This window comes from Rousettus aegyptiacus, unplaced genomic scaffold (assembly GCF_014176215.1).
Source record: "Rousettus aegyptiacus isolate mRouAeg1 unplaced genomic scaffold, mRouAeg1.p scaffold_m13_p_12, whole genome shotgun sequence".
NCBI classification, from domain to species: domain Eukaryota; kingdom Metazoa; phylum Chordata; class Mammalia; order Chiroptera; family Pteropodidae; genus Rousettus; species Rousettus aegyptiacus.
Window position 1 is genome coordinate 2463002 of NW_023416287.1, and position 56567 is coordinate 2519568.

The 56567-nt window shown below is 51.4% G+C and overlaps 1 protein-coding gene and 1 pseudogene across 3 annotated transcripts; both read right to left on the reverse strand.

Moving 5' to 3' along the window:
* Positions 1-1790: 1790 nt before the first annotated feature.
* Positions 1791-1906, reverse strand: LOC118610518 (annotated as a pseudogene).
* Positions 1907-18687: 16781 nt separating this feature from the next.
* LOC107500067 (guanine nucleotide-binding protein G(s) subunit alpha) lies at positions 18688-35463 on the reverse strand. Of its 3 annotated transcripts, XM_036229226.1 has the most exons (14): positions 35029-35292; positions 31356-31428; positions 28422-28466; positions 27577-27579; positions 24592-24646; positions 24384-24503; positions 22767-22864; positions 20321-20375; positions 20145-20218; positions 19993-20051; positions 19773-19893; positions 19556-19686; positions 19330-19397; positions 18688-19173 (listed from the first exon to the last, which is right to left on the reverse strand). In XM_036229226.1, the coding sequence occupies exons 1-14, from the start codon at positions 35165-35167 to the stop codon at positions 19027-19029; spliced, it is 1188 nt and encodes a 395-aa protein (XP_036085119.1). In that variant the 5' UTR covers positions 35168-35292; the 3' UTR covers positions 18688-19026. The 3 variants fall into 3 exon arrangements, with proteins under 3 accessions (XP_036085119.1, XP_015980379.2, XP_015980380.2); XM_016124893.2 differs by lacking the exon at positions 27577-27579 and having other exon boundaries at positions 35029-35463; XM_016124894.2 differs by lacking the exons at positions 27577-27579; positions 28422-28466 and having other exon boundaries at positions 35029-35463.
* Positions 35464-56567: the final 21104 nt, after the last annotated feature.

The window sequence follows — 56567 nt, forward strand, 5'->3', positions numbered from 1 at the left end:
GGAGTTTTATAGTTGTGTATTTGACGTTGAGGTCCATTTTGAGTTAACTTCTGTGAAGGGTGCACGATCTGCGTCTAGATTCACGTTTCTGCACATGGATGTTTCAGCACCGTTGGTTGAATAGGCTGTATTTTCTCCACCGTCTTGTCTTTGCTCCTTGGGCAGAAATTAGTTGACTATATTTGTGTGGGTCTGTTTCTGAGCTGGCTATGTCATTCTGTGGGTCTATTAGTCTCTCTTTTGCCAAGAACCACCTGCTGTGATTACTGTAGGTATGTAGTAAGTCTTGAAGTCGGGTGACATCCGTCCTCCAACTTTGTTCTTCTCCCTCAATATTGCATTGGGTGTTCTGGGTCTTTTGCTTCTCCAAATGAATCTTAGAATTGTTTTGCTGACATGTACTAAACTGCTGAGGCTTTAACTGGGATCGCGGTGAATCCATAGATCTGTTTGGGGAACTGACAACCAGACAACGTTGAGTCTTCCTGTTCACAAACATGAAATTTCTCTCCATTTAGTTCTTTGACTTCGATCAGTTTTGCTATTTTCTCAAATCAATCTTCTATGTATTTTGTCAGATTTATACCTGAGTATTTCATTTTTGGGGTGCTAATGTAAATGATATTGTGTGTTTTTACATCAGATTCCACTTTTCTATTGCTTGTATGCAGAAAAGCAATTTACTTTTGTATTTTAAATATATATCCTGCAAACTTGGTATAATCACTTGTTAGCTCTAGAAGTCTTTTCATCAATTCCTTGGCTATTCTACACAGATAATCACGTCATCTGCAAACAAAGACAATTTTATTTCTTTCCTTTACTTATTTCTTTTTCTTGTCTTATTGCATTAACTAGAAATTCCGTTATAGCACTGAGAAGCGCTGGTGAGAGGGGGCGCCCCCCCAATCTTGATGGGAAAGCTTTGAGGTTCTCATCTGTAAGTATAATGTCCACTGTGGGGGTTTTTGTAGGTATTCTTTATAAAGCTGAGGAAGTCTCTTTTAGTCCTAGTTTATTAAGTTGTGTCATTAATGAGCATTGGGTTTTGACAAATGCTTTTTCTGCATCTGTTAATATGAATGATGGTGTGATTTTTTTCATTTTTAGCCTGTCGATGTAATGGATCACATTCATTCATTTTCAAATGATGAACCGGCCTTTCATCTGGGGGAGCCCCACTGGGGCATGGTATATAATTCTTTTTATGCACCATTGGATTCGATGTGCTCACATCTTGTCAAAGATGTTTACGTCTATGTTCGTGAGAGATATTGGTCTGAAGTTTTCTTGTAATATATTGTCTGGTTTTGTATTACAGTGATGTTGGCATCACAGAATGAGTTTGGAAATATTTCCTCTGTTTCTATCCTCTGAAAGAGGCTATTGCTTTCTAACTTGGAAAGTTGTTAATTATGATTCAGTTTCTTTATTCAGATTGTTTCTGTTTGTGTGTTATGGTAGCTCGTATCTTTCAGGGAACGGAACCATTTCATCTAGGTTATCAAAATCTCTGGGCATAAAGTTCACATTATTCTTTTATTATCCTTTAAATGTCCATAAGATCTGTAGAGATGTCCCCTCTTTCAAAGTCATACTTTCATGTTCATGTATTTCAAAATATTTTTAAATGTCTCTTGAGAGTCCTTCTTAAATTCATGTGTTAGAAGTGTGTTGTTTAATCTCTATGTATTTTGAGATTTTCTAGTTATCTTTCAGTTTTCCATTTCTAGTTTAATTCCATTGGCTCTATTATAGTTTGTTGTTGTTGTTGTTGTTGTTGTTGTTAATGCCTGCAGCACCTGCTCTTCCTAGGGGGTCTCCCATCCAAGTACCCAGGCCCGACTCTGCTTAGTTTCTGAGATCGGATGAGCTCAGGCATGTTCAGGGTTGCGTGGCTGTAGGCCCATGGATTCTGAGAGAAGACGTCGCGTGATTTCTATTCTTTTGAATCTGAGAGGGCATGTTTCACGGCCCAGACCGTGCTCTCTGTTAGTTGATGTTCCATGGAGATTGGGAAGACTGCGTATTCATCTGCTGCTGGGCAATGCAGTTCGTAGATGTCAATAGTCTGTATTCGGTTGATTGATGGTGTTGATAGGTTCGGCCGTGTCCTCGCTGACTGTCTGCTGGCTGAATTTGTCCATTTCTGACAGAGGGGTGTTGAAGCCTCCAGCGGTGAGGGCAGATTCATGTCTTTCTGTTTGCCCCTCTGTTCGTTGGTGACACTCTGCTGTTAGGTGCACGTAGACGAGGACTGTCATGTCCTCTTGGAGATGTGGCCCCTTTATTGTTGCGTCCTGCCCTTCTTCGTCCCTGGTGACTTTCCTTACTTTGCAGCCTGCTCTGTCTGAAGTTAATATAGCTACCTACTCCTGCTTTCTTTCGATTAGTATCGAGCGTGGTGTATTTTCCTCCATCCATCCGCCTTTACTCTTTACGTGTCTTTATATTTAAAGTGAGTTTCTTGTAGACAACATATAGCTCGGTCATTTTTTTTTTTCTAATCTACTCTGACAACATCTGTTTTTTAATTGGTGCGTTTAGCCCATCGACATTCAAAGTGATGATTGACGTAGATTAATATGCACTACACTTCTTAGTACTTTCTACCTGTTACCCTTGTTCTTTGTTCCTGTTTCTGTTTTTCACTCTTTCTGCCTTTTGCCGATTTAATTGAGCATTTTATGTGATTCCATTTTCTCTTTTTTCTAAGCATGTCAGTTGTAGTTATTTTTCGACTGTTTTTAGTAGTTATCCTAGAGTTTGCCGTATACAGTTACAACTAATCAAACTCCGCTTTCGAATAACATTGTGTCACGTCGCGGGTGATGCAGTCGGAGGCTGCCCCGAGTTCCTTCCCCCCACCCCTGCGTCGCCACGTCATTCACTTTATTTATACAGAATCCGTGAGCATGCGTCATTAGCATAACATTAGCATAGACAATCGACTGCATTGTTGCTATTACTGTTTTGAACAGTGTTGTCTGTTAGATCGAGAATACGAAACATAAACGTCGTCGATCTTCGCCATCCCCCGTCAGGGCTCTTCGTTACTTTATGTGGATCTGAGTTTCTGCCCTGTGCTATTTTCCTTCTCTCTAAAAAAACTTCCTTTAACGTTTTTCGCGAGGCAGGTCCACTGGCAACAGATTTCCTCAGTTTGTGTGGGTCTGAGAAAGTCTTTCTTTCTCTTTCACTTTTAAAGAATAACTCCGCAGGGCGCAGGATGGCGGGTCGGTGGGTTTTCTCCCCCAACACTTCACGCACTTCGTTTCGCTCTCTTCTTGCTCGCATCGTTTCTGAGCACAGTCAGGTGACATTCTTCCCTTTCTTCCTCTACAGATGAGGCGTTTCTGTCCTCTGGCTTTTTTTCAGGATTTTTTATTCGTCTTTGATTTCCTGTAGCTTGAAAATTCTACACCTAGGTGCAGTTTTGGAATACTACTCAGTCACAAAAAAGATGTGATCTTGCCACTTGGGACAGCGTGGCTGGACCTTAAGGATATTGTGACACTTGAGTGAGGCAGGTCGGCGGCTTCTCCACTCTCGAGGGGACGGTGCGCCCTGTGCCGTCCTCTCTCTTAGGGGTCCAAGCCAGCCGCTCATTGTGCAGTCAGTCATTCTGCTCAGCCTTTCGCCTGTCATGGGGACCCAGCGGCGACAGCCACGCCCCCTACGCACGCACCTGCGCCCCGCAGAGGTCCGCACGGCGCGCTGTTTCAGGTAAGTTCCTGAAGGAGAAACGCCGCGCGCCGCCTCCCCTGCAGCAAGGGTGCCCCTCCTTCCCAGGGTGGCTTTCCTGGTGCGTCGTCCCCTTGCTCGCGCCCTAATCCGTGGCCCTGTTCTCCTGTTTACACACGCGCCCCCCCACCCCGTCCCTTGTGCACCTGACCACGGGTCACGCCGGCGCCCACGCAGCTAAATCCCGCGGAGGGGACAGCCACGCAGGGCAGCCTACTTTCCAAGGAATTCCCGACGCCCGGCCCTGCTCCCTCCTTCTGGGCCACGCGTTCCCACCCTCTCTGCAAAGGCGCTTCTCTCCCCAAGGCGCTGACTGAGCCGCTCGCTCGGCACCCCAGTCGCCCGCTGCAGCGGAGAGGCGCGGAGGCTGTGACGCGGGGGCCCCTCGCCCTCCTCCACCACGGGTACACCCCTGCCGGCATCTGCCCCCACCACAGTGCCCCCTCCGCACACACTGTGGCGGAGAAGTGTCCCCTCCCCGCAGACGGTGACTTCCTACCCGGGCGCGGGGTCCTCTCAGCTCTGCCTCGGTGGGCCTGTCTGTCCTCTGCGCGTTCACCGCCTCATTCTCAGACGGGGTTTTTCCCCCTCGCCTTTTAAACATACTCAGATTGCTTCCATCTGAAGAAGCAAAATGAAGCAAAGACCTGCTTTCCTCAACCTACCTGCCCTCGGTCACCACCCCAATTTTTTTCTTCTCTCCTTCGCAGACAAACTCCCTGTGAGAATTATCTACTGTGCTAGTTATTATGGCTGCGTAGCAACTGACCCCCAAACTTAGTGGCATTGTTATACTAATGGTTTCTTTGGGTCAGGAACCCAGACAGAGCACAGTGGGGTTGGTTAGCTGTGCCCCACACCGTGGGAGCTTCGGCCGGTTGTCCCACAAGCTGGGGCTGGTGTCACCCCTAGCTTCTTTACTCAGATGAGTGGGCGTGGGTGACCCCTGGCTGCTGGGGGCCCTGATGACTGTCCAGGTGGTCTTTGGCTTCTTTGCAGCGTGGCCTTGAGAATCCAAGGGTGAACGTACTAAAAAAAAAAAAAAAAAAAAGAACCAGCAGTAGTCGGATCTGCAGACAGGTGCCAGGTGCTGGGGAGACGGGCCACTCCGGGCAGGATTAGTGTCTCATGGGTACGGAGTTCATTTTGCAAGTCGGAAAGAGCTGGGAGACAGGTTGCGCAACGACGTGGCTGTACCTAACGCTACTGATTTTACATTTAAAACCGGTTAAAACGGTAAATTGTATGTTACATGTGTTTTAGCACAAGAGGAAGAGGGAGGGAGAGAGCCAGGAGAGCCTCGGCCTCCCGGGTCCTTTGAATGGCCCAGCCTCCCAAGCCACGCAGCGTCAAGTCCTGCTCTCGGCTCATCGGGGGCGTCACGAGGGTGCTGAGGTCCGACGGTTTGGGGTGGGATGAGGAGGGACGAGGTTCCGGAAGAGGGCACAAGCCGGGGTCACGGCCAATGCTGGGGAATGCCGTCTCACCCTCGGCGCCCTCGGCGCCCTCGGCCCCGTCTCCCTCCAGTCTGGCTTTTGCCGTTTTCACGGCCCCTGCAGAAGTCGCCCATGATTTCCATGTTTATAAAGCAAATAGGTGTGTTTTTGTTGTTGTTTTATTGTGTAATATTATGAAAACATCTAAACGTATTCAACAGCAGAGAGCATTGTATCATGAACCACCATTACCCAACGCGGACGACGAGCAGTATGTGCGAATCTTGTTTCACCACTGGGTGAAAATCTCATCTCCCTGGACCCCCCAGCAGCGCTGAACAGAGGGCCCCCCCATTTGCTTGCTCACGGGTCTCCCAAGCACTTAGAGCAGCATCTTCATGTACCAATAGCTATTTGCTGAACGAATGAACAAAGGAAAACCACTTTCCAATACATAGAGCCAACCCAGCCTCTCGAAAGGTCGGACCGATTTACACTGCAGCCGACCGCGCCCGAGCGTGCTGACGTTGCTGCTGCCGACTGGCAACCTTTCACATTTCGTATTATTCGTATTTTTCGTACATTTGCTGCGCTGCCGTTGTCCTTCGCTGAACTGTTCGTGTCACTTTCTCAGACACCTCTGGGGGTGTCCGTCTAGTGTTCATCTCCAGCAACTTGTTGGCACATAGCGGACACCAGTGCTTTGTCTGACAGGTTGTACACAAAAGTCCTCCCCTCCCCCGCAACTTGTGCTTAGTCTCTTACTCTAGATTCTGGTTGTTTGGTGTGTTTTTGTGCTATAGCATTAGTCTTTTTCTTTTCGGTGCCTGATTTGGTGTCATGGGTAGAAAGGTATTTGCTAAGCCCCTAATTCTTTCGGTCACCAATATTTTATTTGAGCTCTTTTGCGGTTCTCTCCCCTTAAGTCCGTGTCCATACGGAATATAGACTGAGGTAAGGAATAGGTGGGTGTCTGGCATTCTGGGTTCTGCCCGGCCCGCACGTCTTCTCTTATTCCCTGATAAGAACCCCTCTTTCCTGTAGGGCACCGTCTTATTGTGATCTGAGTCCATCCGCGGTCCATACATGACCCGCGTCTGGCCAATCACACTAGTCCATGCCTCTGGCCACAATGATTGGTTCAGAGAGGGGCACGTGATCTAAGGTGGCCCAATCAGAATCCTTCCCAGGATTTTCTTTTCTACCGCATGGTTAGGAAAGGATCTCTGTCCTCAGCTGGAGAGGTTCAGGTACCATGATGTGTGTGCTTGGCTATTGAAGGTCACCATGCCCACAATGGAGAGAGCTTACTGGGGAGAGGGTGAAAAAAAATGGAGGCCTGATGACATCGTCTGAGAACCTGGACCCCACTATCCTGCCCACCGGACTTGTGAGTTACTTCAACCACTACATTTCCTTAAAAAAAAAAAAATCGTTTCAATCGAGTTCCTGTTACTTGCAATCGAATAATCCTGATGGGTGCATGACCTTGTTTTTTGCATCAAATGCTAAGCCAGGGACCATTTCTTGTTTTGTCTGCCCAGAAAAACAGCATACGTCTCTGCCACTACCCCCTCCCCCCCGCCCCCCCCCCCCGCCCAATTATTCTGGGAAAGTTTTTTCTTCTGCTTAAGCCTTGTGGTTTATACAGAAGCTGTCCGTCTGCTGATCTCACCTTCTCAGCTACCTTTGATTGGCTCTAGAATGGCTTCTCAGTCAAGCTGGCCTATCTTTCTTTCTTGAGATTTTTCTCCTCAAGGAACTGAGAGATGAGATAACAATCCATTTAAATAATATATCACTTTCCGAGGAACAGAAAATATTCATATTGTTTAACGTCCAAAAGTTACTAAAGGGTATATACAGTAACGAGCTCTACGGGAGCTCTTGAAAATCAACAGGAAAATTATAGGAATCCTAATAGGAAAAAATAAGAAAAAGATATGAGCAGGCACTTTATAGGAGAGGAAATCGAAAAGGCCAATAAGCATATGAAGAGATACTTAAACTTATTAGAAATCAGAGAACTACAATTTGGAATAATAGCTATCATTTTACACCTACTTGACAGGCAGATTTTAAAAAGCTGGTTATTACCAAGCGTCGGCAAGATGGGGTGTGTGCACCTTGCTCCCTGCTGCGGCAGAGACCAGAGCAGCCATTCCCGAGAGGGGTCTGACACCCCTCCGTGGCATTAAATGCACGCTCTGCCGCCCAGAAATCCCGCTCGGGCTGTGCGGCCGATGCAGTGGCCTGTGGGGGACACACGCGGTGTGTCCGTCACACCCTTGTCTGGGGGGACGGGGAGTTGAGGCGCCCTGGGGGTCTGTGGTGGTCATTAGGGCTGTCCCCACGTATCCCGGCTCTTGCTCTTTCCACAGTCACACAATAGGACCGAATGTCCCTCCCACTTAAGGTTCGGTGGACCCGTGGGACATACTCGGGGCATCAAAACACGCGCAGGAGAGATGCGCGTCACTTCCAGGTGGAGCTCGGGAGTCGGCACGTGCTTTGCTACAGTCCTTTGTCCACGGTGGACGTGCAGCAGGCGTGAGCAGGGAGCCTTGGGCTTCAGACCGTCCTCGCCTGGGGACGCCGCAGCCGCCACAGGTAGACGCCGGACACGAGGAGCAGGCGGGCGCACGGCAGCGGGGCACATCTTCCAGACGGCGCTCGGTGGGGAGGGAAACGGAGCGCGAGCTAGAGCGCAACACCATCCACGCCAGTTACAAGTGACGTGCCCCGAAGGACTCACGCATTTTTCCGAGCGCACGTGTACGTGGAGAGTGCGCGTCACGCGCTGGAGCGGGGCCCGGGGCAGGCGTGGGAGTGCCGCTGAAGGGGAATGAGCGGCCGGGCGGAGCCAGAGGCACCTTGCGCAGACCGAGAGGGTCTGGGGGAAACCGGAGAACGGAATCAGCTCTGTTCCTCCAGATCCGAGGAGGGGACAAAGATCCCGCCTTCCTGCAGCTCCTTTCGGAGGCATCCCATACTACTCCTTCGCGATGTCACCTGTGGGGTTTAAGCACATTCAAACACATGTATAGATTCCCCCCCACCGCGCCCCCGTCACCACGACCAGGCACACACACGGCCCCTTTATACAAACGGGGGCACACGGAAGGGTTCGCTGTTCGCGTGGTGCGTGGCGCTCGGTCCATTTTTGAAGGTGAGGCTGGGAGGTCTGAGGCATGGGACATCTTCCCGTGATCTTCCCGCATTTTCTTAAGATATTTTACATTGAGTTTTGGTTACACATAACCAAATGATTCATGACCGATATATTCAAATGCCACTTCGATCAGGTATTACATTTCCATCCACTTGGGTGTGTTTCTGGACTTCCTGTTTTGTTTCAATGCTCTGTCTAGTCATAGTATGTTTATGACATTTAGAATATGCTGCAAACATTTTCTAAACATATCCCTTCTCAACGACCTTCATTTTCAGAATTTCATCTGCCGTTCCTTTATGTAGATTTATTCTTCCATAAAGGTGAGCTATAACATAATTTGCCCATATTAAAAAAAGAATCAGGGTGCTCTCAGGTCACATTAAATTTAGAGGTTAGTTTAGAGAGAATTGACATCTTCAAATATATAGAGTCCTCTTGGCCAAGATCGAGGAGTCATTTTTCACTTATTCAAATTTTTCTTTTATATATTTCAGTAAAATGATGGTTTTCAGCTAATAAAACTCTGCACTTATCTCGATACATTATTCTTAAGTATAATTTTTCTTGCCGCTGTGATTGGTGTCCTTTTCCAATTACGTTTGGAAGATGTCGTTAGCATATGTGCTGTAGACCGCGTGCGCATGTTTATTCAGCACTCAGCCTTTGAGCGATTTTCAGACTGGGTCTATTTAGTGCAAGAAATGGAGACTCTCTCAAAGTAGCTGGATCAAAGCGTACGTTGATCAGGGGTGGGGACATAGAGCAGTGGCCAGGGACCCAGGGACGGAGACGTGGCAGTCCTCAAAGACACTTGAAAGGGGAGACCAGCGGAAACCAAGAAGACTGCTCATGCTCCCTGGTTTGTGGGGTCTCCTGCCGCTCCTCATGGCCGACCTGCTCACCTGCTCGTCACTCCGTGCTCCCACCTCGCCTCCCGGCTTCCCCAGCGAGCTCCCGCTGTCTGCACCTGACAATTTCAGTTCACAGGTGCTCCCGCTCATCACCACCTGGCCGCTTCCCGGTGGGTCTCTCTGCTCACATTCCCAAGGGAAGAAATCTGATGGCACTGCTGCCCCTTTTGTGGCCGGCCAGCTGGTCCTCTGCATTTTGGCCATGTGTTCTTCCCTCTCTCAGTCAACTCCAGCTTGGAGAACAGAGTCATTTGGAATTTTTTAAATTGCGCGTGCGCACACATACACGCATACACACAATCATGTAGCCCTTGGTCCTCAGCAGAGCTGTTCCTGTTAATTTTCAAGGAAGACAGAGAGTGGGCGGCGCAGGGCAAGCTCCCCGCAGCTGGAGGAGGTCTCATTCCCAGAGAGGGCGCAGAGGGCAGTGTGAAGAGCAGGGATTCTAGGACCGGAGTCGGGGTGGGGTCCCAGCTTCGCAAGCTGACCCCCTGCCCGGCCTCGGGAGAGTGGCGGCTCCCTGTGCCTCGGTTTCAGCCTCTACAAATTGTGGGGTATAAAATATAGTATAATATAAATTGTATATAATTTAACGTGCGGTATTATATTCCATTCTATACATGTAACCATAACGTGATGTAAAATACATAAATGTAGTAATATAATAATATATCATCAATCTACCATAACATATAATGTAGTATAGCAGAATAAATTATGTATAATTTAGTATGTAACATAGCACTTTATACATGTATAATTATATGAAATATGTCATAAATATAAATATGTAATAATATAAACTATAACAATAATCTATAAAAATAAGTGTTTGTAGAATTTATATATATATGTTTTATATGCGTCTATTTATGTATATAAAATGCCCAACATGACAACATTCTTCTAAATATTATCAAGTTGTTGAACCAGCTTTGACAAACCCAAAGCTGCAGTGAAATGCAAAAGATTTGGCAGAATAGCTTATTTTGAGGGCGCGAAGAGAAACGGACTCTCGAAACTCACTCATTTGAATTCGAAGCCTGACAGTGAAAGTTTGTGTTTCAGAAGATGCTCTGAATTACCTGGAATGCCCTCGCCTTGGACACCTGCTTAAACTAGGTAATTCTATGTCCAATCGAAAACTCCTAATTGAACCAAAAAAAAAAGGTAAGTGACCTGTAAGTCAAATTTTTATTTGAGGTCTGTAGGCATGAAACAAATCCTTTCTTTTTTACAGAGAAAGAAATACAAGACTATGGTTTCCCTTTCAGCACATGCAGAGGGGGGTCACCGAGCTTTGTGCCTCACTCGGGGGAGTTAGTATTGTCACCCCAGGGACCCTCCGGTTTCCCTACTACTATTACTACTTAATAGAAGTAAAAGCCGTCAGGCAAATGATAAGCTACTAGTGCAGCTTCAATTATTGCCGAAACTATTGTAAGAATATTCGCACCTCTGTGTGAAGACAATGGGAATGTTTATAGTTGTGGATGGAAGCAATTATAAAATTCTATATGGGGTAATTTCCCAACCAGTTGTACAGTGAGCTATAATTTTAGGGTTAAAGGTGTAATGCTTTGTTATCATGTACTGTCATTTTGAATTTAACCTGTGTTACCTGCTGATTTCTCCATTTCCAGTTACTAATTAAGGAAAGGCCTTTTCTCTTTTGTGAAATATATTCTTTCCCCATTGGATTCTTGTGCCTGGAGACAAATAAGAATTATTCTAGCTATTCTGGTGACAATTTTTTTTTTTTTTTTTTTTGAGGAAGGCAAGAAAACTTGAGTTTTTCTTTAAAACTTTCTGTACCCGCAGCCTGGTTTCTTTCTAGTCTGTTACCATTTTTTCTTTAGGAGCCTTCGTTTCTTCGATCTACTATTTTTTATGGTCGATCTGTTTGTGAGCGAGTACTAAAAAAGTTTTTGGTTTGAAGTTAAGGACAAAATTGTAGCAACAAACTACGCGAGTGAAAGTGCATTGAAGGGGTCTTCAAATACTAGACGCCCCGGGCATTGTGATCTTGGGAGCCATCAGGAGAATATTGTCATTGTGGGTGCCGCCACCAAGGGCTACTTGATAACTGAGAAAGACGAAACCGAGGGAGAATGTTGAATAACTACAGATTTACCAAATGCAATGTGAGTTTTAATGGGCCTCCAGATGTTTGCCAAACCCTATTAAATCATAAAAACCCTAAAGAACAGCGTTTAGAGTCCCCTTGCTGGCCAGTTATTGTAACGTCCAAGGATCCTTGGTTTGTAATGGGCTAGAAAATTCCAAAGATGACCAGGGAGTAAATGGCGAGACAACACACAAGCGTCCTCCGCCTCTGCTCCGGGGCGTTTGGGGGGCCCGGGCCTGTGGGCCGCCCTCGAAGCCCTTGTTCTCTGACACCCAATTGAGTGGAGACTCCGTCTCCCTTGAGCTTTCCTGACCTTGGGGAACCGGGTCCCAGTATTTTTTTCCCTTTATTTCTCTCCTCTTGGTAAAACAGAAGAAACCGTTCTTGTCTCCGTTTCATGGATTCTCATTTCTAGCAGCTGACCTCAATTATTCCCAAACTTCAGCTTCATCTTTGAAGCAACAAAGTGTGTGTGTGTGTGTGTGTGTGCGTGCGTGCGTGTGTGCGCGCGCACGCGCACATGGTCCTGGCAGGTCGGGGTGGGGGTCACCTACCCATTATCAAAAAAGCCATGTCGATGAGTTTATTAATGTCAAGAGGAAGTTGACTGAATGCCCTCCTGCTTCTCCAGCTGGTTCATCCCACACCTCTTCAGGACTTCGGTCCGGGCACCTCCTGGGCACTCTATCCAGCGCCTTTTATTCCAGATTCTGACATGTGAGTCTTTTCATCATTTACACTCTTCCTGAGCCCCAATCAATGCACTTTGTCAACTCTTTTCCTGCATCGGTCGAGGTGGTCATATGATTGTTATCCTTCATTCGGTTAACGGAGTCCATCGCATTGGTTGATTTGCATATGATGAGCTGTCTTGACCCCAGGGTCATTGTGCGTGGTCCTTACAGTGTGCTGTGTAACTTTGGTTTGTTGCTATTTAATGAGTTTTGCATTTATGTCCATCAGGAACACTGGCCTGTAGTTTTTTATTGAGCCGTCTTTATCTGGCTATGGTATCTGGGTGATGCAGGCCTTATAGAATGAGTTTGGAGGTGTTCTCTCTTCTGCTATTATTTTGGAAGAATTTAAGAAAGACTGGTGTTAATTTATCTTTGGTCGTTGTGTAGAATTCACTCATGAACCCATCTGGGCCTGGGCTTTCCTCTGTTGGGAGGGTTCCGATTACCGATTCAATCTCCTTATTTATTATTGGTCTGTTCAGGCTTTCTATTTCTTCTTAATTCAGTTTTGTTTAGAAAAACATTTAATTTATTTATTTATTTATTCTAGGTTATCCAATTTGTTGGCATATAATTAATTGTTCATAATAATCTCTTATGATCCTTTTGTTCTGAGACATCTGTTGTAATGTCTCCTCTTTCTGATTTTTGAAATTTGAGTCTTCTTTTTTCTTAGTCTAGCTAAGGGTTTGTCGATACTGTTTACCTTTTGAAACACCAACTCTTAGTTTTTAGTTTTTTTTTTTATTCTCTATCTGATTTATTTCTACTCAAATCTATTATTTCTTTCCCTTTGCTAACATTAGGCTTGGTTTGTTCTTTTTCTAGGTCCTTGAGGTGTAAAGTTAGGTTTTTATTTGAGATCGTCCCTCTTTTTTAACATATGTGTTTACCACCCTCAGCTTCCCTGTTAGTATTGTCTTTGCTGTACCCCATAGTTTAGCATGCTGTATTTTCATGTTGGTTCCTCTCAAGATACTTTTAAAATTCCCTTTTAACTTCATCTTTGACCAAATAGTTATTCAAAAATATGTTATTTAGTGTATATATATTTCTGAATTTTCTCTTTTTCTTACTGTTATCGGTTGCTGGTATCATTCCACTTTGGATTGGAAAGCTACTTGGAATGATTTTGATCTTAAATTTGTTAAGACTTGTTTTGTGACCTAACAGGCGATTTATCTCGGAGAACGTGTCGTGTGCGCGCGAGAAGCCTGTGTATTCTTCTGCCGAGTAGAAAGTTCCGTGTATGTGTTATGTCCATTTGGCCTGTAGTGTTGTTGGAGTCGGATGTTTATTTTCTTTCTGGATGTTCTATCCATTATTGAAAGGCTATCGACTTTTGCATGTTGGTCTTATAAACCCATTATTTACTAAGTTCTTATATTTTTTTTAGTAATTATTTTTCTGTGAACATTTCGGGGGGAGTTGTGATATTTAATTATATCGTTTGTAAGAAAGGACGGTTCTACCTCTTCCTTTCCAGTCCTCAGGCCCCTAACTGCTGTCTTTGGCCCAATCGAATCGATACAACACGGTGATAAATAGGGTGTCGATGGGAAGCGTCCTCCTCTTTTTTGTTTCTTGTTTCTGACATTAGCGGAAAAGTTTTTAGAGGTTCCTCATTGAATAAAATGTTGCTTTGAAGAGAGAAATATATCTTACACACATATATTATATAGTATATGTACTGTACTACGTACACTATACATAGATGTGTGTTAGAGATAGTACAGTTGTGTGTTACATAGTCATTATATTAAACCTTTGTTAATTGCTATTGGATTTCTAAAAATATCAACAGGTATTAAATTTTGGCACCTATTACTATTCTGCTATGTTGACCCAACCTTGACTTCATAGAATAAACCTTATCTAGGCCTGATGTATTATTTTTTAAATCTACTATTGGATTCCGCTCGTTTCTATTTTAATGTTTTTATCTTGATATTCACAAGCGAGGGTGGCTCCGTAATTTTGTTGTGGGATGTGATCTTTGACATGTTTTAGAATCAATATTAAACTGTCTTCGTAAAAATAATTTTTAAGTTTTTCCTGGGTACACTCTGGAATAATTTAAGTAGTATTGAAATTATTTGACCTTTGAAGAGTTAGTAGAAGTTCCTGTAAAACTACCTGGGCCTGGTGCCTTTTTCCTTTTCCTCATTTAAAAAGAAATATTTTTTAAGTATAATATACACACTGAAAACTGCACAAACCATAGGTGTACACTTCAGTGAATTTTCTCAAATGGAATATATTTGTTTAATCAGTGTTTAGATTATGAAACAGGTACTAGCACCCCAAAGAGCTTCCCCCATAAGTCCTTCTTGAAACAGCCTAGAGCTGTTTTACCACGGTGGTCTCTAACCAAGCTCTGTATTTTTTCTATGGTCAAGATTTTTTTTGTGTGTCTCCACTAGGGTCAGTTTTGATAAGCAGTATTTTTCAGGACAATTATCCATTCCATCTACGCTTTCAAACTAATTTACGTAGAATCACACAAATTAGTCTTTTATAATTTGAAAGTTCTTTTTATTAATATTATTATTTTTTACCTGTTATCTTCCCTAATCCTGGATATATTTTTCTGGATGTTCCATCAAAAATCCCTCATGCAACTGGAAATATAAATCCCCGTGCGCGTGTGTGTGTGCGTGTGCGTGCGTGCGTGTGTGTGTGGTAGTGTTATTGAACAGACACTTTCCTGACCAGCTAGCTAGCTTTGTGTCTAACTCCCTAATTATTTATCTTGCTGTCCGGGTGTCTGTGTGTGTTCGAAGTGGTGGGGAAACAAGAGCCTCAGCAAAGCGTTCGTGTTCCTAATAAAAGAAAGAGTGCACCGGCGCTGTCCCTTCCTGTCCCCTTCCTGTCCTGCCTGCCTGCCTCGGGCTGAGACTCGATGCCGTTTTACAGCCAGGAGAGAGGAGCCGAGGGACTCGTGGGGGCGTCGGCCCCGCCGCTCTGCTGAAACACCACCAAGAATCCTGCCCCCCGCGAGCTCTCAGTAAGCGAGGCATAAGCTTCTGTTTCCGTCACTCCAAGTCAAGATCCCGTCACCTGCAGCTGGACACCTAGAGAGTAAGACAGGCACAACCAGACAACATTAGTCGCTCCTGGTACATGACTGTTTAAACACAGGAACATTATTGAGGGGAAACGATTTGCCCAACTCCAAAATGGGAACCCGGGCAGCAGTCACTCAAAGTAAGTGCTTGTTGCAATGGCTTTTAGCGTAACCATTTTTAAAAGAATAACTGGCATGGAGTAGTCATGTTTTAGATATAATTTACCTTTTTCACTTTTGTAGAATGGGCTACAGATTGGGCACATCCTGTACAGATGAAAAGGGTACATCCTTAGAGGGTTTCAAAATAATTGAATGAGATAACTCATATTGAGGGCCTAGCACAGTGCTTGGCACAGGGTAAAGTGCTCTGTAAATGTTAATTATGTTTTCATGACTAATATTAATCAAAAATAGTCCTAGCTACTTGCGCTTAGATGACTAGCTTCTTCCCATCTTGATACCCTCCAAGAGGCCCCCCTGGTTATTCTGTCGAAGGCGGAATCCTTCCCCAAATACCTCCTGTTCCCCATTGCTGCCATCTTGTTTATGAGCTCGGAGACCTTGTCATCGTCTGTAATTCTTTTGATTATTTGGTAAATGCATGTCTTTCCCCAGTGGAGTGTAAATGCCATGAACCAGAACTCCCAGTGGCTGGCAGAGATTCTGTGTTCTTTCTACATTTGTTTAATAAAAAGATGACCAAAAACGTCCAAGAAAACATGATGCCCAAAGAAGGCCGCTTGACATAGAAGGCTGGGGCAGAGGTGGTCCCAGGTTTTCATTAGTTGCTTTTGATATAATCTTGTCCATCTTTAAATAAAAGCAAATGTGGGCAGGAATTCTGCACAATTCTAGGCCTCATTAGGCTTTATGGGGAGTGTTTTAGTGGTTTATTATTATTATATTATTATTTAATCTCTAAAAGGTCAGTGCATAGGTATTTGTAATAATTGGCCTACACACTTTTATAAAGGGTGATACAAATGGTTACCTTTACAAAACTATGTCATTTAGCATTTGAATAGATATAAAATTCAGCTAAAAATGCTTAAACAAATGGCTTCTTGTGATCAAAGATTCAGATGAATTTCTTCATAATTCCTTGGCTTTCTGAAGATCCTAGAATTTAGATTGTAAAGTAGCCCCATAAAAGTTAGGTTTGGTGCCAGGGCAAAGGGCGAATGGAGATGAAAATGTTTTAGAGGGCAGGGACGGAGGCCGAGGAAACGAGGGGACTCGCAGACACGACTGAGCGACGGGCGGGGGCCCCACGGCAGAGCTCTGAGCTGGTGGGGGCAGGTGTGAGTCCAGCGCCCCTCTCCCACAGACCCGCCCGCTCCATCGTCACCACTGCGTCCCCATGGGGTCCCCTCGAGGTCGCAGGTCATGGACTCCAGATAGCTGGCCCCTGGAAAGAACATCGGGAGACCCTTTCTTTTTCTGTGTCTTCTAGAACAGTGTAGTGTCGTGATCGAGCAGTGGGCTTTGGCTCCCTGAGTTTGAAGGCCATTTTCCCAGCTTCCTAGCCATGTCTCTTGTGGCAAGTTACTTCAGCCCCTCTAGGACCCCACTTACTCACTGGTAAATGGTGGTCACAGCTGAATCTATCTTAGTGGGCGGTGATTAGCATGTAGCAGGTGCGGATAACTGTGGCTTTTATTATCTCCTAGAAGTTCTCCCTAAGTCTCTGCCCATTTTGACTAGCAAAGAGGTTGGGGGTGGAGATGGGGTGTCATCTTCTTAGTATGACTGCTGTGGCCTGGAAATTCGTTTTCCCATTCTGATGGATATGCGGCTACTGCTGTGGCACTTCTTATGTGGATTATTCAGAGAAGGTTCCAGAATTTCCATGTAGAAGGGCAGCATAGGTGGCCATCTTGAGAAGGGGACTATGGGACTGGGGTTGGATCTGTTCTCTGTTAGCACGGCCTTTCCTTGGATGGGTTTGTATGGTGGGCAGGTCTTGTGGTTACGCTCGATAACTGGTCCCAGGTTTTCGTTAGTTGCGTTTATTGGAGTACTTGGGGATTATGGGAATCTGTGCACTGTTCTGGCTATATTTGCATAGCAAGCAGTTATGTAGATTGTATGTTAATTTGGGAGAGGTTTTGAGGGTTGTTTTTTTAACTGATTCTGCAGTGTTTGTGGACTTAATTTTACATAGGAGGCTTGGGGAAGGTTCATGGAGAATGGCGCGCTTGGCACTTTTTCTGCTCACATTGGGGTTCATTTCGCTCATCTGACAAATTCTGCTCGTCGTTTAATTTGGCTGGGATTAATTTGATCTAGAAAACAGAAGTGAACTGGGCTTAACCATAGGATCAACCTGGTGGTTATCCCACGGGCCATGGTTGGTGCTGGGGACAGGTGGCGTCTTCCACCTATCTGGGGAGCACAGCCCAAGGGATGACACTGGGAATGAAGGCCCAGGGAGCCCAGTGGACCTCCAAGTGGACCTCCAAGTGGACCTCCGGCGCAACAGCCCCCCATGGCGCCAGGGGTGGTGTGCGCGTGACCCCAGCTGTGCCCCCCGCGCCCCCCACGTCCCCCAGCAGCGGCGCTTTGCCTTGCGTTTTATTGTGCGTGAGGCTCCACGTTACACCTGGTGTGAGTTACTGTATCTTTAAATTGCATGTTCATGTGCTTTGCCCATTTTTGTGATGGGTTCGCTTTATTCTTAGCACTTTAACTAGGGAAAACGAACCCTTCTTTGCAGACCTTTATGCAGCCCCCACCCCCCGTGGTGTTTTGTACGGACTTGTTTTCGCATGGTGCTCTCCCTCCTCCCCCTTCCAACGTCCTCCCTCCGCCCTCCCCCCTCGCGGCTCTGGCTCTGAGGTCCTGCTTAAAGCCACCCTCTAGGAACCAGGATTTTAATTGTAAAAAGGACCTTTTGTAATTAAACACGTGATTGTTCCATGTTTAACTTATCTGTGCACGGAACGAGGTGGGGACCCCACTTAAACATCCCCCCAGGTGGCCCGCCAGGTTTTGCACTCTCTTTCCTGTTTCTCTTGTCCCGCCTCCCCCGGCTTTGAGGAGGTGTAACCCACAAAACTGTCAGGAATTTAAAGTGTAAAGTGTGATTCGACATCCATTGTGCCCCGATAGCTTGAATAACCCCTTTTTCTGATTTTAAACCTTGCATTTCTAGATTTACCCCCCATAATTGAGTCCGTATCTCAACGATGGAGAAAAACCTACCACCTGTTTGGGGGAGACTCTGGGTAAACAGACACTCTGAGGAGGCCTGTCGGGCAACTCTTTGGACTGCGTGGTGAAGGTCAAAGGTACAGAACTCCCTGACGGGGTCCAGTGGTTTCCCGCGGGGCCAGGTCTGGGAGAAGGACTGAGTGGACTTTCTGTATCATCTGCAAATCGTTTTCCAAAGCCCCAGGGTGGGCTTCGCACCTGTGTGTGGACGCAGGTGACGCCCTGAGTGACAGGCGATCGCTCGGAACCGCAAGGAACTCATGAGGCCACGTCTTTTGCTCACATTTAATTTTTATTGATTTTTTTTAATGCTGCACAAGACAATATTCATTTCATTTTAATTCTGTTGGCTGCTGTTATTTATTTCATTTACTTAAAGAGAGAGGGAACTTTTGTGGCCTTTTTATTTTCTTTCTGTAGGCCGCCTTAAGCTTTCTAAATTTGGAATATTGAAGCAAGCTGCAGGGGAAAAGGGGGTTTCGCAAAATCACGGGGGAAGGAAAGGTTGCTTTTGTTAGCCACGCCCTATAGTGGGTGACTAACCGCGTGTACAGCTACATTTCACTTTTAATTAATTGTGCTTAAGGCTTTACTTAAATCGGGGTTCCCTTCTTACAGCAGCTCGTACTGGCGCAGGTGCATGCGCTGGATGATGTCGCGACAGTCGTTGAACACGCGGCGGATGTTCTCGGTGTCCACGGCGCAGGTGAAGTGGGGGTAGCAGTAGTGGCGCCCGTCCCCACTGGCGGTGCTGATTCTCTGTGGCAGGACGGGAGAGGGCGCGGTCAGCAGCAGCTCCAGAACCCTCCAGAGCACCCCCGTGCGGTGCACGGGGCCGCCTCCCGAGGCCCCCCGACCAGCGAAGGGGGAGGAGGGGCTGGATGGTTTAATCCCCGAGCGCGACCCCTGACTCACCAGGAACTCGTCGCGGATGAAGTACTTGGCCCGGGTCACACGCGGGTCCTCTCCGGGCTCGGGAGTAGCTGGAAGGAGAGATCGGGTCCCTTACAGTAACTGAGGGGACCGCGCGGCCTTCCGCACGCGGACCGGCCGCAGGGGGCTTCCCACGCCCCCGCCCGGCCTGCGGAGCCGGGGTCGGGGGGCCGGGGGCGCTGGGGTTTGGGGGGCGGGGGCCACGTACCATCCTCAGGAGTAGTGTAGCGCGCAAACTCGGGGAAGTAGTCCTCGATCTTGGACTTCCCCGCGAGCACCTTCTCGGCGAGCAGATCTTGCTTGTTGAGGAACAGGATCACAGAGATGGTGCGCAGCCATCTGCGGAGGGCGCGGGCGCGGTTACGCCGGGGGGAGGGGGTGCGCGTGTGGGGGCCGGGCCCGCGCCCCGCGGTCGCCCCACCCACCTGTTGTTCCAGATGCTCTTGAAGAGGTTCAGAGCCTCCTGCAGGCGGTTGGTCTGGTTGTCCTCCCGAATGACCATGTTGTAGCTGCTGCTGGCCACCACGAAGATGATGGCGGTCACATCTGCGGGGCGGGAAGGGCGAAGGCCGCGCGTGAGCGGCGACGGCGACCCCCCCACAGCGGAAAAGCGAGGCGCGCGCGGGGAGCGGCCGGTCCCCCTACCGTTGAAGCATTGGATCCACTTGCGGCGCTCATCGCGCTGGCCACCCACGTCGAACATGCTGCGGGGGCGGGAGAGAGGGCGCGGTCACCCGCCGCTGTCCCCACCCGCGCCCCGCGCCCCCCGACTCGGGAAGAGGGGCCCAGCCACTTACTGGAAGTTGACTTTGTCCACCTGGAACTTGGTCTCAAAGATCCCAGAGGTCAGGACGCGGCAGCGAAGCAGGTCCTAGAACAGAAGCCCAGTCAGCGGCCCGAGCCCCAGTGGCCGAGAGGTCACAGGTCGCCGCGAGCCCCCGACTCGCTCGGGGGGGAGGGAGCCTGTGCTTACCTGGTCGCTGGGCACGTAGTCGGCCTGCTTGATGACATCGATCTTGTCCAGGAAGCTGGGAGGGTTAGAGACACACGGGGTGGTCAGAGTCCCGCAAACCGGCCGCGCCCCCCCGCCCCAACATGCGGGCCGCGGGGACCCCGCGCTCGCAGCGTCTCGGGGGCTCCTAGGGCAGAGGGAGGGGCTCCGGTCCTGCCTTAACTGTGAAAGGCTGGTGCAGTGCCAATCAACCGGCAGCGTGTCCCAAGCCACGCCTGTCAGATTTTGTGCCATTTGATGACTAAAATATTTAGTTTCACCCTGGCTTTGACAAACTGGCAGGTAGTTTGAAAATCTACATACTTCCACATCAGTTTCTAAAACAACACGAAATGGCACACTTAAAGAAACAGGGCTGTCCCCCAAGCGACGAGCGACACCGAGATGGCTCGGGTGACTCGGCACGGGCGTCCCTCCCTTCCACCTTGTAAGCATCTCACTTATTAAAGAGAACAAAAGAGCCTGACCCAAAGGGGCCCTCCGCGCCCCGACCGCACCGAACAGGAAGCCAGCGCTGAGGCTCCTTCCGCTCCATGTGCTCCACGGAGCACGGCTCCCAGCTACGGAACACGAGCGCTCAGCGGAGCCTCGGGGCCGCCCGCGGCCTGGGACCCCCGCTGGGGTGCAAGCGTCCCCCCGAAGGGCAGCTTCCCCCTCCCCCGCCAGGGCCGCTCCCAAAGCGAAAGCTATTTCCCTCGCGTGGCTCGGCTGGACACACCATTAGGAAAAGTTAACTTTTGCAAGATCGGACTGATTTAATTAATATGTAAAAATTAAAGCTAAAATTAGCCTTTTTTGGGGGGGGGTGAGGAGGGGGTGTTGGTAGAAGAATTGTTTAAAGCGGGCTAATCAGAAAAGAAAATCCCGCGGGGAGAAAAGTCTCTGCAACGAAATTCTGTGAGTTTCCCCTGCTTCCTCTCCACCAGCTCGGCGAGCCTGGCAGCAGGGCCCGCCGCCGTGCCCAGTCCTCTTACATTACAGCACCAGGCCAGAAATAGCTCCCCAGCCGCCCTGGCCTCCAGCGCGTTGCCATGGCAACAGAACCACAGTTCTATAAATAGAACAGCAGCACCAAATCTTGTGAGAGACACATCTGGAGTGGGGCCAGCCAAACCCCAGCTCAACAAGTAAAAATAGGCGGCTTAAGAAATGGGCAAGGTACCAGTGTGTCAGCTTTAACGTAGAGGCGGTCCCGCTGCGGCCCGGCGGGTTGGTGCCCGGGCCGCTTCGATCCTCCGGCCCGGAAGACATTTTATAAAGTTCTTTCTAGGCTATGTGCTTTTCCTGCGAGTTTCCTTAAAACTTTCCATAAACTGGGCAAATGTTGCCATTTTCAGATAAAGTTGCCAGAGTAACTTACTGTTGCATTAAACATTAAAAGTTGCATTAGACAACTCTTACATGGTGGAAGCAAGCAAGCACGCTGCAAACCTGCCCCAACTGCTGCGAAGGCCCCGTCCGCCCCGCCCCTCCGGGAGCAGTCAGAACCTTCATCTTGAACCTGTGCTTCTGACTGCGATCCAAACCACAAACGCAAACAATTCCAGGATTTCCATTTGTTTTGTGTTACTATAATTAGCACTTCCAGCTTTTAGCTCAAACTTTTGAGAAAACCAGGGACTTTGTTGGAGGGGTGGGGGTGGGGGTCGTCGGGACTGGCCAAGACGGGACTGTTTTTCTGTCCCTGGTGAAAACTATACAAACTTCCTCGTCTATTAAACCCTATGAAGCACCTATACATGTGACAACTGAAAATAATCAAACGCACTTCCTACAGGAAGGCAGGGCCAGGGAAGACTAAATCGACAGGTTTCACAGACTCCAACACGAGCTTGTGCGCCGTGTGGGGAGCAGGGTCTGGGGGCCCCGGCTGTCTCTTCCTCCCTGATTTATGCCGCTGCTTGTCCCAATGCTCCCTGGGCTCCGGGTGACATCGGACCCTGGCAGCAGAGATAGCCATGCAATCCCCAGCTACCAAGGACGGGGGACGCTTATTTGTTACTTTTTTTAAAAAAAAATTATAGCAATAGAATATTTTTACATTATCTTAAGTGTGAGAGATGCCCTATCTCCCTAAATGCTCTGAGGTCAATTCAATTAATTACCTCAAGCTAATTAATTATGAACGTCACTTCATTGCACGTAATTATCATTTTGCTCTAACAGGCATTAATTGTTTATATAAAATAATGTCACTGCACTAAAAAGTGCAATTAAGGGCTTTGAAAAACAAATGAATCAGAGGAGAACTTTCTAACTGCAGGTGGGAATAACTGGCTGAATGCTATGAAAAGAACTCATTTGCAAGTGACTTTCAAAGTGGGAGTCGGGGCCGTGGCGCCTGTGTGTGCCCGTGTGTGCCCGTGTGCCCCCGTGTAACGCGTGTCCCGGGGTGCAGGCCGCTTACTACTGGGCGCAGTCGATCAGCTGGTACTCGTTGGAGCGCTCGTAGCAGGCGCGGACGCCCTCGTCCTCCCACAGAGCCTTGGCGTGCTCGTAGAATTCCTGAAGGACACGAGAGCGCGTTTCAGGGTGGGAGCCTGTGCGGGAACAGGGCCCGCCCCGGGGGCTTGGGGCCCTCGGCCGCCGGACCCGCAGCCCGCATGCTCCCCCAGTGGGCCGGCTCGAGGGACTAACGCATGGCGAGAACCTTCGTAAGATGTGCTGGGACTGAATTTTCCTTCAAGGAAAACTAGATTTTTACCAAAAGAACAGTGTGATTGGGGGCCGCTGGCCTGTCAGGGACTGGCCTTCCAGAAAGGGTTAGAACGGCTGCCTACAGTGTGGTAGATTACGGCTTGCGGTAGACATTATGATTGGGAAAGGGGGGGCGTCGGCTCTTCCAGGGAGGGAAGGGTGGCCCCCCAGCGTGAATTCAGCTGGAGAAGGGCCTGAAGTAGGCGGGAACTTAAGTGTAGGTATCAACAGGACTGGTGAAAGGTGCTGCCTTTTTAACAGGCCGCCATTCTTCTGCTCGAAACACAGAATCGTTTCACGAAGAAGTCTGCGTGTCACATTAACGTGCACTGTTTACATTTTCCCAAAACAAACGCTATTTAAACAATTCACCTAGCCACGCTTATCAATACTGCTTTTTCTGCTCTGTATGTCTATGGCCACACCCATTTAAAACACGCAAATTCCCATGAAAGCCTGAAAAAAAGGCAACAATAAGTCATTGTTTTCACGGTGGCCCAGTCTTTCCCTTCTGGGCCGCACAAACTCAAACGTCTCCCATCTTGTTTCCTGTTCCTCTTATAAACTATTCTTTTCCCACAAAGGGGTCAAAACGTATAGGCTTGTTTATGAGCACTTTTGTGCTCCTGACAGTTTTTTATGGAGCAGATGGATCCTTGTAAACAGTCACGCAGGCCGACCAGGCAGCACGGAAGAAACTCTGCGTTGTTATTTAGGTGAAAAGTCTTTTCTTGTTTTAAATATTGAGAAAAGATTTCTTTTCGCTTGCCCCGAGGTGAGGCCCAATTTTAGGAAAACCTCGGGAAAGGTGGCATGGGGAAACGTTTGAAATGAGAGGGGTCCCCATGCAGGACTCGGGGCAGGCAGCTCGCTCCCGCATCCGCGGCACCTGGGGACTGTCAAGCAGCCAGAGGGTCGCACGTGCGCGCCACATTTAACATGTAGCTTTGTCTACCACGAGGTGTGTATGAGGAACAGTTCAGGGGGCCACAACTCATGGCTTTTTTCTCTCATAAAAGTCACCATGTAAGTGACCAAGTGAGACCTGTACCGTTACAGTGTGACATGTGCTCGTGGGGGTGGGCGAGCCTGGGTTTACAGGGGCGCCGGACGTCACTCGTCTGTCCTGAGCAAAGGCCTCACGACTAGCTTTTTGTGTCAACGTTAAGGATTCTACGGAATCAGCTCTTTCCCTAGAACCAGTACCGCTGACACACGTTTCAGGGAGTGCGGCTTTGACACAGGTGTGTCACCGTGACCCATGTGGCATGGAGCCGTCCACTGTGCAGGGGAGGGGCTGAGGGGACCACCCGAGGGTGCAGCTTACGGGAGGGAAGTCAAAGTCCGGCACGTTCATCACGCTCAGGATGTAGTCCACTCTGAACTGGTTCTCAGGGTTGGCCAGCTCCACGGGGGGCACCAGGCTGCTCATGGCGGCCACGATGGTCTGCAAAGGGGTTAGCAAGCGGTCAGGGGGCGGCTCTGCCTCGGGGGGGGGGGGCGGCAGCAGGGCGAGAAAGAACCCAAGCACCTACTTCGATGGCCTCCTTCAGGTTGTTCTTGATGTCCTGCACCTTGGTGGCCTTCTCACTAGTGGGATTGAAAAGGGGGAAAGAAGTCACATCGCGCCACGTCGGCGGACACCGCCGCTTCAGTCCAGACATCCCAGCGCAAAGGGTCGTGTTCTGCTCTCGGGGTGGGGGTTCCTGAATGCGGGGTTCAGATTCTAAGCTCGCAGCACTGTCTGGAGGACACGCCCAATGGGGCCGCTTAGCAAGCTCGCTAGGTGACGGCCAAGCCACTGTACCAGAAGTTGGCACCAGCTGCCTTCCCGGGGGGGGGGGCGGGCTTGCTTGGAGCCCCCACCACGGTGTCGGCATCTGCGCTGCAGGGTGCTGTCACCATGGGGCTGGGGAGAAGCGTCCCCTGGTCCCACTGGGGCTCCCTCGGGACTGAATGCAGGTTGGGTGCTGGCAGTCGCCAGGGCTTTGAGTGTTTCCATGTTCGGTCACTGTCACTGCGGCCAGCAGGAGCGGCCGTTTCTAGTGAAATGGTATCGCTACACATGGATCCTCCCACATACATCAAGATTCTGCCCCCAGAAGTCTTCATGACATGGGACTTCTGTGTTGAAGGGTGTGCCCCCCTCTTTAAGTGGGGGTTAGTTTCTGTCGTGTTTTAACTCGGACGTGTTCCAGGAGGGTCCCCGTGAAGTGATCTGCAGTCACTATTAAAGGACACTCTAGCTTCAGGGGTCTCCTTTGACGGAGGGTTTGCACCCCACTGCAGCATGTGAAATGCTGTGTCCGTCACAAACTATGCGTCCTTAGAGGTCGGCCAGGGGGAGTTCCTGAGTTTGTTTACAGGGGACGAGGCTGGACCCCTAGCTGGGAGCGTAATCTTCGGGTACCAATCCTGTCATGTCCACGGCCCCCCACCTTGCTCCTTGGTTGAGTGGGGGGCCAAGTAAGCAATATGCACCTGCTGTGTACTGGGCCCTGGCATGTGGCTGTCATCCCGAAGAGGAAACTGAGGGAAAGTAAGTCACAGAGGCAGAAGAAGGGACAGAGTTCATCTCATTCTTGCTGTGATTTTTAAAAGACCCCCTTGAGATCCTCAACCTCTGAAGCATTCACCTGCTCGACTCACCAAGAGCCATGGAGCTCGGGGTCAAAACACGAGCCAGTGCAGAGGACAAGCAAGGGGTTAGTGGCAGCTGCAGCGTTAGGAGTGGGCGGGGGGCCCCGCTGGGGGAGGGAGTCACGTGCTGCCTGCTGAAAGCCCCTCTCCCAACCTGGTCTTTCCTGTTTGCAGCTGCAATAGCTGATGCTCCCTAAGCATTTTCTTCTTTCAAAGTGTCTGCTCATTTGTCCGGGGAGGGGGGTGGGTCCTCATCTTCTGAGCTCACTTAACCCTCCCTGTTAAGACTGGCCGGTGAGACATCGCCCCCTTTTTACCAGAATAAGGAGCTGTTTCAGGGGTGCCATTGTCACCGGTGGTATAGGGCTGCACGTTTCGGGGCAGGGGCGGCAGATGGCACCAGGACCCCCCTCGTGGCTGTTTAAATGAGCGCCGCCCGTGAAGAGCAGGTGTGATCGCAAGAGGTGTGGGGTAAGCCGGGGGTGGGGACGAGCCCGCACCCCTCAAGTCTGACTCCATCCCCCACCCCTCCACTTCACGTGAGAGACACGGAAGCTCCTTCTAGAAATCAAGAGGGCGCCCAGGCTTGGGGCCAGTCTAGTCAGTTTAACTTAGACGTTGAGGGTAGGTGTCTGACCTCCCCCCTCCAATGTTTATTTACTCAGGGGTACAAATTCCCGTGACCTCAGGACAAATGCGTTCCTATTCATTAAAAACAGGCTCTATTTCCATGGCAAGGAGCCATCACCCTCTGGGTTTAAATAAAGTCCCACAATAGTTAAGATGAGACGTGTCCAGGTATTAAATACCCAGCGGTACATACGGCCAGAGAAAACTGGAGAAACGAGCCTCTTTCATTCAGCTTGATTTTTGGGTCTAAGTAGTAGTATGATAATTGGAACCATTCCAGTCTTAAATGCGGATATTTTGAGAACGTGCTCAGTGTTCGTCTACGTATGTGAGCAGGTGTGGGAGTATATCAAGTATAAAACAGCTAAAAAAGAAATCTGAAATCTAATTCGGGTGTGTAATACTAAAACATAAAATTCTGCCATTGAAGCAATTACTGTGTAGATGGAGACGTTGTACTGGGGCTGGCAGGTTCGTCGTCATTTCTACTACCACTTAATGAACTGAACGCTGATTGTGAAAAATGCAGAGAGAGTGTCTCGGATGTCTCTAAAGCCAGAACACATTATCTACGGCTACAAGTCTCAGGGACTACCAACTAGTGGTGGCGGCTCCCCTCCGCCCCCCCCGCACGGAGCAGAGGACCTGGGTTCTCGCCTGCCTCCTCGGCTAAGGGGCGCTGGGTCTGTTCTATACCTTCTCTTTGAGTCTTTGTGGGGAAAGACAGACAAAAGAAGAAAGACAGAAGACAGACGCAAGATACAGGGACTGCGGAGACATGCAGAGAAGTTTTATTTATCATGTATGTTAATAGTCATGTTTACTGGCAGAGGAGTCACAGACAGACGTGCAGGCAAGGTATTAGTAGGGTCGAGGGTCTAGCACGGCATCTAGCACACAGTAGGCTGTTCGGTAAAGACGTGTCATTTCTCAAATGCCAACTTTTGGTACAGTAAACTGACAATTAGTCACTTTTTATGTAGATGCCTATTTTCAATTGATACACTACATTTTTTTGCCAATTAAGGATTTCATGCCTTTTTTTTTGGTGTGGATTTTTGAGTTTTTGTGATTTTTTTTTTTTAATTTTTAGAGGTTAGGTGGTCGGGCCCCGTTCCCCCTCCCCTCCCTCCCCTCCCCCCCACAGAATTGTTATTAGAATCCCCTAAGATAGGACAATCCAGCATGCAAAGTGTGACGGGACATGGCCGGGAAGAGGAGAAACTGTAGCCATCATATAGGGATATTACTTTCTAAAAAAAACAGATGAACAAACATGTGTCAGTGAGTCTGCCCAGACCCCGGTACCCTCTGCCCCGCCCCGTCCCTGGCCACAGCGCTGAGCCGCCCTGGGCTAGGTCAATGGCTCGCACAGGCTCATGAGACACAGCGGCCCAGCGAGCGCGCGGAACAAGCAGCGGCGCCTGGCGTGCATGCGCATGCGTGGTGCGCAGTGGGGATGCAGGGGGGGGGGATGGGGGGATGAGTGGAAAAAGATGGGCGCCACCGTGGATTTCCTATCCACTAGCTAACGCGAGGTGCCTCGGATGGCAACGCGGTAACTGTAAAAGCAGACCAGAGGCTTTTCGAGATGACTCTTAACGACCGCCTCCTGCACGGTGCGGGGCGCTCCCCTGCCTGCCCCCACCCCAAGTTAAGAAAGGTGGGGTACCATGTATTTCAATAGAGGAATTTTTTTTTTTTCTCAAAAAGGTCTGAAATTTTAAAATCAGACCAACCACACTGGGTGGATGAAACTGCGTGGCGTTTGAAAACAAGTAGCAGATTCGAGTGGAGAGCTGGGGGGGGGGGGCGGATGAGACAGAAATATGGATAAACATCGATTTGCAAAACCCTAAACTGACCGTCTGATAATGAAAGCGATCACGCCCCCCCCAGCTGGAGCTAATTACACTTTAAGATGGCCCCCCGAAATTGTTCTGCACTTCGTTTGCCGTGAAATGTCATGAAATCGCTCACTGGCAAACGCAGACCAAGGTGGACGGCGGCCCTGCACGACCGCGCCCCGCGCCCCGCGCCCCGGCAGGACCCGCGCGTTTGCGGAAGGGGCTTCTCTGCTTCCGGATGTGCCTACCCATCGCTGTTGCTCCTCGCAGCCTGCGGGTCCTCTTCGCCGCCCCTTTTAAAGAGAGATCGAAAGCTCACCTAGTCTGCAAGGCACCGCGGGTCTCACCCAATCCCCACCCCGGCCTCTGCATTCCTCGGGGATGGGCCGCCACCCCGTTCCTCCCGAGGTCGCCTCTCTGGCCACCCTGCAGCGTCCCCTGGGACTGCCGGCGTGGAGGGAGGCATTCCACACCTTGGCGGCGGCATTAGCAGGGCCCCCTGGAGACTCCGGTCTGGGACAGAAGGGACCGGTAATTATTTCCTTGTGCTTTCACTAAGCGCACATGCATGGGGAGCTGGCTGAAGCAGCGCTTTCTCTCGCAGCGCCTACGAGGGCTCCTTGTGCCCCCAGACCTTGACCCCCAGTGTTTACCTGGACGGGCACAGGCGCGGCGGCTCCTGCCCGTGACATCCTGGGCAGCCGGGACAACTGCCTCTAAAATGCTTTCATTTACGAGTAATAAATCCCCATACATTGTTAGCCATGAAGACCGTGTGAGGACTGTGAAAACCAAACTAACCACCACCAGCAAAAAACAAACCCCTCTCGAAACCCCATCTTCATAAATGCTTTGGGTCCCCCTTGAAGCTGGGGGGGGGGGGAAGGCAGCACGGCTGAGGCTTCTACGTTTTATTATCAATTAGCTGATTAGCTCAACCCGCGTTAATGGCACTTTTTCCCCTTCTGGCACTCATCGTAAGGAAGGGTTAGCTTTGAGTTAGGAAAACCCGAATTTGACCTCTGCTTCTCAAAGTCAGATTAGAACTACCAGCTTCTCTGCAAATGGCACCGCACGGCAGTCTGCAGGAGGTCAGGCAAGTCTAAGAGCTCAGCCCAGCACTGAACAAAGCGCACGTCGCGGGAGCAGAAGCCCCCGCAGCCCTGCTGGACGGCTGGCTGTCACCGTCTCACAGGGAACTCCTAGAGGAGGAGGAAGCCGTTTTGTTGCAATACCGCAGTGAGGAAAAAGAAAAAAGGAGGCTCTGTTGGACAAGATAAAAATAAGGTTTCTAGACTCACATGCAGAATTCCCCTGCATGTCACTTTCACAGGCTAAATTTAACACCCTTGGAGATTACCTATGGTTTTCCTCTACAAAGCAGGCAAACTGGGGACATCGCTTCCTCTTTTACAATAAAAAAAAAAAAAAAAAATAGAGAAGTTCTGGTTTAAATGCCTCGTCTGCATTAGACGGGTTCACTTAGGGAGGAGAATCCTGTCTCTAAAAATCAAAAGTAATTTAGAGCAATCTAAATAGAAGTGATATAACTTTAAATGATTTCAAGGATGTGCTAATCTTCCATCAGACTTGAGCTAAGGTAAACGGTGGGTGCGAAATCCTTTTAAAACTGGCCAGTTTCAATCAAAATTATTTCTCTAGAGGGTACATTAGAAGGTCAAATTAATTTTGCTCAACTAGCCTCATGAAGAAGCACCCCCGGCAAGCTGCAGGAGAACATTACGCAAGGTTTTTCTTTAACTGACAAATTCAAGTGGCCAGAAGCCCGTTTCTGGCCTTTTGTTTATTGACCGATGGCCATCTCTGGCGGCGGGACTTTACTGAAAGGTAAGGAATTAAGAATTTCAGAGTTGGTTGGTGACAAGTGAAGGTGACTTAATTAGTGGCACATGTGTGCATATTAATAACTCACTGAGTTAGTTGTGAGATGGGTAACACAGCCCATCCTTCTGAATTCACTGTGAAAGCATAAAAAAATCCTCATCTAAAATGTCCATGTCTACGAATGTCATGCCTTTCTTCCCCGCGCCTCCATTATTTGATCTGAGGAATTCTAGAATTTTCCATGAAGAGCTACCTTCAGCCCAGCTCTAGCTCTGGAAGGTGACACAATCCGTTCTTTGTTTGCTCGGTGCGCGGCAGGCGACAGCAAGGGGGTTCTCACCGGGGCTCTTCTGAGTCTGCCGGTGCGTGACCGATTTAAACTCTGCCGCCCTGACTCAGTCTCCCCTTCTGATGCATCTGATAGTTTTCAGTTGAATCCAGGTTAAGAAAGGAAACGGGACAGCTAACCAGCTAGTAAGTGCAAACTAGTGCCTTCGGGTGATCGTAATCAAGTGGGGGTCACTGCTGAGAACAAAGGCTGGCAAACTCTGCTGGGGTCTGGGGGCAAAGGCACATTCTCAGGTTATGGAGAGCGCTCCCTACTCTCGGTGCCTGGCCTGGCAGGTGGGACCCCACATTTACCTTTTGCACCCCTAATACACGCGTGCTCTCTTTTAATCTTTATTCTCATTGCGGTATTGTCACATTGTCCTATACCCAGATGCCTGGAAGGACATTTCAAAGGCAAAAATGCCCCTTGGTTCGGCCGGAAGTACCTAACTCCAAGCCTGCCCATCATTTAAATCTATTTTTTTTGTTTCTTTAAGCAACTCTTGATTTTTAAAATGGGAAACAATGATTTGCCCATATTAACTTCGAAAGGGTTTTTAACAAGGGCTGCCTCTTCCAATTTTATGTGAGAACATGAAACAATGTTTCCCCCGTTAGTTTAAAACATCCTGTCCTGGCGCAGTGCGCTGCAATCTGCTGGGGAGGGGGGACGCCCTCTCCGCAGGGATCAGTGTTGCCTAAGGGGGTGGCCACGTTGGAGACCCAGTGCAGCAGACCCTGTCACGGGCGCTATTTTCCCAGGGAAGGGAGACTTTCCCCCCAAGACTGGTGCTTTATTAATATTATTATCTCATTATTTGCTGCTGCACCAAAGACCCTGGGTGAGGTGGCGGGGGGGGGGGGTGAAGAGCCTTTTCCAGGACTTTCTAATATGTAGGCTGAAGAAATAACGGGAAAGAGAGACTGCCTGGCCCCCGAAGGCGACCTGAACTTGCTGGAGGGTGGCGTAAAGTGTGCCCCTGACGTAGCCTGGCTTTGACACTTACTCTCCATTAAACCCATTAACATGCAGGATCCTCATTTGCTTCACAATGGTGCTTTTACCAGATTCTCCAGCACCTAGAAAATGAAAGTGAGTCTCAGGTTATGAAGGAGGCATTTTACACACTTTGGGCAGCGAGGGGACTGTTGTTTTTTCCACAGAAGCAGCACACACAAGACAAACATAACAGACTTGCAATTTTCCTTGACATGTCGACGCATCTAAAATGAAATAAACGTCCGATTCTACCTGCAGCATTTCACCATCACGGTAACAAACAAGAAGGAAGGGTTTTGCCCGTTTTCGGGTTTTCTTTTAGTTGTTTTAAAATTTGTGGCGCAGGGAGGCAGAGGGGATGACGCAATTTTGCCATGGGGGGGCCTGAGTCCGGGCTGCGCAGCGGGACCCTTCTAGTCTGGGGGGTCACTGGCCAGCGCACAGAGAGACGTATGTCGCCGCCTAATACATTGTTTGTCGGATTGTTCACGGTTAAAATGCTCAGGGTTCACAAACAATGCCCAGATACTGCAGTCCCCCCCGGCGCGCACTGACGCAGCGGCACCCCCAGACAGCGCCACAATGCGGACTCCTCTGCGAAGCCTGCGCCTCCTGGAAAACCAGCCCCTCGGGCCGCAGGATGGCATTTCAGCCCACTGCCCACCCCCCTTTCCCCGCACACCATGTGAAGGCTCTGGATTTCCACACCCACGCTGTGTGTGTGTGTGTGTGTGTGTGTGTGTGGAAACGGAAGACCACCAATTTTCTGTCATCTTCTCGAAAAACACATTTTAATATCAAATAGAGTGCTTGAGGACAACTGTATTAACATGCAACAATTGTAAAAAAAAATTATTAAAAGGATAAGACTTTAATCATAAGGAAAGAACATTCCTGGAAACCACGGCATTTTCAAAGATTTCAAGCCCTTTCCCAAGGGACACACGCCTCCATTTTAAATCACCTTTCATTTGTAAAAATACATTTTAAAACAAGACATTTCCACCAAGCCAGAAGGAGGATTGCATTTTTTTTTTTTTTTTTGTACACGCACTCTCCATCAAATAATTGTTGTGTGAACCATGTTTTTTCCCTCCTCTCACACAAACCTGTTTGGTTTTTCACCGTCTTTTTCACTTTTATTTTTATTGTTTTGTTTTACTGCCCAGAGAGCAAAGCATTCCTCCTCCCGTCGCCTTTTCACAAGGCTGTAATCAATATCTGTAAAAGTTAAAATTAGTTTCCACAGAAACATTGATTTCAAAGCAAACACTCTATCTTAATGAGCCTAACTCTCATAATTTAAAATATTAAAGGTACTATTAAGATTCCATGAAGAGAAAATGTAGTATTCAATCAGAATCTGATATTCTTATTTCGGAAGCGTGAGGCTATGTTACACTTCTCTTTTAGAAGCACAAACAGACTTGTGCCTCAGTTTCCACATTTATGAAACTAGAGAACTGGGCTGAAAAATTACTGTGGGATCTTTTGTGATACTGTAATTCACTCCATTTTTATGTCACTAAATTAAAATGGATTAAAAAACAGGACTTGGGGCATCATTTGGTGAGAATCACCACTTAAAAATGCAAAGTGCGCTGCCCTGGCTTAGGCGGCAGACACCTGTGCCAGAGGCTAACAAATTGTGATTAAAACGTAGCCAAACAGACTACTATGCCTGGGGAAGATCAGCCCATAGTGATGCAAAGTACGTTCAGTCACAGTCTCAAATTAAGTGGAGACTTTGTAATCACTGCCCAAAGGTGTTAGAAATTTAGGTACTATTAGCATCACACTTGTTTTAAATTAGTATTCAGATAGCAAGATAGCGTTCCTAGGGGATTCTAGACTTTTCCAGGCTTATACTTTGAAATCAAATTATATGCATGTTATTCACATAGCATAATCCTACCTTTAGAAGTTTGAGGCAAGACCTCAATATATGTGTCTATGTGATTATTGAAATGCATAAATAACAGAGAGACTTATTTTCACTTAATTTTCTGCTTTATATAAATCTGGACCCAGGAGAACAAAGACATGACCCATCTAAAACAAAACAAAACAAAACAAAACAAAAAACCCCAAACACTACCAGAAAGAAAACCTCAGGCTTTCACATTATATTCTTCATCATCTAACTGTTTTGTTGAAATGTGACCATGAACTAGGTCTTAACCAAATTAACTTAGATAGCCACATTACTCAGTAAGTGGAAAACTTCCATACTAATTAATGCTTGTGTAATTCTTCTGGCCATTTCAACAATGTCCTTTATGCTTCCTTTATTTTTATTTTTATTTTTCAAAGCAGCACCTTTAAGAGAAAAGGAGGAAAGATCATCTCCTTACAGTTAACCCCCCCCACACACTTTTTTAATAACTCCCCCACTTTTTTTTTTTTCCAGCCAGAGGGAAAACCGCAATCAAGAGAAAACCCAGAACCAAACTAACAGCACTTGACACCTAATTAACGTCTTTCTGTCCCCTTCCACCTGGAAAAAAGTCTTTTCCTTAAAGCGCTCTCGATCCCCCCTCCCACTGAAAAGGACAAAAAACGCCATTTCCAGACCAAGAAGCCATTTACAGACAAATGTCATTTTCCAGTTCTAATTTGTGAATGTCTCCCCCCCCACAAAGCACTCTCAATGTGACCGAAAACGTGTGTGCGCTAATGGTTTATGGGGGGCCTCTGTTGCGGAGGGGGGGTGAGAGCAGCTGCTACAATTAATTCTCTTCTTTGCTTTTCAAAAAGCCTGCATGTCTGGAAGGGGAAAAAAAGGTCATACTGTAAAAATGACGTGTCATTTGGCTTCACTGGGCATTTAGCGTACTAACTCCATTTTTTTTTTCAGTCTCATTTTATTTGATTTCTCCCCTTCCTTCCACCGCCCGTCCCGGCACGGGACACGTCTGCTCCGCGCGCACACAGTATGTCCTGCCCGAAACGCACCGAGTCGCGCCCAGCGGCCGCCGCGCGCCCTCCGCCCCCCCACCCCCCACTCCGGCGCCACGACTCGCCCGCGCCCCCTCCCCCTCACTGCACCACCTTTACCACTCCGATCCCTTCCGAGGGGCTGATGTCACCCGCCCCCCCCCGGCCATTTCCCCCGCCAAAACCTCCCCTTGGCGAGGCCCCCTCCGCCACAGCAGCGCCCCCCCCCGCCTCACCCCCTCCTCTTCTGGCCCCGCTTTCTTTCTCCCCTTCCCTCTCCCAACAAATCACACACCCCAAGGAGGCGGGTCCCCCTCCCTCTGCCCGCCACCCCATTTCCTGTCCCCAAAACCCTCTTTTTGTCGCAGTCTCTCGAGCCGGTGGGGCTCCCCCTCCCCCTCCCCAACACGCACCCAAGCCCCCGGCGTCGTGTAGGCCTCGCGGAGAGAGAGAGCGAGAGAGAGAAGGCGAGGGGGAGGGCGGGAGAGCGAGCGAGCCGGCCAGGGGAGGGGGACCCGCGCCGCCACGGCCCGCCCGGCCCCGTTTTGAGCCCCAGCCAGGCCGAATCTGCGCCCCAGGGTCCCCCTTCCGGCCTCGCCCCCCAGAGACAGAGCCCGCGAGCGGGCGACGGGCTCGGGAGCGCGCGCCCGGGGCGGGGGGCGGGCTCGGCGCGCGCGGCCTGCGGGGCGCCCCGAGGGGCCCCCGGGCCGGGCCGGGGCCGGCGCCCCCCGCCCCGCCCTTACCCAGCAGCAGCAGGCGGTGCGTGGCCCGGTAGACCTGCTTGTCCTTCTGCAGCTGCTTCTCGATCTTTTTGTTGGCCTCGCGCTGCGCCTTCTCCTCGTTGCGCTGATCCTCGGTCTTACTGTTCCCGAGGCAGCCCATGGCGGCGGCGGCGGGACGCGGGGCGCGGCCGGGCTGCGGCGGCGGCGGCGGGCCGGGCGCGGGCGGCCTCACGCGGGCCGGGAGGGCCGGGGCAGCGCCGGGCGGGCGGGCCGGGCGCGGGCTCGGCTCCTCGGGGAGGAGCTCGCGGGGCGGACTGCGGGCCGCGGGCCGCGCGGGGAGGGTGGTGTCGGTCGGACCAAGGGGAGCGCGCGTCTCCCCGCCCCTCGAGCCGAAGCCGAGGGCTCTGATGGCCGCTCCGGGCCGAGGCGGAGCAGAGCAGGAGCTGCGGGAGCTGCTGCCGCCGCTGCCGCCGCCGCCGCTCTTATTGCCTCGGCCCGGGCCCGCCGCCCCGACCCAAAGCGCCGCGACGGGCGGGGGGAGGCGGGGGGAGGAGGAGGCGGCGGCGGCGGCGAGGGGGGTGGGAGGAGGAGGAGGGGTGAGGAGCGGCGGCCGCGGCGCTGGGAGGGCGGGAGCCGGCGGAGGGAGGCGCCCCCCGGGTGCCCGGGAAGGGGGGTCCCTCCGCCCGCGCCCGGCCCGGGACGGGACGGGGACAGGCCAGGGCGCCAGCCCCCTCGCCCCCCTGGCCCGGGCCCCTGCCGGGCCGGCCGCGGGGGGAGAGGGGGCGGCTCCGAGCCAGTGACGACCCCTCGCACGACGCCAACGCTCCACCCCCCGGGCCGCGTCGCCCTGCGGCCCCCGAGGCCGCCGCCCCCCCCTCTCCCGCGGGCGCCGCCGAGGGGCTGGGGTGGGCGGAAGGGGAGGGAGCGCCAGCCCGAGCCCGGACTTCGGAAAATTTTCGAAAAGGAGAGAGAGAGAGACACAGAGAGCCAGAGAGCAGGGAGTGTGGAAAAAGCGAGACGAGCACGAACCAAAGAACAGAGCAAGCGAAAAGGAAAACGTGTCCACGCACACACACACAAAGACTTAATAAAACTGCACACTGCACAGCGATGGTGGCGTCTGGTGGTGGGGGCGGGGGGCGGGAGGGCGCGCTAGATGAGCCTCTCGTCGCGCCCCCGGCGCCGGGCGCCAGGGCCCGCGCCGAAGGCCCCCGCGGCCCCGGGGCGCCCGCGGCCTCTGCGCTTGGCGCGGCCGCCCAAGTAGGAGAAGAAGGCGCAGCCCAGGAAGAGTCGGGAGCAGCAGGTCGCCCCGAACACGAAGCCGCAGCCGCGGCCGCGCTCCGCGCGCCTCTGCAGCAGGAAGTTGAGCACCCACGAGGGGCTGCGCACGGAGAACACCAGGAACACCACGAGGGGCAGGTGGGCGCTCAGCGCGCCGGCCTTCAGCGGCCCCGGCCGCCACACGACGCCCCCCACGCGGGGCGCCGCGTAGTACGCGTCGTCCTCGTCGCCCGAGTCCGTGTCCCACTCGGCCCAGGCCCTACTCGCGCCCCCGACGCCGGCGCCCTCGGCGCCCCCGCCGGCGCCCTCCGCGGCGCCCTCGGCGGCGGCGGCGGCGGCGGCCTCCGGGCCGCGGGCCTCGTCCCGGCCATCCGATCCCTTCTTCGTCGTCTTCTTCTTCTGCATCTTCTCCAACTTCTTCCTCTCCCTCTCCTTCTTCTTCTCCTCCTTTCGCCTCTGCTCCAGAAGCTTCTTCTCGAGCTTTCTCCGCTCCTTGTCGGTCAGGAACTTCTCGGGGGGCGCCTCGCGCGCCGGGCTCCTGGGGTTCCTCGAGGTCTCGTCGGCGTCCGCGCTCTTCCGCGGCGCGGGCGGCTCTCTCGGCTCGGCCAGCGCCGCCGCCGCCGCCGCGGCTTCTGCGGCCACCTCGGCCGCCGCCGCGGCCGCCTTCCTCTCGCTCTCCGCCGCCCGGGCTTTGATCTTCATGGCCATCTTCAGCATGGTGGCGCGGCCACCTCGGGGTGCCCGGCTCCCGCCTGGCCCGGGTGCCCTGCTTGCCCCCAGCCTCCGCCTGGCCGGCCCCCGTGCGCCCCGTGTCGGGGGACCCCGCTGCGCTGCCCGGGGCCGCGGAGCGCGGCTGCCCGGCTCGGAGCTGCTGGGGTGGCTGCCTAGGAGTTAGCGCCAAAAAGGATGAGCCAACGAAAAAGGGGCGAAAACGAACCAAAAAGCGCCCAACAACAGCGAGAAACCAAAAAGCACCGAGAAATGTCAAACAACTCGAACAAGAAAAGCGCAGAGGCGCGACGGCACGAGTTCGCTGTTACCCTCAGGCGCTCCTGGGCCGGGCTCTTTGGGGCACGCCAGTGGAGAGAGAAGAGAAAAGAGAGGATTGGGGGGTGCCCGGGACGCGCGGGGCACGGCGGCGGCGCCGCGGCGCCCCTGCCCCGTCCCGGTGGCTCTTGCCCGCGCCGGGCGACTCGCACTTCGCGGGAGGCCACGGGGCACCCGGACTTACATGTGAGTGAGGTGCACTCACACGCAAGGCAGTGCCTGCCGGCCGCCCGCCGCCGCCCCGCGCCGGGACAGGGGTTCGCTCCAGCCGCGGCGCCGCAGCCCGGAGCCAGAGAGCCGGCGAGCCAACGCGCGCCGCGCGGGGCCAGCCACCTGACGCAGCCCGCTCCGCGGTGCCGACGCGACTGAGTGTCCCCGCCGAAGACCAGCGCTCCTAACCAGCCCGATGACGCCCCAGCCTCTTCAGAGGACGGACCCACAGTGGCGGCCCATATAAACCGAAGGGGAAGCCGAAAAATCGGCACGCGGAAGACGCGCCCAAACGCGGCGCCACGCACCCTGGGGGTGCGCGCCGGTGTGGGGGTCACGCGGGAGTGGGTGCGGGGCGCGGGCGGCGCGGCGGCGGGGAGCGCGGGGGCGCCCAAGGTGGTGGGCACCGGACCCCGCCTCCCAGACCTGCCTCCCAATTTTCGGTGAGTGGTGTAGCCCTGGGCGGCGTGCAAAGTGTGCGACGGCGGCGCTTACCCCTGCTGCGCGCCTCCTTACCTCCAGCTTCCCGGTTAGCGCACGCGGGGACCGCCACCCACCCCGCCCTCGCGGCGGCGCGCGCCCGCGGAGGTGGCAGTCGGCGAGCCTAGCTAATCGCGACGCCTGCAGAGGGTTGAGAGCGGGCGAGCGGAGCTCTGTGCGCGCGAAACGAGGAGCAGGCGGCGGACAGCGTGCCGGAGGCATGACGGCCAAGCCGTGGTGGCCGCGGCTGCGGAGCCGCGCGCGCGGCGTCTTCCCAGGCAGGAGAAGGGGCGGCCCGGTTCTCCGCGGCCCGCCCTGGGTGCCGCGCCGGCGAGGAGTCTGGAATAGAGGGAGAAGTAGTTTAATGAACAAGAATTTTTTTATTTTCACTTATTTATTTTTTTTGCGGATTGTTTAAAAATCCTAAAGTGCCCCCACCCCACTCCTGTCCCCACACTAGGGCATGGCAGAGAGCACTGGGTTGAGCCCTGACACCAAGTTCTCAACTACTTTTCCTGGGACCTTGCTTGAGTCACTTGCTGCCACTCCGGTGGGTGTCTTCCGTACCATTCATTCTTTCATTCATTCATTCAATAATTGTTTGAACACCAGGCCCACCTTGTGCCCAGGTGAGCTGGAGTAGCCAGGTGATCAGGCTAAGACATGGCGGCTGCCTTTGGTGTGGGGCAGGCCTACCTGCAGACAAACTCAGGAGGACAGAGTAATCATGAACTCGCCCACCTTCATCCTTGACTTCTAAACAGTAAAACTTCAGATGTTGAGGGAAAAAAGAGAAGGAAGGGAGCCCACCTGTAACGGAAAACATACTTGACACATCTAGGGGCCTGGGGTGATGTTCGATACTTCCAGAGGCCTTGGAACAAGCTGCTGGGATTAGTTTTTAAGTTTTCTTTCAAAATAGAAAGACGCTATTAACCATTCGACAAGACTATTGGAATTCCCCCCTTATCCCGTTTGCTCAACTCAAAGTGACAGATGGAGATGTCGCATACTATTATTATTATTATTGTTATTATTATTATTATTATTTTGCTCCTTCAGTTACACCTCCACTGACATTCTACGAGGCCTCCTTTTTTTTTCTGGACCTGAGTGGACAACAAGAACACTTCAAAGTCACCCAAGAACACTTGGGATTCAGAACAGGAAGCAAAAGCCGCAGGCAGGCGAGGCAGCCAGCATCACCTGCAGCTGCGACTCGGCCTCGCTGGGAGGGCCGGGGCCTCCCGACGTGCCAGACGCGGCTGCAGAGGCGCCGCGCTCGCCCTCCCCCCGTGTCCAAATCAAACGAAGCGGGGACTTTGTCACACTTTGGATTTTGGCCTCTTTTTCCACACAAAAATACACCCCTTGAAAAAAAGCTCAAAGGCACAACCCGTAGGTTGATGCTTTTGACATAAACAAGCAGATAAGAATATTGAACCGATAGACCCGCACGTACTGGAAAGCCAAGCGACAAGGACGGCCTTACAGTCAGTGCCTACGTGGCTGTTTGACAGTACGACTCACAATCACTCACCAACTAGCTGAGAAGCTACTCGAAAACAGGGGCCCCGTTTTATATCTTTCCATATTAAATAAAAACGTCTCGGTTGCACTTCATTAATCAATTGTCTTTTTGAAAAGAACTGATGAAGATTAAGGAGGAACAGATCAGAGATTTTTGTCATGCTCCATTTGTCCGAAAGCATTTTCTTCCCTGCTTCTAATGTGTCAAAGCACAAACACATTGTCTTTAAGCGGAACGAGGTAGATAGGAACCAACTCGACCTTGATACTCAGGCCAGCAGCTGCGCATTACTAGAGGACCGTCATGCAGAGTCGCCTTTGGGGGTCCCTGAGTTGGGTTATCAGGCCTAAACTCCGAAAGGAATGAAACTGTCCCATGTCGTACTGACATATCACAGGCCTAGCACAATCGGGACTGTTGTCCTAGAAGTGCAGAAGGCAAGGTCAGGCTTCAGTCATTCTGCCTTCTAAACCGGCAGGCCATCCTTGAAAAAAAATTTTTTAAGTGTAGGTTTCACCTATATTTTATTATGACCAACCACTGATGGACAAATAAAGCATTTACTTTGTAAATAAATGACAGCAGGTGGACTCAAGGGTTTACGGGTAAGCAAACGACACGACGGGCTCAGGGACACAAGCCCATTTGTGGTCTGTTCCGCTTTCTGTTTTCACTCGACACAAAGGGAAAGATGAGATTTTACTTAATTGGCACGGTGAGCTGACACTGTCTTTGTTTTTCAGTCTTGCGTTTGACCTACCCAGGCCTTAACAATTATAATTAAAAAAAAAAAAAAAAGGCTTTCTGATTTGGAGGCCATCATGTGCGACCTTTTCATATGAATTAGTAATTTATTTTACTAGGTCATTACCATTTTAAGTACCCGGTTTATCCTTTAAGAGTAGAACAATGCATTAGCATAATTCTTGGAACAGCCCAGGCTAGAGACTTTTCCAAGGAAGGGGCCTCTCATCTGGCTCAGGGAGAGATTGAGTGGTGGAAACGTCAGGGTCCAGAGAGGGACACGTGGCCAGAATGTCCTGGGTATGAAGTGCCCAGGGAGGGCACAGGTCCCTGGCTCAGGTGATTTGTCTCAAGCCAAAGCCAGCGAGTTGGGATAATAACACATCCCAACGTAAAACACTAGGTCACCGAATGATACAGCCTGGCCAAACAGATGGTGTCACATGCTGTGTGGAGGGACAGCCTAGCCAATGTCCTTCCCAACACTGCGCGTTTTACAACAATGGGTGGATTCGCGTGTCAGGGTTTGAGGCTCGTGGTCTCGTAAGCGTCCTATTTATGGCCGGACGCGTCCTTGGTGCGTCTGCATCTTCCTGTCTGAGCGAGGACACGTTTGCTCCTATAAGCAACAGACTGGAATCTTGAAAATATCACTATGCTTAATGATGCAATTCGGTTTTTGGACAAGTGTTCTTTTTTCGCCTTTCAATAGTTGAGACTGCTGTATGAGCCCAGAGAAAATATAATTATAATATTACTTTAATAGCCTAGGAAACAAGAAACAGGTTTGCACTGAAGCAGAAACCGTAACTGGGAGGCTTTAATAAGTGTTTGGTGCTTGCACCGTGCTTTCTGTCTTTAAAGTACTCTCTGCACTTTCGCTCCCCTAGAACGACCGGAAGTGTGGTTGCACGTGGGGCCTGACACTTGCACTGACTGCAGAGGTGACGAAGGCAGGTCAGGTAGAAAGTTGCTCCCAGGCCCAGTTAGTCCCGGTAAGAAGGTCCTATTCCTTAGGATCATAAAGTTCTTAAAACTTGAATGCAGTGATTACCTAGGGCTTTTTTTTTTTTCTTGTCATATTCACTAGTTAGTTACTTCAACCACAAGTGATCTTAAACTCACACTCTAAACGAAACAGACTGTAAGTTAGCGGCCCTTCATGTCAGAAGACTTGAACTTGAGGAATTAACTAGTGGCCATATGAAATTTCCCTATTTAATTTCCATCGACTAATTTTAAGGCAATTTTCTTCAAAATTCTGAATATACTCTTCTGAACAGAATTGGGCGTGCTGCCCAGTGTGGACCCGATTTCTTGAGCCAGTGGCTTTAAGATGCTGCTGAAGCATCCACTTAAAATCATGGCCCAAACATGAGGGCCACAGGATTTCTGCACCTTTGCTGACCTTTCTAGACCCTGACAGGTGGGACGCATGTACGAGAGGGGCTTCCTCGTTCTCAGGAAGGCCCAGTTCCCTAGGCCGTTAACGCCTTTCTTACATGGCCCCCAGGAACCCCAGAGTGGGTGGGAATAAAGTTCAGAATCTACTCTGGAAGGGGGAAACAATAAAAAAACAGACTATGCACACCGTCCTGTCCCTTTTAAAGATTAAACCTAAATAACACGCTACCCACGTTCGCCTGGGGTGGAGAACGTAGCTGGACAATGTGGATTATGGGCGTGATAACACCAACCACGGACCAACGGACCCACTGACTGGGTTAAAAAAAAAAAAAAGTGTCACCACTCTATATAGCAGGGAAGTCGATTTTCCTGAATGATCTCTAACTTCTCCGGAGGAGAAAAATTTTTATGAGGATCAAGGTAACGGGGAAACGTGTTGTCTAGGATGTTTAACTTGGCCTAGAGGATGGGAAATGTGCGGGGAGGACTAGTTAAAAGGGTACGGGCCAGCTATCTTTTGTTTTTATTTACAAGGTGCGAGATACGATATCACATTTCGATCCAACATCTTGCTAAATAAGAACAGGAAAGAAACAAAAGCGAGTTGGTGCGATCGAGAGACCGCTGAGTCCTAACGAGACCTCCTCAAATGCGAGAAGCCGTTAATGGATCTCATTTTAAACATGTGAGTTCTTTCCATCGCATCCAAGTCTTCAAATTTAGCCCCGTGTAATTAAGAGTGTAGAAAGTTAAACGCTCTGGAATAATCAGGTGATACATTTCCTTTCCTTAAGTGCTGCTCTGCGTGTACACATGCGCAGATGAAATGATGGCTACATACAAGTTCTATATCTTGGGTCTTTATTTACCTACCAACCCAAGTGGCTGATCATTCTCAGACAGCCTTGCCATTAGGAACTAGCCTCGGTTTGGGACCACAGAGACGGGGGTGAGGCTGTGGGTGTCACCTGCCTCTGTAACTGAAACCGCCCCCCCCCCTTGTCCCAGCCCCATCCGCTGTTGGTAAACCCTGCATTAAGCAATTAATGTGACAATTAGTCACACGTTTAATTCATCTAGAAACGTAGGTACCTCTTCATCTTTTTGTGTTTGCCCACACACATTTAAACTGAAATAAAAAATGTGTAATTATAGCTTAGTCCCACCTGTCTCCCTGGGTTTGACTTTGGGGGGGGCGGAGCCGCGGGGATGCGAAGGCCTGGCTCGCAGGTGAAGCCCGTGGTGTCCCCTGCGCACGTGGCTACACGCAAGCCCTGCCCGTCCTCCTAGCCCCATTTCTACGTGGCCCCCCTTTGGTCAAAATGCAGTGTTCGCTGGGGAGCCCCACCAATTCGGCAGTTTCTTGGGGGCCGGGCAGCCCTCACAGCTCCCTCCCCGGCCTGACTGTTAGGAGCCCGCCCGGGAGCAGCAGAGCCCCAACGGCACGTGGCTTTCTACGGCCCTTGCTGACCTCTGGACGTTAGGAGGAGAAAATTACTCAGCTAAAGCATCAAGCATTCGCGACCGGCCCGCGGATCTGATGAAAAGACGACGTTTTTATGAGCGGCAGGCTGGAGCCGAACCCGCAGCCCGTCCCGGGCCCTGCATGCCACCCGCCGCTGGGAAGCCTGCCTCTGCCCACTTTTCTTGAACATTCCTGTCTTTCGGTGGCTTTAGTCTCTGCTACCTTCTCAGATTACCTCCTTTGTGCTAATTACACCGAAAAATTGAAAGAATGTCGCTGACTTTACAAAGAACACAAAGCAGGCTTGCTTTAAAAACTAAATATAGCCAGTTTCTTTCAGAAGGCAGACAACTCAGCTTTCAAACCATTTCTACTAGGTAGATTAATTGCAGGTGGCCAATTCACTTTACGAAGACCCAGGTGACAGAAGGACACGTTTAAAATCCGCATTGCTTTTGGGAGCCATTTACATAAAAAGAGAAGATCTGATTAATGACCAACTCCCCACCGCCCCAGCACTTAACTGTAAATTAAGACTTGCCCACCCCGCTGCAAAGACTTGCCGATGTTGGCAGGCCGATTTAAGTGCCGGCCCGTGGAAAGCGGTACTTGGACTATGCAGGTCAAGATACAGGTGACACGAAAGTCTGACTCCTCCCCCTAGAAGGCTGAGGTGGCCGCAGAAGCAGAGGGTGCCGCTCCGCAGCCCCGTCTCCACTAGGTAGAACGGTCTTTAAAAGACGGGGGGTCGGGGAGGGTGCGCCATTCATGCGGGCCCAGCCGGTTACGGATGGCACCCTCACCCCCGACCGCCCGCCTGCCCTCCGAGAAATACCATAAGGGTTAACAGGTGAACAGCAGCAGCTTGGAGTAACTCATTTTTCTAAGGAACATTAAATACTGAATTGCTCATGCTGAAATAATGCTGCAGCTGTGACCCTCGGGGCTCAAGTGACAGGTGCACTCGATGTACGCCCAGCAGGGCTGAAACCGTGATGCTTAACTCAAGTTTTCCCACCCGATTAACTGGTGGAGACTCTGGAGCCGGCCAGGAAAGGGGCCTAGGTCGCAGACACAGAACCATGTGGTCAGCCATCAACAAAAACGGCAGCCTCGGGCCGAATGGAGGCAAGGCCTGAACGGAGAACAGGAAAAGCAAGACGGGCCTTGGAAGGCAGGGGACGGAGAAGGTGGGAGCCAGAGGCGGGTGGGCACCAAATGCTTCTTCGAGGTTTAAAGCAAACAGGTCTATCCTATAATCGGCTTTTGGAGGGTTTTAGCATTCGAAGCAAGTCTGGGACTCTAGGAAATGTGTCACCAAAATTGGTATTATTAGAGGAAGTGGCACAAAGCTAGAAATGCAGAGTCTAATCCGTAACATACTAATTATACCTATTTTTATCCCAGGGTTGCAGTGACCTAACACCAAGAAATAAAAACTCTACAAAATTAGCCCTTCACAGAAACCAGCCGAGAACACCTGGGGGGGGGGGGCGTGTGACAAAGCTGCCCTGTGCCCCTCGGCCCGGCCCGGCCTGGGCTGGGGAACCAGCAGGCGCCGCGAACGCAGGCGTCTGAGGGAACTTGCTGACAGTGCAGGACGGCAAGGGGGCTCTAGACCTGACCTTGGACGCGCGGCTGTGACATCAGCGTGCGGGGGAGAGGGCAGCTCTGAAAGGTCAAAGGGCGGCCTGAGCAAACTGCACCATGCCCAGAGGGTGCTCTGGCCTGCAGAGCGAAGGACGGGCCTGCTGAGCTCTGTCACACCAAGAGGGGCCCTAGATGAAGCCTTCCTCGGTCCAACCCGGTCCCTGTCGTCCTGGCAAGATGGTGACAAATGACTGAGGGACAGAGCAGCAGCCCCGGAGGCCGCCAAACCTCCCGCTTCGGAGGCAGGTTCAAGCAAGATGCTCCTCACTAAGATGGTGGTTGAAGGTATCAACCGACCTAAAGCATGGTTAGGTCTTTCTGCTTTCTCATCCTGAAGACATAATCGCTGTCTTCCGAGGACCAGGATTTTTAAATAATTGGACTCCCTGGAGCTGCTTCAAAAAAGGAAGTTAATATAAAACTTAGTTGGGACCCAAAGACATCTAATCTGCAAGGTAAATGAATACCCCATTCACTCATAACTATTAAAAGTACCCCAAAGTCTAGAAAAACACAACTGATCCCCAAATCATATCATGGTATTAACCCATGCCTCGGGGGGGTGGGGGGCACCCCAGAGCTGGGTAATTTAAAGTAATTCTCAGCCTTAAAAGCACGTTTCTTAACTGGTTTTCTATTAATGAAATCAGTGGTTATTCTGAACACATCCTTTCAATGAGCTGTCCGGGTTTCCATGAATGCAGATTGAGAAAAAAAACAAATTGTTGACGAGCAGGATCCCCAAGGCCACTTAACGTTTCAGTCTTAGCTAGAAAATCCCTCTCTAGCTCGCCCACCTTGCACGTTTTTAAATGTGTGAAGTAGACACGTTTTCCCCAACCTGGCTGACCACACGTCCATTAGGTTCACTAAGGGTGCAGAAGGCAAGGAAGCCGAAAGCAAAAGCGTCGTTTCCACGACGACCGCTGAAGGTGGAGGGACCCCGAAGGCAGACAGGGTATGAGTTCTGGAGCACGGACAGCAAAGGCTCAGGAAAGAGAAAAAAGCTCGCAGCAGCATGCGAAACCCAGGAAAACAAACAAATCACTCCAATTTACAGCCATCGAGCCCTTGCTTAACCTTCCTCCCCAAACCTGATAATTCTGTGAAATCACCCAGCTGTCACTCTTTTCCTCTTAGAAAAGTGACATTGATGTGTCTAGGGAAGACCCATGATTAGAATTCTGAGGTCTGTCTCATGGGGCTACTAATAAATCTAAGTCACCAATTTTTGACCCTTCCCACCCCCCTCCGAAATTCACGGTATGTGGTAAACTGCTGAAAGCACATTTTCAAGGTTCTGTGACTACACCCTAAAAACAGAGGGTCAAAGCTGGGTGGTTCTGGAGGTCTGGGCACGCCCAGGCCCTGCCCTGCCCGAGCTGCAGGGGGAAGATGAGGAGGAAGGCGCAGAGGCACGGCACCCAGGGGTGACGCCTGCGCTCTGGGCCAAGGTGTACACCAGGGGGTCTAAACTGCCTACCCACGTGAGAAAGAGACAGACTGATGACCTGGTCCTAGTTTCGGTGACCTTTGTGATAAAAAGACGGGGGGTGTGGGGGGCGGGGAGCAGCGTCGGCTCTTTTGAGAAATCAAATCATGGACCTTTTTTCCTTTTTCTATAAAACAGCACTTCTCACCCTTATTTTTCACGGGCTGGATCAAGCTGGTTGTAACCTAAGACATGAAGAGGGCGGGTGGCTTCAGCTTCCTCTAAATTCCAAGATGGCTGCAGGCACCTGCGCATCCGGACCCTGACAGCGATGCTGTGGAAAGACCGCTCAGCGCGCGGTGTCCCTCCCTGCGCCTGCAGGCAAGACTGCCTGGCTGCCTCGTCCCCACCTCCCTCTGCAGCAGGCTTCCGGTGGCCACGGGCAAGACCCCAACACCTCGCTCATCTCACGGCGCACAGGCCGCCTTCTACCTCTGTTCCCTCCCGTCCCTGAAAATAATCTCATCGACAGCACGTGGGCTTGTGTTGGGGTGACTTCGGGGTAGGTGTTCGGATGAGCTGACCCCCTCAAATATTCAGGCCAACTGGCCATCTGTAGACTAAACAACTAGATGCTTTTTCACGATTGAACTTTTAACCAAATCCATGGGATGCTTTGGTGTCAAGAAGACAAAATCTCAAGTCAAAAAGGTCACCGGAAGAGGAGATCTCGGGGCAACAGAACGCCACATGATAGTGGGAAGCAATACATTTTCCTAGCAATGAAAATCCACGTTTTCAGGTTGTGCTAAATGATACAAACTTTGCCAGAGCAAAGCCACGGCAGAGGATGGATTGTCTTAAGGTTACATCGTCCCTGTGAACGGGGCTCTGTTGCTGGAGGCCCTCCTCCTCAGCCCTCTGCAAAACGGACGTGGTCCGAATGAAGAAGCCACCTAATCTCGACCGGCAGCCACGCTGCACACCGGCAGCTTGTGCACACGGGGTTATGACTGCCACCCTGACATTAACCGGACACCGCACTGCGTCTCTCAAAAAACAGGATGTTGTTCTTTTCCAAAATGCCTATTTATTTCTAAGAGGGTTTGACAAAACCCTCACACATTCCCCTCATTCTGACATTGAAAAGGCACCATCTCAAGTGGGGCGCCTTTGACCCCCAGATGCTGCAAGCTCCTGTATCTTATTTATCTGGGTTTTTTTCCCCTCCTCCCAAACTAAAATCGCTCTCAAATAAAATAAACCCAGCCCCCCGGGGGCCATGGCCGAGGGTGCTGCCCTGGAACCCTCCTCCTTGCAGACTGACCTGCCTGCTCCCCATGTAGTTTTCCCAGTGGAGAAGGGAGAACAGGGGTTTAATCGCATTTCTGCGGCTCCCCCTCGGCCGGTCGGCCGTGAGCAGCACGAGCAGGCCCTGCATCTCCGCGGCGGGCCGCAGGGCCGTGAGCCCAGGTGGCGCCGGGCTCTGCATCTCGGCTCGGCCGGGGTGGCGAGCCCGCGGCTGCTGCAGGGGCAGGAGGCCCTCGGCCCCTGCAGTACAGCCGCCCGCGGCGGCAAGACCCCTCCCTGCGCAGAAAGCTCTGCACACGCTGCCTGGTGCCGGGTGAGCCCCGGGTTAAGTGCAAGAAACAAAGTGGCTGCGCTCATAAACGTCCCTGATCCGTGTCCCCCAAGTCCCTGCCGTTTCGTTATCTGCTGCCTGTTAATAATCGTCAAAATTAGAAGTGTCTCCAGCATCCTGGCAGTTTAGGGAGGGGGATCAGGAGCCCCAGGAAATCACGGATTGTTTGGGGGGCCTTCCTGGGGAGGGGTGTATTGATCGCAGGCCACGGTGCGCGGCAGCGACATCACTCCTGGCGGACGCTGTGTGATTCGGTCACACAAAGGCAGCCGGGTCCGCACCGCGTCGCCTGCCCTGTGCAACTCCGGGCCGCGGGCTCCCAGGCAGCCGCGTCCTCGCACGGGGACCATGCGCCTCCGGCGTCCACTCCCCGCGTCCCCAGGGCCGAGGCCACTAGCCTGAATGCACCCTGGTCCTCTTTCTGCCCTCCCGTTCTCAGAGGCTAAGGCTCTTTTCAGCCGAGACGGTCTAGGATTTGCTTTTGCTTCTCTGTAAATACTGTCAGCCTGAAACCCAGGGCCACCTTTGGGGGCTGTAGCGACCCACCGGGGGGGAGGCCGCCTCCGGGCTCAGGGTGGGCTCAGGGCAGGAACCGCAGACGCAGCGGGCCGGGTGTGCTGGGACGGGCCTTCCCCCGACGCCTGCCTGGGCGTGAGGCCCGTGCCATCTGGCTTCCCAGCTCTCTTGCTGTCCCTGAAACATGGCCTCTGCTCATCAGAACACCAGGGCCCGGGCCTGCAGGGCCGTTTCCCTCTGCAGCCCCGAGGCCCTTGAATGTCCACTGGAACCACGCACCTGACTCTAAAGAAAAACACCATTTTTAACAATGGGGCGTGTGACCACTTGAAACCCCTCCACTGCTTTCAAAGCCAGTGGAGCAGAACACAAGCTCGACCCCCCCCCCTCGGAGTTCAGGTCACAGCTGACCCCACGGAGGGGAAGGGAGAGGCCAACACTCCCTGCTTGCTAAGCTCTGCCCTAGGGGCCCTTCCTGTTCGCCATTCGGCCCTGGCGAAGAACAGCAAGGCGTGACCGACAGAGCGGGCGATGGGACCGAGGACCGCGGGAGGTGGCCTCCCTCGCCGCCTCCCTCGAGTGGATCCATCACCGCGAGGTGAAAGCCCACTTTGCGCTCCGTGGCTCGGCAGCTACCATCTCTCAGAGGTCCCTTCCCTTCCCCCTACCCGCAGCGTCCTTCTGTGAAAACCAAAAAACATCTTGTTCTTTCATCCTAATTAACGTGCTGTCAGGGAAAATGGCATGGCTGATTTTTGCAGAGTTGAAATGACCCTCTCCATCCTTCTTCTCTCATTTGCTAAAGTGGTCCTTTCTCGACCTGCACCGAGGCCCTTTGGTGATGGGCATTTCAGCTGGAAGCAGAGCGTTCCAGGCAGAAGCCAGGCCCGGGGAGGGAGGGTCCGCGCGGTCTGGCTCTGCGCGCCGCGCGGCCGCAGGAAGGTTTCTAATTAACAGTCATCGTCGGGGGGTGGGGGGGGGCGCTCAATTTAGTAGAATTTGGAGGCTGCGTCTCCCTGCAGACTTATCTCAGGGGCAGGAGGAAGCTGTTTAGAAGGAAGTAAATAGGTTCTGGATCTGGGAAGATAAAATCCGAGCTCCTTTCACGCTCAGAGGAAAGGCACGACTGTGTGTTTACCATCCTCGCCCGCCTGTGTGTCTGTGTTTGAAATGCAGCTGTGACTTACAAGGGCGGTGAAGTGCCCTCCTCCCGGCCGGACGCCCCCAAGCCTGTCGCCCACACCACGGTGTTTCGGGGTCCTGGCCACGGCATCTCATTTCATTTTGTGAAAACGTCATTCTAATTCTGTCAGCCACCTCAAAACTTCCTACAAAGAACATTTCAGGTGGGGAACATATTAACGTTTGAGGGAAAAAAAGAAAAGTAATTTTAAAAGAGAAAAACAGCCATGGCCCTGAGCCGCTCGGAGCCCTGCCGTGGGGATCCTGACACGCATTCAAATACAGACTGTGTGAGGCGCTCACAGCACCCACCCCAGCCTTCGACCACGCACACTCTAAGGAAACTCAGGAGCTTTCAAAATTAGCTCGATTTCCCTTTCCTAAAGACTGTGCATCTTGGAAAGGCTCATCTTGAGCCATGCCGGAGAATGTTAACTGGCAGGCTTCTGGGTTTCTAGAAGGGCTCGTTGATAGCTGGCAAGTCAGAACGGCAAGACAGGCCTCCCTCCCCCGAATCCTTAGCGGCTAACGCCCCTCTGAGGGACCCGTGCTAAGGTGTGAAGTCAGCCCAGGTGTCACCAAGCACCAGTGCCTCTGACAGCCGCGTATGTAACAGGCCGGCAGCAAGGTTGCTCCTGCGGCCTGATCGTCTGCCTCCCGCCTCCCCGGCTCCTTCTTCCGACCACCCGCAACATTGTTTTTTCTTCTTTTTATTTTTAAAGAGAGCAAAGCCACTGTGTTAATACTCAAGCCGCTTCTTTCCTGACGGTTCTGTGTGTCATAGCGGTGGACACTGGAGAAAAACATGGGGCTTGTACAGTCGACCTGAGCTGCGATGAGTCGGGCACCGGAAGGGTCAGTCCATCCCCACCTGCCCTGCTGCTCGACGCCCGCGCCCCAACCAGAACTTCCCGCAGGACCCACCAAGGCATTGTGCTGCCAGCTGCAGAGCTGGGGGGAGGGACCGTCGCCCAGTCCTGGGGGCCCTGCGGGAAGAAGGCCGATTTGCTGAATTCACTGCACTGGGGCCACTGGGCCATCAGAGCTGGCCTCGGGGTGGGGAAGGAGGTCGCGCCCCAAGGCCTCCTGGGTTAAAGAGGACTTCACTGTTAAAAATGTGACTCCTCCAGCCTCTGAGCCTCGTTATTAAAATGCAGATGGTAATAAAGAGATGCTGGCTCACGGGATTAACTGAACCCGACGCAGCCGCCCGCAGCCAGGTGAGCAGGCCCGGGGCCAGAGCCCCGCTCCGCAAACGTGCCACGGGCTCGCCCCGACGCCCAGGGCTCGGGAACCCCCGTGTCCCTGCGTCCCACGCCGCGAAGCGGGCCTGGGAAGCGGGGCCGCGGCTGCGGGGCCGGGGGCGGGCTCCCCGCTTCCCAGCGCGCGGGGGGTCGCGCGCCGCCCCCACCCATCTGCGGACACACAGTCACCCGGCGCCGCGCACGCGGGGCGGCCCGCGGTGACGCGCTGTGCCAGGGCCGAGGGACAGACGACTGGGAGGATTTGCGAAAGGAAGCTGGAGATTAAATTCGGAAATTAAAAATGTTTTCCTTTCTGCCACGACTGAAAATTAATCACACTACTTGAATATACAACGCCTCCATTTGCATTAGGGATGAGGAAAAAGAGGCCCAGATGGCCCAAGACGGGCCGGGCCGGGTCCGGGAGGCCGCGGGGGCAGCGCCGCACGGGGCAGCGCGGGGCCCGGGGTCCGGCCCCCCGTCCGTGCGTCGGGTCAGCGTCAGCCTCCGCCGGGCATGGGCGCCGCACGGCGGTGCCGGTCACACACCTGACCCGAGCAGGTGGCCCGGGTTTTCTGCAGTGTGAGCCCTGGCGCTGTCCCGAGCTGCACCGCCAGCGGGGAGGGCTGTCGAGAGGTCGCTGGGGTCCGTTTTGTGACTATCTTTCCATCCGCTCTTAGACGCCACTAACCCCCAGCAGGGACCGCCCAGCCCTGTCCACTTTCTGGGCTCGTTTTGATTGGAAGACCAGCAAAGGGAGCCGCGATGTCTTACACCTCTGTCTTCCCCGTGGGGAAGGGCACATGTTAGGCACTCAGCACACACAGATTGAATGAATGAATGAGTGAATGAATGAAAATGCCCAAATACAGGCAAACTCACCGACCGGGCAAGAATTTCATCCTTCCGAGAGGCTTGGCAGACTCAGGAGCGGCTGCTGCAAGCTAAGAGATGCTACTACAAAGGCAAAGAAAGGAAACAAGGCTATTTCCACGTCTAACGTGAACCCCCAAATTAGAAAATAACTTATCGGCGAGGAAAAATGGGTGCGCATGCCCCAGGAGCGGGGCAGTGTTCCATGCTCTTTGCCAAGTTGGACACAATCTACACATGGGGTAAACCTCGGATCTGCCGATCATCGAAAATTTGAGAAATTACTTCGTGACAACTGTTTTCATTTGGAACCACGATTTTCCTCATTAGGCGTGTCATTTATGCCAAATTCCCGTTTAAACACGTCCCAACCACCTTTTCCCCCCTAAACCACCACCCTCACGCCCCCCCCAACAATGCCTAAGTGTCGCATAAGGCCCATTTTATAAACACACTTGAGGTGAGTCCCTTTTCCTGGCTATTTGAACAGCGACTGTGCCCCCACCCCACCCCCAGCCACTGGTCCCTAGTCAGCCATCTTGCTAAATCTCAAAGCAATACAAATTTAGCTCGAATCAATTAGTAACACATTTCTAACTCTGGGCGCTTTGGGAAAGTGAACTTTTCCTGGAGGAGAGAAACTAAACCTCCAGAACGGATAGCAGCATGGGCAACCTAGCAAAATGCGTCAGCCTCTGAGGGCCGTGCTGTGTTTTGGGGGGCTTCTTAATTAAAAGGCAAACACAATCGGGAGAAGGGGGTCCTATCACAACAAACGAGAACAAGATTTTGATTTTATTTTTTTTCACTGGCGCTGATGAAGGAAGCACAGGACACACAGGCAGCTGACAGAACATTTTCCCCATAACGCCAGGAAACTGAAGGTCAGCCCCAGAGTGTTGTTCACGTTTTTCCAGCCTGAGATTTGCATCTGGGTGTGAGGATGTCTGTCCAGGGCCCCTTGTTATCCCAGTCTCTGCCTGCAGAATCGCCCCCCTCCCCCGCCTCCCTTCCTTACTAAACAGAATTGTCTCCCCTCTCTAATGAACATACCCAGGAGAATAAAACTTGTTTTTCAAAAGTGGGGGGAAGGAAGAAAGGAAGGAAGGGAGGAAGGAAGGAAAAAAAAAAAACACAATGCCTATAAACTGGGTCTGGCTGGGGCCATCACGTTGTAAACTTCTAAGGATTTCCTCAGCATCTGAGATATATACGTAATGTACAGGGCGTGTGCTTTTAACTTTAGGATTTGCTGTGTTTTGTTTCGAGTAATTATTGAATCAAAGAATTCATGATTGGCTTTTTTTTTTTTTTTTTAAGGACCAAAAGGTCCACTGTGTGCCAGATTTCTTAAAACAAAACGAAACCAGCAAGTGGGGTAAGGCCTGTGAAAACACTTGGAAAATCAGGTTGTGTAGAAGGGGCTTGTTGGAGTTAAAGAGAAAAACAACAAGAATTGAATAACCATTTTAGGATCAGGAGAGGAAGCTTTGGGGACAGAAGGACCCACGTGGGAGAGGGGGCAGTGGCCAGAGCTGGTGGAGGGAGGCGGGGGCCTCGGTCCTGGCGACCACCAGTCCCCCAGCCCCTGCCCTGCTCACCCAACTCCCGGAGGCTACTGGGACCCCAGGGGGCGGTGGGAGGAGGGAGATGGCACCCCCTGGCCTGCCTGCGCACTCCCCTCCCGGCCATGGCACCCCCGCGGTGCTGGCCGCCACCACACACTGGTGGCCCTCCAACTCCTGCCCAGGGCCACTTCTGTTACTGGCAACCTGATCCTCCCTTCGCCTCCCTTCCAGACTGTAAGTTCCTACAGGGCAGGAGCCCATCTAGTCCAAGCTAAATTTAGCAAAAACACTCCTTCCCTCTTTCCCTTCCTCCCTCCTTCCCTCCTTCCCTTTCTCGCTCTCTAAGGGGGCATGGGCCCCTAAAAAGAAAAGGGGTGTGTATGCTGGGGTGCTAGGGACTGGCAGAGACACCCTTCTTTCCTTTCTCTCCTCTTCCTTCCTTCTCCCTTTCTTCCTTCCTCTCTTTCCCTTTCAAAACATGTATCTCTTAGGAGATAAACTGACATTTTTTGCTCCTTTCTCTCTCTCTCAACAAGGAAGAACGGGCTTAGAGGAGTTTGTTTTTAACTTCAGAGCAGTTCACAGGATGCCTGGATTTCAAAAGTTCAGAGAAGGAAAAACAAAGAGATTCAGATCCCCCCCCAGCCCACTTTCCCACCTCAGTTAAAAGGCCTGAGGAGGCGAAGGAATGTTGAAAAGATACAATGGAGAACGTGGAGAACACTCTGAGGAAATGAGTTTGGGCGGGCAGGGCCGCGATACAATTGTTCGCACACCACAGTTAGAGCTCTCTAGAAACATCCACACATTTCAGCAGAGAAGAGGAGAAATAAAATCATGGCCGGACAAGGGTGGGGTAGGGGGATTTCCTGTAATATTATAAGGTCATTTTAACAATAAGTACAACTTCTGGAAGACAAAAAAGGCAAGAATGAGGCGGATAGCTAGTCCTGTGGGAAGCAAAAGTGGGCGATCGGGCACCATGTGGGAGGTCCTGAGGTCTAAGGGGGCCTGGACCCCTAAAAAGAAAAGGGGTGTGTATGCTGGGGTGCTAGGGCCTGGCAGAGACACCCCAAATGGACAGGTCAGAGCTCCCTGTGTCCTCCGAGCACAGAATGGCAGGATTGATGTTAACCCCAAAGGCCCAGGACGGGATGAAACCCCAACCTAAGATCCAAGATGCACACCCCTCCCCAATAAAAAAGCCATGGGGCATTTTTCCTTTGGAGCTTCCCACATTTCATCTAGAGAGTTCTAAGTGATCCCACTTCCTATGAGAAAGCACAACCATTCGGAGCTCTTTGCTGACCTCTGGTGGGGAGGGCTCTGCTGGCCCAGAAAAGGTGTTAAAAACAGGGGTGGCCCACCTGCCCTGCGCCCCCCGCAACCCCAACATCCAGAGGGGCAGCTGCGCATGGGCAGGGTTGAGGGGGAGCTAGCCGGGCTTTAAAGAAGCCCCCAGGAGATCATGGGCTTAAGAGAAGAATGTCAGAGTCAAGTTTGCTAATTTAAAGATGACAATTCAGGAGCAGGCTGCGGGAAGCTTTTGCCTTAAGTGAACATTTTGTTCAGTTCCTGTGACTTTGCCAGGACGAGTAGGGGGAGAGGAAGGACCCAGGAATGCTGCGTGGCAGGTGAGTTTCGTAGGAAGGGAATAAATCCACATTTCCAAACTTTGTGGGCCCTTCTCAAGTCCACGACCTCGTGATTGCTCAGCTGCCACACGGAGGGGGATGGGAAGGAGTGGCGAGGGTACCTGTGCTTCCTGGAACCCAGAACCTCGGCCCCGACCATCAGATCCCACTGCCCCTCCGCTGAACACTGGGCCCGGAGGAGGCAGACGTGCAGGGCTGGGCCTGAGGTGAGGGTGAGGATCCCATCCCCAGGCGGGGAAGGCCCTTCCTGTGCTGGGGTCTGCGGCACCCTGCGGGGCTGTTGAAAAGGGCGGGAAGGAAAACTAGCCCTTAATCTCAGAGATGCTGAAAAACCCAACAGTGCTCTAGAGAGAGAAAAAACAAGAAGGATTCGTTCCTGGCCAGGACCTTCTCTGTAAAGAATATTCACATCCGCCCCAAATGCTCCTCTCATCTCCCAGGCCCTTCTCACATTGTCTCAAATGCTAATTCTTCCAGGAAGGCTCCCTGGGTCTCCCCGCCCCCCTCTGCGTCACTGCTATAGTCCTGGATTAGGGTGACAATGAATGCACAGCTCACCTCTGCCTCCCTGCAAAGGTTCCCCCAGTGACGGGGACCCACACGTTATTAATTATTTGCCAAAAGATAAAAGATCAACCTAAAATTTTTGTGTAATCTCCTTTTCGAAAGGATGCTTTAAACCAAAGTGTATGTGTGTATGTGGGGGGGGGGGCGGGTAGCAGCATACCTGTTCTAGTTAAGCTTTTTATCAATAAAGAAGTTTTAAAGGGAGAGGGACATCTCTCTCACTTTTCAGACAAGGAAACATGGCAGAGGGAGCCATTGGCCCAACGTCTCTGAACTGGTTCGCAGCAGAGTCAGGGCGTGAGGGCTGAAGTTCAGAGGTCACTGATGCCTTCTGTCTTGTACTGCCCAAGGTCTGCAGAGCCACTGGTGAGAAGGGACAGGATTTGTGCTCAGAGATCAACAGTTCACCTGAAAAACCTTCAGAAGCATCCCGGGCCTCACGATGGGGAAGGGGCCTCGGAGCTGTGACGGGGAAGGGGACAGGGAGCTCTGCGCCTGGCGCCAGCCGCATTTGAATAGCGAGGCTCTCAACAGTGAAGGCCTGGCGCCACCTGCCAGCCGGCTCCGAGCAGCCTCGCTTTATTTTATTGCTTTTATTTCCCAGCCCCAAAGAGCTGGTGTTCTCAACTCTTTCCCTAAAAAAAGAAAAAAAGAAAAAAGGAAAAGGAAAAGAAAAAAGAAAAAGAAAAAAAGAAAAGATATTTTCTGCTCAGAAGCCCCCCCAAAATAAGAATCCTTTTTAAATCTAGAGAGAGGAGGAGAGAGAGAGAGAGGAGACCTCTGCCACTTGTCGACTTAAGTCTTAGGATGTCTGTGAGCGTCTGGGGTTTGTGCCTGCCAAGCGAGTACCAAGAGTGTCTCTACCTAGGACCCCTTTTCTCAAGCCCTGCTCACCCACTTGCCACAGCCCCCGCCCCTTTATAAAGCTGAACACAGAGGTGCCCCGGCTGACCTGACAAATTTAAGTCCCTCCCTTGACCACGGCAGAATTGCCATGAATGGTTTTTAAATTGTCAACATGTTTTTAGGAATTGAACTTTGGCCTTTTCTGGGTGTCACTTGGGCA

Coding starts and splice junctions, on each gene's coding strand:
- LOC107500067 (XM_036229226.1), bottom strand. CDS start 35,167: ATGGGCTGCCTCGGGAACAGTAAGACCGAGGATCAGCGCAACGAGGAG. Junction 31,429..35,028: donor GCACCGCCTGCTGCTGCTGG/GTAAGGGCGGGG, acceptor TTCATTTTCTAG/GTGCTGGAGAATCTGGTAAA. Junction 20,052..20,144: donor GTGGACAAAGTCAACTTCCA/GTAAGTGGCTGG, acceptor CCGCCCCCGCAG/CATGTTCGACGTGGGTGGCC.